The sequence below is a fragment of the Trachypithecus francoisi genome, unplaced genomic scaffold, assembly GCF_009764315.1.
Source record: "Trachypithecus francoisi isolate TF-2019V2 unplaced genomic scaffold, Tfra_2.0 Lachesis_group1, whole genome shotgun sequence".
Classification (NCBI taxonomy): domain Eukaryota; kingdom Metazoa; phylum Chordata; class Mammalia; order Primates; family Cercopithecidae; genus Trachypithecus; species Trachypithecus francoisi.
Window position 1 is genome coordinate 13,073,544 of NW_022681454.1, and position 72,089 is coordinate 13,145,632.

Consider the following 72,089-nt stretch of genomic DNA (forward strand, 5'->3'; position numbering starts at 1 on the left):
AGCATTATTATTTAGATTATATACAGGCTATTATTACTTAGACGATTATATTATTAAGATAGGTTTAAAATTAATAACAGAAAAGTATAGAACAAATAGAAGGATAGGCTATTTAAAGTATAGAAAATAATCTTAAATATTATTTTTTTTCTATTTCCCCTTAAGCAAGAGGAAGGGGAGTTCCCAGTCATCATTTAAAGCATTTATTTAGTGCCCACAGTATATGTCACTTTTGTAGCCTTGCATTTTTCAACATCTTTAAAGCATAAGATTAAGTTTCACGAGGGCAGGACAATATATCTGATTGGTTCATTGCTCTAGCACAGAAAAGGTCCTACTATATGTCCATAGCGTGAGTAAATGAGATAAAACTTATCATGTACATTTATTAAACAATACATTTCTCTCAAGGTTTGTAAGGAAACAATCTGAGTATCAACCACTGTGATCCAAAGTGCAACAGCTTTTGTCACTCTCAAATTCCCTTCAAATCTTACTAATGACTATTTGTAGGTATTTTGCTCACGTTTATTGAAGAGCTAAATATTCAAAATCCACCACACCTAGCATAACTTAAGGTGCTTTCCTCTCATTCAGTCTTGGGAGGTAGTTTTTTAAAATATAGGTTTTATTAATATTCAGGTGTGGCGAGTCCAACAGCTCAGGAGAAAATTGCCAGATAAGATAATGTATTACAGTTGCCAGAAAGAGGAAGCCCACCATGCCACAGGAGCCACACAGGAAAGCACTAAGATTGATCAGGAGGCAGAGAGAGCAAGAGGAAAACTGGGGTAAGAGCCTTTATTGTTGCTTTATTGGGAAGGAACAGGTGAAGTAGAGTAAATAGTTTAAGGTTGTCTAGTTTGAATTATTTCAGCAGTTTTGGGGGCATAGGAGCTGTCCTTAGTTGCCTGGTGCTGGCACTGGGGTGATTAGGGCAGAGGAATAGTGACCTGAAGTGTTAGAGCCCGATAAATGAGATGGTCAAGGGTATGGGCTCTGTATTGGCTGGTTTGCAAATGAAGGCAAGTCCTTTATTTGTAGGAATTAGCCAGTCCTGGGAAAGGCAGTCCCTCCAGAGTCAGCAAGCCTTCAAGATGTTAAAGCATCAAAAATATAGAAAACAAAAAGACATGGTTAATGTTTGTAGGTATTTATTTACATATTTCTGTTGAGAGAAGATGTTATTCTGAGAAGTTAGGTGGCTTGATGAGGTGAAGACAGCAGGAAAGAGTATGTAGGAGTAGAACCCAGACCGCAGCAGGGCATACTGGCCCCAGTCCGCAAATCTTCCTCTTTTATTCATGACATCTTTTAGTAGCAAACTTGAGTTAGTTGAAATTGATATCTATAGTGGGAAAGGTAGGAATTTGAGAGTAGAAGGCGATGTGGAAGGGCTCTCTTTCCTCAACTCTCTTTGCTTTTCTCTGCATATGGCTTCAATTCTTGTAACCTGAGAAGTGAGCTACTATTGTTGCTCCATCTTGGGTCAGATGCTTATCTTCTGGGGGAAGGGAGGAAAAGGAAGGAGAGCCGTCACTAGAGAATTAATTAGATGGTAGTTAGACTAAAACATTAGATACCCACCACAGGAGATTTGGTTAAACTCAATGTAAAATCTTCATCTTCCATTCTCAGTCAAATTCTTGGATGGTGTATTGGGTCATCTGAGGTGTTTTTACCAAAGCAAATCCCAGGAACATTTCAGCAGTCATAAAATGGATGGGGAAAACATTTATTTCGTTGCACAACAGAAAAGTAAAGTTAAAAATGTCAGCACAATTGTGAATGGAGGTTGAATTTTGTTTCAAATAAACATGAAAGACAAAGAGAAGTCTACGGATTCTTTAGCTCTAAAGAGTGAGATTCTTTGAGCAATACAGCCCCTGAGAGTCTGAGTGTGGGGAAACCACACTGATCCTTATAAAGTCATAAAGTGCCTTGAGTAATAAGAATCAAGCATTGCAATTACTTCTAGGACTTGGTCAGTACAGGGCTAAGGGAAACCAGTTCCCTTTCCCAATTTCAAACTCTTCAACCTTAATTTTTTGGGGATTGGAATCAACTTTCAACATTTGTGATCAGGACAAATCCTATCTTTGCCTGACTTGACATCAAAGAGTCATTCACTTGACAGAGCACAAACTACATGGGGTGCTCTGAACTTGTGTGTCTCTATCAAAAGTAAGTGACCACCTTAGACAGTACCACTGCCTACCCTCTCCTATACCCACCTGCGATTTCCCTTAGTAGTTTAAGCTGAAGTCTTTACAACACAAAGCTGTTGTAGGTTTAGAGTGCACAGTAGGGCATGGAAGACTTTGAACAGAAGATCCCCATCTGTTGTCTTCAGCCCCTGAGCACTAGTAAAGAGTTGAGTGAGGGTTTATAAACCGTTAAATGTATCAAAATATCAAACAGAAATTAGATGTTGGCCAACATCAATGTCGAAATGGTCAATGCATATAATAATTGCCTCCACTTGTTGGAATTCTAACAATTTCCTTGTGTGGGTTACCTTCCCAAAGATCAGAATTTTCAAAGTTGGGTGACATGGATCATTGATTAGTACAAGCAGTAATCAAGAAATTAAGAATCATTACCTATAATGCATTTTGTGATTAAAAAAACTATTTCAAAATATAAAGATTACTTCAAGGGTTCATTTTTTAAAGTACTTTGAAAGGAATAGCATTGAATCTGTAAATTAGTTTGGGTAGTATAAACATTTTAAGAATACTAGGTCTTCTAATCATTGAACACAAGATGTCTTTCCATTTGCTTGTGTGTTCTTTAATTTCTTCACCACTGTTTTGTAGTTTTTAGTGTACAAGTCTTTTATCTTCTTGGTTAAGTTTATTCCTGAGTATTTTATGCTTTTTGAAGCTTTTATAAATGAGATTTACTTAAAAATTCATTTTTAGGTAGTTCATTCTTAATGTATAGAAATACCACTGATTTCTATATATTGATTTTGTGTCCTGAAATTTACTGAATTGATTTGTTAGTTCTAATTGTTCTTTTTTGACGTCTTTAGGAATTTTTTATATGTAAGATCATGTTATCTGCAAACAGAAAATTTTACTTCTTCCTTTCCAATTCTGGTGATGTTTATTTCTTTTTCTTGCCCTATTGCTCTGGTTAGGATTTCCAGCCATGTTGAACAGAACAGATGAAAGTGGGTATCTTCAACTTGTTCCTGTTCTTGGAGGAAAAGCTTTCATATTTTCACCATTGAGTATTATATTAGCTGTATGATTTTTATTCACATATATCAATGATATCTCAACAAGTTGTTAAGACATAAAATAGACTCTGATAGGAGAATATTTGGAAATATTAATAAAAGTTTCAGTCCCAGGCTGCTAATGGTGATGGCAATGGTGTGTGTTTAAAGTTAAGCACATTTGAAATGCAATGCTATATTTTTGTGGGAGAAGGGGATGAGACAGTTTTTCTTGCTCTGGATCCTTGAGATTAGGTGGTGAGAACAAGATGAAAGTTCCTTATGGGAGGATCCTTAGGTTATGTGGTAAAATGTGTACAAGGTCTAAATTCCTCTTCCCAGTGAAAATCCTGGAAAACAACAAGAGCAGGGCATGAATAAACTAGATCTGTTTATTCTGAAGGGTCAAAGAGACTCGCCTGGAATACATCATGGGTGAAGCTTCAGAAATTCATTACATCCAACCCACCCATTTTTCAGAGAAGAAAACTATGGCTTGGTGTAGAGGGGTTTGTCAGGCAAAATAACTTACCTATGATCAAGTACTCAGAGCACAGGCAAGAAGCAAACTAAGAGTGAACTTGTGTCTGGGTGACACCTTCACCATCTCCACCCTCATACTCTTGGGAAAGTATATGTTTTTTCTGAAGTACTTTAAAGGCTCATTTTAATTTTTTTTCTGTTTGACTTCAAATGACAAAGAAGATAAGTGGTTTGAAATTATAAAAAATACTCAACCGAATACATAGAACATTTTCTAGGAATTAGAGCTGTACAAAAATGGAACGAGTCAGCACATCGTAGATCAAACTTTAGTGAGCATGGCTTTGGGGAAGTGATAAGCCCTCCATAAGTACAAGGATTCAAGAATGGCATGACCACTGTGGTAAGCTCAGAGACGTTTCCCCAGCATTGTCTTGGTAGGTGGCTGGGAGAAACTTGAAAATCACAGGATCTTAGTGAGTCTGAGGAGGGCTTGGAAGAGTAGTCAACTCATGATAGGGGCACTAGACCTTCCTCTACCTTTCTATTCCTTCAGAAAGCCTTCCATGTTAAGCTTTCCCATCCTCAGGATTCATACAACCCTGTGACAATTCTCAATTATGACACCTGCCCCATTAAGTTAGTACAGAATACTTGACAGGGAGGTGTTCCTGAAGACCTCAAATAGTTCAAGACTATTCTCAACCAAGGATGGTAGACTTAAAGAACTAAAAAAAATTCACTATTCCTATTGTTTTTATCATCTGGCCTTTCTTTGAGAATATTAGGGGATGAAATGAAACTACTTCATGAATGCACTGTAACATAATGAAAATACATGGACTTTTAGGATCAGTCAAAATTCATTTCAAGTTTTGGCTTAATCATGTAACAGCTCAATAGCTCAAGGAGAAGGGCTTAACTCCCTCAAGACTCTGCCTTTTCATCTGTGTGATGGAAATTAAAATTTGTCTCAGATGGGTGCTGCAAAGATTTACCAAGGTGGCATGTAATGCAACTCGTCTAGAGCCTCATCTCTGGGATTAATACCCTTCGCCAGCCTCCACTGTTGGGCAGCTCACATTGCTTAAAATATCCTTTTTTTGTCCTTATTTTCAAATACTATCTGCTTACTTAATTTCTGCTTCCACCAATGGATTCCAGACACACCACTTTTATTCTCACTATGCAAAAGAGCTGACATTTCTGCCTCAAGTTCCCATGTAGATTCTTCATGTCAGTGGGGGCATAACAAATAATATTTGACCATGCCTGAAAATTAACAGTGAATGCCTTTTACTTTGTATTTCTAGTGGTGGCAGGTACTTAATAAATGCAAAGGAGTATTACATTCTGTTACAGAGATGAATACTGGTTGGTAGTATAAATGAATATTGTCTATATTGCATTTCTCCAATCTTAGGATAGCATTATGAAAGGATCAATCATTTTGTCATTATGGTCTTCTTTGGCTCCAATCCAGCTTATTGGATTCCTTTAGTTTCAAGTAACAGTAAAATGAATTGCCTCTTGTATTGAAAAAGAAAATACCCTGTTTGGGACAGAATTGAGATTTTATGACTTAGATAAAAATGAACCCACTGAAAATACAGGCTTCTTATCCATGGGCCAGTGAATTATACATGAATAAAGTCTATTCCTTTGCCTTATTGAGGACTGATACTATGTCATTGGAATTTGGTTTTTGAAGATGAAGATTAGCATTTTGATTCAGATATTTCTTGTGTTTTAGAAGGAGGCAATAAAAAAGATAATCTATTCTAATATCTTTGATTTATAATAGAGAAACCAAGGTCCAAGTTCAGCCCTTAAAATGGCTTTTGTGTATGCGTTATCAAGCCCTACAGTTTCTCCTTTAACTTGATCTAACAGTCACAATTATAGGTTCCTGAAGTTTTAAAACTAGTTTGGAACTTGCTGATTATCTGGTCATACTTCTTTTACAGTTGAAAAAACTAAGAGGTAAGTGATTGTTCAAGGTCACATGGAGAATTACTGGAAGATTTGAGAGTAATAGTCAAGTGCTCTAGGACTTTTCCAGAGTATCTCATTTCCTCTCTCTTTTTGTTTATCCAATCAATCAAACAAGCAAGCAAGAAACCACCTGTGTTTGAAGCTTCTCCACTGTGCTAGCACTATAAAGTAATATGGACAAATGAGGCAGAGAAATAAAATACTGTCCTTTTCATGGAAGAACTTAACAATCTTAGGAGACAAGATGTCTTAGGGAACAACCCAAGAAGAAACTGAGAGACAATAACATCCTATGTTCTTGCGTCCCTCCATCCCCCATTTAGTCACCTGCCTCTGTGCCGTCAGAAGTCTCTGCTCTCATCTCAGCTTTAGCCTTTATCTCACAGAATTGCAGTTGTTCACTTAACTTTTCTGGTTTTCATTTTTGTTTTTATTTCTTTGCCACTTGGCAAGTCAGTGCCTCACAATTTTCTACTCACAAACTTCAGGATTTGAAGCTACTAAAAATATCAAAATGTCAGAAATTCAGAACACTTTAGCGTAAAGAAGTAAAGAAACAGCTTACACAACTCAATACATTCTAAAACACTTCTCCCATCCTGGCCTCTCTCCTACCCTTTCCTTCTGTCTTAAATTTGTAATGACATTTTAATTTAAAAGTTGATAAAAATTATCCAGGAACATTTAACATTTGTAGATGGGGGCTGCATTTTTACTCAGATGGAACCTCCCAGCTTGAATGATTCATTTGTGGGAGTTGTACACAAGAGTTGCTTGCAAAGAGAATCTTATGAGTAAATGATAAGTGAAGTCATCCTTTTCAGAAAATAAGAAGAGTTATAACTGGGGTGGAGAAGCAGCTGCCCTCATCTCAAGAAGGGCCCTTATGCATGGCCACAGAAGAGTGAGGCTATAGCCCATGATTTTGGCAGTGATCGTGCCCTCCCTGGGCATAGCAGGAGCCGTTAGGTCAATCCCAGCATTAACTTGACTGTATTTGGATAAAACATGAGAATCGATCTTAAGTATTATTAGTGAGACCAGCCTATATTACCAGTAGCCAACACAGCAGAATCAGAAACAGCTGGAAAAAGCTACAAATCGGGGCCATGAGGGGCAGATGTAACTTGGCACTCAGGGCTACAGAACATGTGGGGAGGGACAGCAACAGCACCTCCTGTGGTTTTTCTGCAAAGATTGAGGAGGGACTCTGAGCTAGTATGTAAGTTTGTTACCCTTGTGATTTTCATCCATGCTCTTGATTTTTTTTTTTTTTTTTTTTTGAGGTTGTATGTCCAGGACACTCAAGAGTTATGGAAGAAAAGAATGGAGCAAGAAAAGATGGGGCAGAAAGAAGGGAGAATGACCCATTATTGGGAACATTCTGTCTATAGAAAGAACATTGTGATTGGTTAAAACAAAAGCAGCAACAATAAAATTACCAAACACCTCTGTGTTCTGGACAGTGTGCTGGACAGAAGGAACATAGAGACAGTGGGACGAAGTCATATAACTCTATTCATTCATTTATCTTAGCTCTTATATTATAATCATCTACTTGCCTGTCTTTCTAAAAAGACTGAGCTCCTTTAAGGCAAAGATACTGTCTTTTCTATCTTTGTGTCTCCAATGTATACTGTATCCTTGCTGGCTATGGAACTTTCTGTGCAAACTGAGACACTTGTGAGAATGAAATGGGTACTATAAATGATTACTCCTGGGCGATAGACACAAACCAGGACTTTCCCAGGTGAAAGGAAGAAGCACTGTACAGAACATGTATTTTCAAAGATAAATGCACCTTGGGCCAATTCTTAGAACTCAAGGCAAATCTTGAAATAGCCTCTGAGCTAGGCAGTGATTGACAACGGAGGGTATTTTGACTCTTTAGTTTTGTGTCAGTTGGGACATCTTACCATTGTGCATTATTGGGTTGTGACTGTGCAGAAACCCAATAAAAAAAAAATAGGCACGTATGAGACTAGATGTTCCACAGTCATCCAAAGAATGACAAAACCATTTCAAGAGGAACATGATAAGGTCTGTTGGCAAGGATCTTTCTTGGCATCCTGGAAACTTCTGGGGTGAATGCATGCACTGAGCTCAAATCAGAATATCTGCAGGAAAAAAAAAGAAGTCAGACCAGGAAAGTAACAGGAAATGGATATCACTGCTGGAGACAATGACTAATTTAAGCAGAGTAGGAGAAAAAATTTTCTTTTCCTTTGTGCCAGTTCCTTTCACACAACTTCAGAACATTCTATGACAACCCAGTGTGCAACTTGGCACTGTCAGAAGAGACCTGGGAAAGAAAGAAAATGTGGTAATAAATGAAAACAGAATATTGTTGTTGAGAGCCTGGAGACCATTTCCAGAGTTTTTTACTCAAGGGGGAATAAGAAAATAGGAAAAACTTTTAAAAAAAAGAAAAAAAAAAAGAGTAAATGGTAAATTTCTCGCTCATCCCCATCTCTTTTCACTGGAGGCAACAAGGAAAAGAATGAATTTTCACGTTTGTCTGGGATTCTTCCTATGTAGAAAACAAAAAAGAACTCAGTCAGATAAAACAAAACACTTTCCAAGACTTAGTATGGAAGGGTGGGGTGGCCTTAGTATGAAATGATGATGCCCATCAATGGCAGAAAACGTCTTTTCTTTCTACCTCAGGTTTGGCCCAGTGCCCTTTGTTTAAGTCTCTTTTTTCTATCAACAGGAATTGAGTCTGTAGAGACTATATGTAATGGTCTCCCGATGACTTCAGCATTTGTTTTTTCTTTTCTTTTTTCTTTTTTTTAACTTGAAGTTCCAGGTTACACGTGTAGAACGTGGAGCTTTGTTATATACATGTGCCATGGTGGTTTGCTGCACCTATTAATCCATCCTCTAGGTTCCCTCCCCTCACCCCCCACCTAATGGGCCCCAGTGTGTGTTGTTCCCCTCCCTGTGTCCATGTATTTTCATTGTTCAGCTCCCATTTAAGAGTGAGATCATGTGGTGTTTGGTTTTCTGTTCCTGTGTTAGTTTGCTGAAGCTGATGGCTTCCACCTTCATCCATGTCCCCACAAAGGACATGATCTCATTCCTTTTTATGGCTGCATAGTATTCTATGGTGTATATGTACCACAGTTTCCTTATGCAGTCTATCGTTAATGGGCATTTGTGCTGGTTCCCTGTCTTTGCTATTGTAAATAGTGCTGCAATAAACATATGTGTGTATGTGTCTTTATAGTACAATGATTTATATTCAGCATTTCAAACAGCACATTTGAAGTAGACATGCGAGAGTTTCCAAGAGACCACTCATTTATTGAAAATAAAAAAAAGGGGGGGACAGTCTGAGTGTCTTTTCTTTTTGTAAAGAAATAGTAGTTCACTCCAGTTCAGTGCTGGACATCCAAGGGTATGCTCAGAGGGTTACAGTTTCTGCTCCCACAATGGTACTGTGGCTTGCACTGGCAAAGATTGAAGGTGAGCACATCTTGTTCTCGTGCTTTTTTTCTTGGTTGCCTTCTCTTCTCTCTGCTTGATTAAACACGTGAGCTTGTAGCCCTTCAAAGACTAGTACACATCAGTCTCTTCTCTTCCTCCCATGCTTCTTGCTGGGACTATAGTATGTACATCCTTGGCTTGCTAAGCAATTCTACTGTGTGTGTGTGTGTGTGTACGTGTGTGTGTGTATGTGTTATGTGGATGTTTTGTGCATACAAGCATGTGGTGCATATATGCACATGTGTGTCCCATATATGCTATGTGTGTTTTCTAGTGGGTGGAATGTATATTGTACATGTGTGTTACCTGTACTGGATGTGCTGTGTATGTAATGTGTGTCTGATGTGCATATGATGCATTGTATACATGGTTTATGCATGTTGTGGGTATGTGTATAATATGCATGTGTTGTATATGTGTTTGTGTGTTGTATTGTGTGTGCTGTGTGCTCAATGTGTGTGTGATGCATATGTTGTATATGTGTTTTTTGTGTATTGTGTGTATGTGCATCATCGGAAATGTTGATCTACTTTCTTATGTTCATCACTTTTGTTGGATGTGCTGTAGCTTACCAATGTCTCTTTTCAGCTTTGGGCTGCTACCACATTTCTTCAGCTATCTCTGAGTAGTGCACAAGATGTCAGGACTCCAGATTCACCATTCCTCTGCAAACAACTGCTGACTTTCTGTAAGTTTATCAGTCATTTTGCATGCACAACCTACTCCCTGGAGGCTTCATCCTTTCCCGGTTATCACTCACCAGTCTGTACTTTCTCATGGGGTTGTCAACTAATTCTCTCTGCATGCTCCTCCCTTCCCACTCATTCCTTAAACCACAGTGATGCAGTCTTCCTCTGCCATAACTCCACTGAAGATGGCCTCCCTGTGGTTAATGAAGAAGTTACTGCCAAATTCACTGGACATTTTTTAATCCTTATATTATAAAAATCAAACAATTGTAAGCATCGTCAAACTCTTCCTCCCATTTGAAATTCCTGTTGCTGAATTAGGCAGCGGCATGTGGCAATTTCTCAAATAATGTTGTTTAATTCAATAATGTTTCATTATAACGTTTATGAAAAAAGATTTGATGCCCAGCTGGGGCCACTGTCTGCATGGAGTTTGCAAGTTCTCTCCACGTCTGTGTCTGCATGTGTTTTCTCTGAGTACTCCAGTTTCCTCCCACACGTCAAAACTGCACATTAGGTTTGTTGGTGTGTTTCAGTGGTCCCAGTCCGAAGGAGTGTGGATGTGGGTGTGAGTGTGCGCTGTGATGGGATGGCATTCTGACCAGGGTTGGGTCTCACTTGGCTCCTGAGCTGCTGGGACAGGCTGCAGCCACCCAAAACCCTGTACTAGAATAAATGAGTAAATGATTATCTAACTTGTTTTTATTAATCTTTCTTCAACACATGCATATCTCATATTTATGTCAACGTTTAATATTTGAGTGTTTGGAGTTTCCATTTAGAAGTATCATGATGTTTTTCTGACCAGAATATGGAGTACAAACTTAAGTCTTGTTAATATCAATTAGCCAGTGGTAAAATTGGTTTTGTCATATATCATTTTGTTTGGAGTTGCCATTTCCAAAAGCCTAATGTTAAGTGAGATCTTTCTTCACTGTCACACTCCCCTTGGTTCTCTAGCAGTTCCTGAATCTTCTCCATCTCATTCTCTTCTTCAGTCCATTTTTTAAATATTAGTCCCAAGTATTCCATTGTAGTCTCCATATTTCAGTCTATACATTTTCCCTGACTGACCACATTCACACACTCAGTCTCATTTTCCTCATCATGAATGACCCACAAGTGTCCAGGCTCAGCCAAGACCCCTTCCAGGTGCAGACCTGAGTTCTGTCTGCCTGCAGGACAGCTCCCTCTGGGTATATCAGCAAGTATCCCCCCAGGATCTGCTCAGAGCCCATGAATCCTCCTTTGTCTGTCATTGGCATCACTAAGCCTGTGGTCACCCAGGCCAGAAACCCAAGAGACTCGCTTACCTTCTGGGAAGAGAGAATCCTATTTTCCTCAGAGGGTTGTTGTGGGACTAAAATGAGATAAGCAATACAAGTAAATTTAATATATTACCTAGCTTTTAGTAGGTATCCAGAATATGACTTTTCTTTCTTTTTCTCTCTTAAAACATTATCATGGAAGTTCATTGAGTCAGAGATTAGTTACAGATGGGAGTTTTCAGACATGACTTCAGTAAACAATCAAACAAAATTACAATATTTAAATAACAAATCATGAACAAGGACTGTCTCTGCAGCACATGAATTCACAAAGCGATTCTACAACACCTCCATTATTGATGCTCAGAAATCTGTGGGACTGGAGGACAGGAATTGTATTGTCTACTTTGTAGAAAAGGAAACTGTGCTTCTGATGGATTCAGTGACTTCACCAAAGTCACCCAGCAGGCCAGTGGCAGAGCTGGGAGAGAAATAATCAGAAAGATCAGAATCCAGTTTAAAGAGTGTATTCACATAAAAAGCTGGGAATGGCCACCTGGAAAACATAGACATCAGAGAAGTGAGGTCAGTTCTTTGAAGTTAAAAGTTAAGATTTTGCCTATGAAGGAAGAAAACAAACACAAAAATTTAACAGGATTACAACATTTTCTATACAAGGCTGGTTTATGAGTTAAAACAATTTAATTAGTTACAGTTTTTCTTTCCTGTACAACCTGTTTTCATTTCCTTTCCAATTTAAAAGAGTATGTTTAACCTTCCAGTAGACCAGAGGTCCCCAAGACCTGGGCTACAGACCAGTGGTCCTGGGCCACTCAGCAGAAGGTGAGAGTGGTTGGGCAAGCATTACCCCCTGAGCTCTGCCTCCTGTCAGATCAACGGTGGCATTAGATTCTCATAGGAGTATGAGCCCTACTGTGAACCGTGCATGTGAGGGACCTATGTTGCATACTTCTTGTGGAACAGTTTCATCTCGAAACCATCCCTTCCACTCTACCCCTGCCCATGAAAAAATTATCGTTTGTGAAACTCGTCCCTAGTGTCAAAAAGGTTGGGACTGCTAGATTAGATAATTTGACAGCCGTGGTCTTTGTGCGAGAGAGGTAAGAGGGAAGTAACTCTAAAACAAAAATCAACAATAAGAGAGTAGGGGGTCTTCCCTTCCCTGGTGCCCTTTAGTCATTTACATTTTACAAAACACTACAGGTGAGGGAGGAGGCTAATCCATAGTAAGAAAAACAAAGTTTACAGCTGCCTATGTTGTAGCTGCCTATTACCTGACTCAGGCCCTGTGATCTTATTCCTTTAAGGCGCAAAATAATTTAAAGTTCCAACAGCTTAGAGTTGGAATTACTTATTTTTATTCCTCCCAAGTGTGTGTTCCTTCTGTTTCTTGTGGCCTGCTAATAATCAGGTAGGTAGTGTCTCTCTACCAAGGTAGATATTACCCAATTGGACAGATTGACAGGCCACCATCCATCTCTGAGTTCAGAGGAGGGGGCAGTGGCTGAATTAAGAGGGTCTAATCACCATAAAAGTCATTGGTGAGGCTGAAGCTTATGATAGTTTTTAAGACAGGGATATAGATTTGGGGAGAGAAGTGTAAGGGGTTTGCTCAGCTTGTGACGTGACACATAGAATGAGATAGATGAAGGAGTAGCTTCAGGAATATAAATCTGCCAGACACATGATGTAGATTATTTTGCCTGTCTATGGGTGATCATTTCTGGAAGAGTGAGTACAATGCAGTGCCAGGTGCCACGGCAATTCAAAAAAACTAACTAAGCTCACCATTTTATAGTCAGTGTAGTGGAATCATATACATGATCTGATGTAGACTTTGCAATCACCCTTTGATATTTTAGTTATTATTATTATTATTCCTCCTCTATAGGCCAGGAAAGTGCAAATCTCAGAGTAGAGAATTTGTAAAAGGTCTTGTTCCAAGGTCAACTAGCAGAGAGACAACAGACAAAAATCTAAGGCTATAGACTTAAAATCTCTTTAACTTGTTTACCATGCTACATCTGGGTCTTAATCTTTGCTCTCATCTTGGGCAGAGGCCTGAACATAGGTCTCTCACAAATGTAGATACTAATAACCACTCTACCTACCCCATGCCATTGTCTGTGAAATCCAGATTGATGATGTACGTGGAAGGGCTCTGTAGAATTCAGCGTAATATTATAGACCTGGAGAGTATTGGTATCAATGAGTTTCCATTTCTGCTGCCTTTCTGCTCCATGACTTTCAGCTTTATCTCATGGAGGGAGGTACCATTTTCTTTGCTGGCAATACAAGGCTGGTCAAATCAATGAGCTGAACCTTCCTCAGCCATCAGGACAATGTGTGTTCCATTCCTGCACAGGAGGCTCTGGGCTGTTTGCAGTGCTGCCCTCATATCACGGATGTCAGAATGTCAGTAGAAGATGCCAGATCTCACAGGGTAAGCTCCTCTTTCTGCAAAGGAGTGGACACAGGACTGCAGTGGTGAAGTACAACATGCCCAAGGTCACACAGATGGTTAATGGAAAAGCCATTTCTAATAAACCATCTGTGATTGTCTTTCTGAGACCTTTAGCCTCTCTTTAGGCCCTTTCTATCCACATCACTGTATTCAAACAAAGAAAATAAAAGGCCTTCTCAGCCCCCATGTTCTACTTTCTGCCTTGTGGTCTAGTTCCAGGAAGTGGGTGGTAGGGAGGGAGCACAAATTAATCCTACCCCTTTTTGGGAGAGTGAGCTGGCTAAGAGGTGATTTTGTTTTGTTGGTATCAGCACTTTAGCAAATGTGATAGGCTTCTGATTGTTTCTGTGAAAGAAGAAGACTAACGGGAGGAAAAAGAAAAGAGGTGAGCAACAAGGTGCTGATGCTTTAAAGGAATAGGTGAAAGTGACAACAGCAATAATAACAATGGTAACTAACATTTGTTGAGCACTCAGTGTGTGCCTAGATGTGTGCTTACAACATTTTAATTAATCTTTGTGAAAACACGATGAGGCAGTTATTATTGTTATATTTACAAAAAAAAAAAAAAGGCTAAGTCTACGTGAGGTTCAGTGACTTTGGATAGCATGACAAAATAGTAAAAGGATAGGTGGAATGTGAACTCTGATCATCCAGTGGCAGAGGTTTTATGCCAGGGCATTATGCCACATTGAGGGTAAGACAGTGAGAAGCATTCCTGTTGGGGTGCCAGGATTTTCAGATGACCAAGATATCCATGATGTCTGGGTAGTCTACCCCTAACAGGTAGTACACTCCCCCAGGGTACTACTAACAAGTACTACAGGTGCTGCCTGTTAGGATAAAGGTAGCCTTATAGAGAATGATTCAGAGGCCTCAGTCATGTTCTTATTCATTCACTTTTTTTCTTCTGTTCAACAGGTGTTATCCTATGGGGTTAGAGATTTTAAGCAAGAGAAATAGTGCTCCCACCTATACTTGACATTTCTTGTTCTTTGGCCTTTGGTGTGGCAGGCAGAATTCTAAGATGACCTCATTGACTCTCACCCTTTTCTTATTCCCTCCCCTTATAGTATGAGTAGAACCTGAAAATGTGATGAATGTGAGACTAGAGAGTGAACAGAGTTGCTTCTGAGTATGCTTAAGATTCTTGATTGTGAAAAGATGGGAAGAGAAAGGGTGATTGCTGGGAGTGGGGACACCAGATACATGATGTGTCTGGAGATACAGAAGAGAGAAGGAATTTCGTGAAACAAAATCCCATAAAAATAGCAGATGAGGTGGTTACCATGGGATGGGAGTAAAGAAGAGATTACCCATGAACAGAAGTCTTACTGCCTTGTCTGTATCTTTCTAATAAGTAGGAGTGAAACGAGGGAGAATCTCATTTGCCTAAAGAGAATGGGACATTGTAAGCTTTGTCATAAAATCTGAGGGTTTAATGTTGATGCACATATTCATATACCTGCCACTCATTAGCCTCTAATGTAACCTTAACTTGATGGTATGTGCCTAGTAGACATTCAAATTCCTCAAAGTATTACAGTTTCTGGGGTTTTTTTCTGGGCATCTTGTAAAATTGTACTTCTCTCTTCCCTTGCAGTTAGGCATGGCTGTAGGAGTTGCTTTACCAACCTCTTTCGGGAAGACATCTTAGAACCAGTTCTCAATCGCTATCTTGTCTTCTCCTCTGCCACAACAATCTGCAGTTATTTTGAGTAGGCTGTTCTGCCAACCTGAGCACTGAAGAGAGAAACAGTACAGCTTCCAGTTTATCCATAATGAGCATTTCATGAGAGTAAGAAGCACACATTTTTTGTTTTAACGTATTGGGATTTGGGAATTAATTGTTACTGTAGCATGATCTAGATCACCCTGACAAAAGCAACACTCAAGGAAAAAACACTTGGCTCCCCATTATTGAGATATTCCCCAAATGCATGAATGACACCATGCCATGTGCCAAGGACCATTAGAGCAACAACCAAAAATGGCAACACAACAACAACAGCAGCAGCAAACACAATTGTGTCTCCATGTGTAGCCCTCTGGGCTTCCATGGCAATTATAGTCACTGGGAGGATTGCACTGACTTTTCTAAGAATTCACTGCTCTCTCAAAGCAGGGACTCTATATCCACATTTTCCATATCATTTCTCCACAGCTTGTCCTTAGGGTGAAAGAACAAGGGCTTTTATAACACATTCCATTGGCTGGGTTTATGATGCTCTGCCTTACTTCCTCTGCCCTGAAGTAAAGCTGAATTATAAAATAGGGCCGGTCTTATCTTGGGCAGCCATGCAACAACGGTTTCTGGAGGTGAGTGTTGAAATATGTCTTGGGGCTTTGGGAAATGTTTTCAATTCAACATTCTGTGATCCTTGTCCAAAGATCCTTGATAGCATCCTTTAGGCGTCACTGAATACAATCAGCACACACACAAAAAAAAAAAAAACAAAATCTTTGCATTCAAATGCCTTAAACTAACAAGTAAAGAAGCAAATATCTAGAAAATATTTTGTAGACTAAGTAAAAAGAGGACTATAATTACATGTATATATATAAATAATAATAATGTAGTCATGTACATTCATAGACAGTCATATATATTAGGGTTCAGAGTCTTTGAGAAGAATATTGCCCAGGTGTCAGAAGATTTGGGTTTTAGACCAAGCTTATCATTAAACAAGAAGCCTAAAACAAATGGCTTGCTTTCCTTACATTTCCTATTTATACAATAAAAACATTGAATATATAAACTAATTGTTCTCTGAGGGCTCTTAAAACTCTGATATTCTATGATTTTATTTATTATTATGCCACAACCTCATCTAATCATAGTAACAACAGCTAACATTTCAGTTCCAACAACTATGGAGGATTGTTGGCAAAGATAGTAACAATTATTCCCTTCCCTTTGTTGTATGAACTTGTAGTTCTATCAAGTGGTGCAGTCTAGGCTGGCCTTGTGGTTTTCTTTGACCAATAAAACAAGGCAGAAGTGGTGTTGTGCCAGTTAGAAGCCTAGGTGTCAAAAGTCTTGCATGCTTCCTCTTTTTCTTTTGGAACACTGCTGCTACCTTATGGACAAGTTCAAGGAAGGCTACTGAAAGATCTGAGACATGTGGCCCATGCAAATTCCATCACCCCAGCCAACAGTTACCCAACCACCAGAAAATGTAAATGAGACCACCGTAGAGAAACCAGCCCCCAGCCAATCCACTAGCTGACCTCAGACTCCTGAGCCAGTCCCGCTGAGATCTACCAATACTAGTTCAGGTCAGCAGAGCCATCCAGATTACCTGTAGACTCATAAGCAAAAAGACATTGTTGTTTTAAGCCACTAAGTTTGAGGGTTGTTTGTTACATAGATGTAGTAATAGATAATTTATGCAACATGTCAAAAATTAATTCATTTGATCCTTACAACAAACCAATAAAGAGGTATTATTATATTATTATTATTATTATTCTACTCATTCTACAGAGGAAGAAACAGAGGCAATTTACTTGCCCTACTAGTGAGCAGATGAGCTGGAATTTTAACTCAGGTTGTCCTGCTCTAGAACCTCCATTTTTCCTATGATAAGCACAAACTAGTAAATAATTTCTGCTAATTGTAAGAAATATCTGCCACCTATGTAAGTCTGTCTGCCAACCCACACTTCCACGTTAAAGTGAAATAAAACACATATAAAAATTTCACAGTTTACATTCACATTACACATCTTCATCCACATTGTCTTTGAGTTATGGATGACAATAATAATTTCATTTACTATCTCCAAAGGCAGTCTTTACAAATCTCCCTTACTTTCATTTATTTCCAAAAAATTTATTGAGAAGGAGCAGCAGAAATAAACTCCTTCCCACCCAGAGAAGTTTTTTTTCTACAGATCTGGAATCTGAGGAGTCACACTTTCAATGGAACACCCCTTCACTTAGCCTCACCTAATTAAATGTTGCTCTTCTTAAGGATGTTTCATAGACATTTCCACCAACTGCTGCTAATGGCAGAGACAAGGGAGAGACTATTTTAGTGGGTGTTTCTGACCATAGCCCAAAGTGATCTCTTGGGTATGTTGCATTGCATAACAGGTTACCACAATAACAAACCTATATTATCTCATTGTTTCCATGGGGCTGAAATCCAGGTACACCTTATCTGGGGTCACTGGATCTCTTACAGTCAAAGGGTCAGCCATGGTTGCAATCATTTCAAGACTCAAATACGGAAGAATATGCTTGCAAGTTCATGCATCTAGTCATTGGCAGGGTTCAGTCCTTTTGGGTGGTCTGACTGAGGGCTTTAGTTCTTTGCTGGCTGTTTCTGACTGGGTGGTCATCTCAGTAGGGCAGTTGACAACATGAAAACTGGCTTCATCGGTGGGATTAAATGAGAGGAAAGAGAGAGTGAGAGTTTCTAATTTTTTCTAACCCAAACTTGCAAATTTATTTCTATTACTTTTGCTGTATTCTATTTCCTTTTTTAAAAAATATATACATTCATAGGGTGTAAGTGCAATTTGCTACATTTGATGTATTTCGTTGTGGTGAAGTCAAGGCTTACACTGGAGCAACGCACATTGAACTTGCCAAGTGACCTCCCATCAAGACCCCCCTCCCACCCCAGCACCCCTCTAGGTTTTTATTGTCCATCATTCTACTCTTTGTTTCCATGTTTACACATTCTTTAGCTCCCACTTACAAGCAAGAATATTTTTCTTTCTGTGTCAGAGTTGTTTCACTTAAGATAATGGCCTTCAGTTCCATGCATGTCGCTGTAAAAAGACATTATTTTTTATGAATGAATAGTATTTCACTGTGTATATATACCTCATTTAATCTAATCTTCCATTGTTGGATACTTAGGTTGATTCTGTATCTTTTTTATTGTGAATTGTGCTGTGAAAAATATACCAGTGCAGGTATCTTTTTATGATTTTTTTCCTGCCTTTGGATGGATACTCAGTAGTAGAATTGCTAGATTCTATGGTAGTTCTATTTTTAGTTGTTTGAGAACTAGGCATGCTGTTTTCCATAGAGATTGTACTAATTTACATTCCCACCAACAGTGTATAAGAGCTCCTTTTTCTCCAAAATTTTGACTAATCTGTTATTTTTTGTCTTTTTAGTAATAGCCATTCTGATTTGTGTAAAATGGTATCTCATTGTGATTTTAATTTGCATTTCTCAGATAATTAGTGATGTTGAACATCTTTTCGTATGCTTGTTGGCCATTTGTATTCTTTTATACAATGTCTATTAATGTCTTTAGCCCACTTTTAATGAGATTACTTGGGGTTTTTTGTTGAGTTGTTTTAGTTTCTTGTAAATTCTGCATATTAGACCTATATTAGTCCATTCTCACATCTCTATAAAGAAATACCTGAGACTGGGTAATTTATAAAGCAAAGAGGTTTAATGAGCTCACGGTTTGGCAGCTGTAAAGGAAGCACACTGCTAGCATCTGCTTGGCCTCTGGAGTGACCTCAAGAAACTTTCACACATGGCTGGATCAGAAGGAAGAGACAGAGGAGTATGTTACACACTTTAAAAATGACAAGATCTCATGATAACTCACTCACTATCATGAGGACAGTACAAAGGGGATGGTATTAAACCATTCATGAGAAACCATCTCCATGAACAAATCACCTTCCATCAGGCCCCACCTCCAACTTTGGGGATTACACTGTGACATGAGATTTGGGTGAGACACAGGTCCAAACCATGTCAAGACCCTTGTTTTAGGTATAGATTGCAAATACTTTCTCCCATCCTGCAGTTTGTCTGTTCACCCTACTAATTATTTCTTTTTCTGTGACTAGGGTTAGCATATACTCAAGGGACGGGAAATGCAAAAGGATGTATATGCCAGGAGGTGTTAAATCATTGAGGGCCATCTTAGAAGTCTGTCTATTATACCTTGCAAGCTAGATACGTCTTTGAAGCTTTGTGTTTTATCTTTATATTTACATTGTATGCAAAAGTCATTATGTCTACATTTATTTTAACAGAAGGATAGTATCTGAATTATTTATTATCAGGAGATGACGCCTATTTTCTATTCTGTAACTTTTGGTATGCCAGGTTGCAGGCATAAACTCTGTTTGGAGAAGCACTGCCTGGGTCATTTTCTTATCTTTTCAATTCAAATCAATCTTGTCATTTGTATAAAGGAGAAAAATAAGACCCAAACAGGACAGTGAAGGTCACCGCTCTCCAAGGCAATGACAAAGTTGAAACCAAAAAAAAATCCTGGGACTCTGGGGTTGGGGCCAGAATAGTTCTTTCAAGACCTTGCTTTAGTTGTGTCTCAAGCACACCTACTAGCATTTAGCACATACTTAATTTGACTTTTCCTAACAGTGCATGGCACGTGTGCCTTGTTCTCCCTGTGATGCTATAAGGTGTTAAACTCAAGAACCAAGTCACATTGTTCCCGGCACATTGATAGTCACATAAGACATGTTCAGAGTCCATTCCATTTTAGTCTTTTCTTCTTAATGTGGGAAGTCTTGAAAATCAGGATACTGTTATCTATCAGAAAACTTTTTTTTTTTTAATTAAAATATCTTAGTGTAATCACTCACTCTCCCCTCATGGCTTTTCCCAGGCCCTCATCTTGCTCTCCTGATTCATGATGACAAGCTCCAAACAAGTCCTCTGACTCCAAGTTCTCCTTTATTTCCATACATTCTCCTCCCTTTAGCTTCTATAGGGTTTTGAAAGCAGATCTCTTTTTCCTGCTAAAAACTCACCAGTCCTCACATTTTCTTCAAATATATATCCAATTCCTCAGGTAGACCAAGTAGGGTCTTCATGTCAGGACCCTGGCTTAGCCTACAATTTCATCTCATCCCTCTCTTTGTCATCAGTCCTACTCTTCATCCAAACAATACTCCTTAGATATTCCCTAAAAGGCAGAGTTGTTTGTGCCTCCATGCCAATATCCACGTTGTGTCCTCAGCTTTGAATCACCTTTCCTCAAGCCTCTTCTCTTTCTTACTCATTCTTCAAGATTTATTTTAAGCATCTCCAGCATTGGAAGCTTTTTATGTGTCTTCCTCTCCCAGTCTGTACTTCCTACGAAAGCTCTAAGACATTCACTTCAGCTATTATCATTCCTCCTCTTTACATTTTCAATATCACACCCAGACACCAATAACTACAAGATTCACAACAAAAACCACACAGCAATGAGCTTTTTTCACATCATTTACTAAGCTCTTCTGACACATCAAACACTGTACTATGTATAGTGTACGTTATCCTCTTTCTCTTACAGTAACTTTAAGAGATCAGTGTATATGAGCTTTATGAGTAAAGTTATCTCAGAGAAGTTAAGATACACATGGTCAAAAATAGATCTCGGATGCCAGTCTAGGTCTGTCTCGTGTTCTCTTACTATACTTCTCAGATTTATATTATTGAGGCAAATTATCAGGTAAAACTGAATCAGCATGACCTTTAGGACATTGTCTCTGCAATACTCTTGTGAATACCCTTGTGATTGATCAAATTTGTGCAACATTTGCTAAAAATCAGCAACCTTTGCTTTTCCTAGTTGAATTTGAGAATTAACTTGAAATGGGTCCAGGGGCGTGGCTACTGGCAGCATGGTATTGGTGTCACACAGAACTGTTCTCCTGCTTGACTCCGTAAAGTGCTTTTCATTGCTTTTGAAGCCCTCAATGATCTAGTCCCTGCATCTGGATTTTGGGTATCAGATGTTCACAGCAGTGGTTTTTAACCATTAGCATGAACTTGTAGTGCTTGATAAAATACAGATTACTGAACCCCACCCCCAGGGCTTCTAATTCAGCGTTCCAAGGTGGCCCTGAGAATTTGCATGTCTAACATGTTCCCAGGTGATGTGGGTGCTGCTGGTTTAGGGACCATGGATCATCTATTGAAAATGACGAGTTTACAAAAATTGTCTGGGAATGCTAGGGGAAGGGAGGCTATGGTCACACTCCACAGAATGCTTAGGCTGGTTACTGTTCCACCCACTTAGAGAAGATAGCAATCACTCTGCATTCCCTCATGAATTTCCTAGCAACTGAGAGTGAGTTTTTATGGTCATTTTCAGATAATTCGGTTCATTGTTTCACATTATTATTAAACAAATCTGGATACATTTCTTCTTAAATGGGATAATAATATCTTTATTGTTTAACCCAAGTTTACTTAGGACATCTATTATTTACAGTCTAATGCATCCCAAGTGACATGGCCCTTTTATATGAGCTTCTAAAAAGCACCATCTCACCCTCCAAGCCCCACTCCCTAAAGGTGTGATTATACCTTTCTTTTTTTCTTCTGTAAACTGAAAGAAGGTCTCTTTTTTTTTTTTTTTTTTTTGGTGTGTTTGTTTGTTTTGGTTTGGCTTTTTTGAGACGGAGTCTTGCTCTGTCGCCCAGGCTGGAGTGCAGTGGCGCCATCTCGCTCACTGCAACCTCCGCCTCCCGGATTCACGCCATTCTCCTGCCTCAGCCTCCCGAATAGCTGGGACTACAGGCGCCTGCCATCATGCCCAGCTAATTTTTTGTATTTTTAGTAGAGACGGGGTTTCACCATGTTAGTCAGGATGGTCTTGATCTCCTGACCTCGTGATCCACCCGCCTCGGTCTCCCAAAGTGCTGGGATTACAGGCGTGAGCCACTGTACCTGGTCAAGGTCTCCTATCTAAGAGTTTTGGTTCAATTCCTTCCAGTCTTGATGTTCGTATTTCATCATTGAATCATTTTAACACAAGTTCCATCAGCCTCCCCCTCTTTATCTTGCCCTCTTTGGCATATAAACATGCTCAAGTTTTCTACTCTTAATGTAAAATGCTGAGGATGCTATTCTTTACCAATTCAACTTTAAGACTAAAGACACACTTTTGGCGAAGAGATTCTTTACAGCCCAGGTATTGTTGACGTTTCTGAAAAGAGGTGTAGTTATTGTGAAGAGCCCTAGTGAAGCCCTGCAATGAGATTTCAGACACAGCAATACTGACCTGTGTCTCCTGGAAAGAAACAGAAGAAGTGTCAGAGTCGCTAATGTTGGGGAAAGAGAAAGAAACATGCTACTGTTTACATGAGCTGTAGTTTGTAGCTGTACACAGACCACACTTAAAGATATTGCCAGGGACTTCAAGAAGAGGAAGAGAGAAGTCTATGCATGTCCACTTTCCCAGTGTAGAATTTATTCAAGAAAGTCTCACTTGTTTAAATCAGAAAGGTTTTTTGCTTTAAAAGCAAATAAATGAATAAGTAAACACATTTCTTTAGAGTTTGATTGAAGCCAGGCATTGCTTATACATTTTACAAGCATGGAATGATAAGGTACTTCTTGAAGGAAATGCAATGGAATGTGAATTAAAATTCAGTTGCCTTGATCCACTGAGTTATGTCAATCGTTAATTCTCATCTATCTCCCCCTTTCAGAAAGATTTGACAATGCAGTGTCTCCAGTTTTGATGTCCAATTTCAAATTTGCTGCAATACATTCTCAGTCCACAAAGGCAGCACTGACAGCCTTGGGACAATTCAGAAATTACTTCTTAACTGTCGAATTCAGTAGACTTACATCAGTTCCTCATTTCACCTAATTTATCTACTTCATTTGACACTATTGATGTCTCTTCTAGAGAAAACGTTCTTTGCCCTTTTCTGTTCCTCTTCTCCTTTGGCCTTGAAACTTGTTCTCTTTCTGTTTCCAGTCTTTTCAGGCTGTTTCTTACCGTTTCCTATTTATTAAATGTTTGTATTTCACTTGACCTTATCCCTGGGCTTTTATTACTCTTTCTGAACTTCCTAGGCAATCTTGCCCACTGTGTGGCTTTCACTTCACCAATTAGCTGCCTCCCATTCCTGGATACTTTCTAGGGCAATAATTCACCCAATGGGGCATTTTTAAAATCTGGGGAGATGCTTTTTTATTATTATGATGAATGACAGAAGGGGCCTACTGGTGTTTAGAGGGCAGGGCTTCGGTAGGCTAGATGTTCTATAATACATTATATAGTCCTTCCCACAAAATAGAGAATTATCCCATGCCCCACATGATTTTGAATGGCCAACCTGACACTCATGTAAGCAAAAGATCTGATTATAATTACATGGGCCTAGAACATATGTCTAGTTTTTATAAAATGCCAAAGTATTTTTTTGCTTATTTTTATTATATGCTTGAATTCCAGAAATGCAATGAAGGTACAAATCAGTAAGCAATTGTTGTTTGAGTTTTTCAGAACTTTACTAGAAGTAGTTGATCCATAAGGCAATATTAGATGTGGTGGTTTCCGGACACCCACCTGTGACACTGCGGTTACCTGTCTCCTGTCTGGCCTTCAAGTAGATCTGAACCCCACACAGTCCCCATGTACAGCTGATACCAGGCTGAAATGGATCAGGTGGCTGAGGAACTAAGCCAGTGTCAGGTGGCACACCAGACTGCCAAAGTAAGAGGCTCTACACATACATGGCCTTTCTTCCCTTCTGATGTGCTTGGGCGATATACAACAGATACAGATCACAAAGATATGATCAGTGTGGCTGACAGTTTATGAGATCTGACCACCTCAGGCAACACTAAAGGATTCATCAGCAGATGCCAAGATCTTCAGATGCATAGGCTGATGATGAAGAGATGGATGGTCCTCCTTCTCCTCATCTTTAGGACAGTCTCTTCTCATTTTGGCTTTTCTACCCAGATCACATCTATCTCTGACCAGCTTGTCTCTTTGGTAGCTGGAGGCTTGGATGAACACAGGAAGATTATGGAGCAACTCTTGAAGCCCAAATGAAGCTCAGGACCCAGAGACTTCTCAAAACTTGTCTTCAACGCTCGAACTCTTCTGCAGCCACCTGTTTCTACTGGAGTTTAGCCAGGTGGGAAGGTGGGGCACAGTAGAGATTGGGAGCTTCATTAAAAATCTCTTTATCTTATGTCCCTCTCAAGCTTAAAACCCTTTAGCGACTCCTTTGCCTGCTACATAAAATTCAAGTTCTTTATCTTGGCCTTCCACAGTTTCCAGAGCCAGGCAGTGCACAAATCCTAAATTTACCACTTAATAACCATGTGACCTTGGGAAAGATCTTTGATCACTATGCCTTGTGTTCTCTTCCAGAAAATGAGAAAACCAATGTTGGACTGTATTGGACAGGATATATGTACTATATCAGGTTCACCCTGGCACTCACTGGCCGTATGCATAGAGTCTGTGTCTCTTCCCACCACTTTAAAGACATGAATAAAATGCCCTACCACAGGGCATGAGATCTGACATCCCAATTTGCCACCAGCAAACTTAGAAGTGTGGGAGAGTTAATACTTACGGGGTAAAATTTGACTAATGGAAAATGGGAGACAGCTAACTCCCAGGCAGATAAATTCCCCCTTCTTTCCCTCCTTCCATGAATTGCTGCAAAGTTCCATTTCTCCAAAATAGCACAGTCTATGAGGAGACTTCCCAAGTAGCAGGTGGACACAACTGCTGTCCCTCCTCAAGGCTTGTCATGAAGCAGTGCCCAGCCTGGTAATACATCATCTTGTATTACTTCCCATTAGTTTTTCTCTTGCTTCTCACTCCTAATGTCTTGAGTTTTTACCTCCCCAAAGAAAACATCAGTATTTAGTTTTTTGGCTCTGTTTTCTAGGTGACTTTGATGGTGGAGGGAAAGGAGAACCTTAGACTAGGGCAGAAAAGAATGAATTCTACTCTAACTTCTCCTCCTCCTCCCACCTTTCTCAGCTATCTGGAGTACCAAGTACCAGATATTAAGGGAGTCTATCCTGCCCTGCTGTCTCCTGAGGTTGAGGGGATAATGACTATCCTGGCAACTCTGTCAGATAGTTTAGACCTCGTTTCCAGGCTGAGTAGGCTGTTTTAACCCAGAAAGCTAATAGAGAGAAAGGAACTTGGTTATGCTATCAAGTGCAGGGCTGGAATCCCAATCAGGATCAGTCTGCTTCAGTGGTTGTCTCTCTCCTTAGAGATAATGTCTTCTGTAGGTGTTTCCTGAACCCACCCTGGTGCCAAGCATGGCCGCATGATGGCTACAGAGAGATGAATCAAATCTGGTTTCTGTGCTCAAGTTACCATCGTGATCTTGGGGCAGAGAGGTCCTCCTATGTACAATGGCCATGGAGAAGACGAGCCCTAAGGAAAGATTAAGAGAGGCCTTCTGAAGGAAATGACCCTTGAGTCCAGTAAGAGAGTGTAGCATCTAGTAATCCCTCAAATGTTGAAATAAACTAAGCAGGTAAATGAAGAGGAAAGAGGATTCCAGGCAGAGAGCACTGGACCTAGCAACTGTTCAGGAGAGAGTCAGCCTACAAGTGTCCATTCATTCATTCGGCAGATGTCTTTTGAGCCCACAATACAAGAGCACCAAGGCTATGCGGTCCCATGGAGAAGAGCACCAAAACAACTAAGAAATGTGTCAAGGAATAAAGGCTTCTCAACGAAGTACCTGAGTAAGACCTGAAGGACTCACGGGGGCTGGCTGCATCACCCATTTCTTGGACATACGCCCTTGGTCATGCTCTGTGCTGGACACAAGAATTCAGAGGAGCATGAAGGTACCCTTCCTCTATGGTGGAGCAGAAAGATCATGGACAATAATTGTAAATATATTCAGTGCTGCCAAGGAAAAGAGCAGGATCAAACATATTCGGCTCTCTGGAGAAGCTCCACAGCCTTGGCCATGCCTGCTCCTGCCCTCCCACCCCTACCCTGACTTTATCTTGCTTGGCCACCTTTGTCTATGTCACTGGTAGCCCCAGCATACTTGGGGTGGACGTCAGATGCCTTCCACCTCTCCAAGTGAGAGGAGTGGATATGATTGAAAGAACAGGGGCAGAAGGGACTAATTTGGGACCTGTTCACTGGCTCCAGAGATTGAAGTCGTGGGTGTCCAAAGTCACTTTCATTTCCACCTGGTCACCACGTCCCTTCCATGGAGCAGGCTATCATGAGTTCCATGGGCCAGGGCTGATCTCTGTTCCCCAGCCCACCTGTCTCACACACAGCCCTGTGGGTAGGGTCAGCAGACCAGATTGTTTATTGTTGGAATGTAAGATGAGAGATCTGTTTGGTGACCTATCATTTTCGCTGAGAGATAGACATGGAGAGCACCAGAGTGAGCAAGGGTATATGATGTGCACTGTGATGGTGGGCAAAAGAGGCTCCTACCCTTGTGGAAGTCACAATCCAGTGGAGGAGGGATGTTACTAAAAATGTACAAAGTGCTGGGAGGACAAACAGTGGAGACTTGCTGCAATGGGGCCAGGGGCTTAGGAAGGCATTTCTTGGAAATTGTGGTTTGAGGTCAGAGTTAAGGAAAACTAAGCAGACAAAGAACGTGCGATAGTGATTCAAGGAGAAATAAATCTGTCCTTTATCCAGAGATTACCCAGTGTGAGGCAGTGACTAAGCCTTTCCCAGTATCACCCAAAGTCCTGCCTCTGCTGTTTCCTGGCTGTGCGCCTTTGGGCAATTTACTTGTCACTCTGTTGCTTCTGATAGCAAAGAGGATGGAGAGATAGACAAGTTGAAGAGAGATAAGGTTTAAAGCGTTTCCTTTGGCTGCCATCTGGAGATTGGATTAGAGCAGGGGTTTAAGAGACAGGAGGGACTTCAGTGTTTTTGGTGAGAGTCAAGGTGGCTTGGGTCTGATTGTGGTAGTGAAGGTAAGGAGAAGTAGAAAGTGATAATTAATTAGATTTACTTGGTGAGGGAGTGGTCAAGAATGACTCCCAGCTTTCTGGCTTGTGTTATTATAAGTAGCACATAAAAAGAATGGATGAACTTCATTAATTTATTTTCTATTTATTGTGATATCTAGCATACTTGAAAAACGTATTTTCTGCATATTCAATTTAAAGAATAATAATATTACTAATATACTCTTTAGGTCACTGGAGGGAAAAAATTTACCAATACACTTAAAGCCTTTGAGTCCCCCATTCTTCTCCCCAGGGGTAACTGCAATCCGAATTTTTATTAATCTTGTCTTTCCTACTTATTGTTTTTATTCATATATATATATATTTCTAAATGATATAGTGATTGGTTTTGTATGATTTTGAGTTTTACATTTACTCAATTTGGGGTTCATTGAACTTTTTCCAATCCAAAGGTTTATAGTCTTAATAAAATGTGGAAAAAAGTAATAACAATGTTATGTAATTTGAGTCACCAATTTAACATAACTGCATCAGTTTGCATTCAAAGGGATTCTGCTTATTTACACCAATGTGTCGCATTCTCTGATTTCGAAATGAAAAACAATTTTTAAAAAACCCATTAAGCTGAAAATCAAATGCTGTTAAGTTTTTTTACTCCAAATTGTTACATGCTTGCTTCTCTGCACATTGCTAGCCTTAGACTACAGGGGAGGGATGATACATAATTAAAATTAATAAATATTAGAAACCCCTAAATAGCATTCATTAATTGCCAGGCACTATTTTAAGGATCCAGTATATTATAACTCAATCCTCACACTAACCCTAAAGAGATTACTATTGTGCCTGTTTACATACAGCACAGAGGTTGAGTTATTTGCCTACAACACAGAGGTTAAGAAGTGTCCCAAGGACAAATAGGTTGTTGGTGAACCAGAGTCTACACTCTTAAATCACCATTTCACATTAACTCTCGGGAAGGCAGCATCATCAGGAAAGAGCTTTGGGTGTGAGAGATTAATGAAATGTGGGAGACGATGAATATTCGCATTCCAGAAAATCCTAGAGTGACACATCACATTAAAGTATGTCCTTTAAAACCAGTTTATGCCAGTTGCAAGTGGACATGTATACTAAGAGCCAGGAAATTTGTAACTGTTATGAAAAGCTTAAGTCCAAGTTGACAGAGCTTCTTGCCACACAGCCAAGAGCACAATCTAACATGAAATGTGCCTGGTGCTATGTTTTACCTACTCCAGGAGTCTCTCCAGGTTCTGTTAATCTGTATGTTATCATTAAATTTTCCCATGACTTGGACTATCCTTCCTAGTTATTAAGGATTGATAACTTGGCTCCCTTTTTATCTAAAGATGGGCTCGGTTTTTCTCATGGGTTCTACCCAATGGAAGGTCCCTATATTTAACCCACTGTAGTCCATGGTCCTTCCCTCTCCATCCCAGACTTCCAGGACCCCAGTCAAGTTGCCGATCTTCAGATTTCCTTTTAGCTAAGATGAGACAAAGAATGCCACCAGATTTTCTTCTATATACATCAGAATACAAAGTGCTGCAGTGGGTGTCTCTAAAGATTCTTTCTTGCTCTAATGATGAACACTTTGTTTTTTCTTTTAGTGTGCAAATGGTTCCATAATTTAAGTTAATAGTGTTTATGACAATATGTAATAAATACCATAAAAAGTATAAGTCATTCTGGGTGTGTTAGCTCATTAAAACAAATGCTTGCTAGATTCCATAGTAAGCTTTAGAAACATGGTGCTAACTCATGTAAATTGCCATGACAAATGTGCTTTAGGACCAATAAAGTGTGCATTGACTCATTAATAGTCAAACTCAACATCTCCCTGTTGGTTCCCAAGAAAAGTCAAGTGGAGATCGGTGGAAGAGAAATTGATGCCTGAATTCTGCCAACCTTCAGGCATTCTGATTAGCATGTGTGATTTGGCGCCTGTCTCTTGTGACACTGTGCACTTGCTATATCACCCTTGTGTTTTTGATCCTGCAAGGTCTGGAAAATCCTCATAGCTCAACACATTCTTTCTGCCAGTGCCCGATGTGGAGTCTTTGGATTTATGTAGACTCCCCAGGCTCCTTCTGCATCAAAAAAAAAAAAAAAAAAAAAAAAAAAAGCTTTAAGGGGCTCAGAAGGGGGTTCTCAGATTAAACTCCACACAGGTAAGTGGAAAAGGAACCAGTCCAAGTGGTAAACAAGCATTTCTCCTGCCTCAGAAGCACCCAGGAACTACAAGCATAAATATGCAATAAAGCTGCACTGAGGGGAGGCAAGCTCATGTTTTATAATGCATTTCTGTCTTACACAACATCTGAGATTCCAGGAACAGTCCAGATTGTGGCTGTTTGGGTTTTGCTAGGAAGAAAGCATCTTTTTTGTTACTTAGTAAAAGTATGATTGGGAGTTACAGGAATGACTGTGGAAGAGGTTGAGTATGTTGAAAAATACCTTTGTTGTTCCTTTTGCTGTCAAGCTTTGCTATTTAATTTCACATTATACAAACTGCTTAAAAACAAAGGATTAAAAGGTTCATTCAACAGAGTCCTATGATCATGAAGTTCACAGGTCTCTAAACCTCAGTTGTCTGTGGATGGTCTCTAACCTTTTATGCTTTACAGAGTTGACCTTCTCTATTGCATCTGATGTGGATGATGTGGTTATTGTCTCATATCTGCAAAGCACATTAAAGTTTAATGCACACGTTCATGAGATTTCTTTGATTGAATCCTCACCACTGGGAAAACACTGAGAAAGCATATTTCCCCTTTTACAAGTGAGAAAATATGAGACTCGGCGTAGCTAAGAAAATTGTCCAGTATCTTATAGCAAGTAAGTGACAGACATGGACACTAAATTCATTCCTTCTAATTTTAAAGTCTTATGCTTGACTCACTCCATTAAAGTAAGTGATGGGAAGAGGGAAGTTTCCTCTTTTCTTTAGTACTTCCACCTCCTGTATCCTCACCTTTTCTTGGGAGTAGATCTTGATGATCAGAATCTGCTCACGTTGCCTCTGGCTCATGTAACTTTGTCTTTGCATCAGACAGATACATGCCAAATGACAGTACACAAACAACCAACTTTCATGCCTATTGGATGCAGAATTTGCCAGGTATCTGGGATAATAAAGGATCTATAAAATTGAATTAGTCCGTCAAAATAGTTTATCAAGTGCCTATTACATGCTAGACATATGGTATCTGTCTTTTAGAATGTTTGGAGAAAACAGGCGTTTATAAAATGTATTGATCACTCATCTTTCCATTCAATCATTAATTAGCTTAAATCGTTTAATTGCTAAATCATATAATATAGTAGCCCCCTCCAAAAACAGATAAATAAAAGAAGAAAATAAAAAAAAAAACCTCATCAAAGGAAACAAATAAAAACCCTCTGGGCCAAATTTATTCAAATTAAGACTTAAGATTGTCTATTTGAAAGCATATCAGCTCCCTTTACATTTTCTCCGTCCCAGTAGGAATCAACTACTCACTCAAGACATTTATATCCATAATGTAATGTTAAGTTTATATAATGACCAGAGCTAGAATTGCCTTGGTTTATTGGACTGCTTTCCTTGCATGCTTTTCTCCTATAATTCATGCCAATGAGTATAACTTCCCTCCAGTATAATTCAATTTTTCTTTTCATTCCTAAAGTGCACAATCTCGACAAACAGGAAAAGCTTTGACAGTAACAATGAAAGGTTTTTTTTTAAAAAAAGCTTTTTTAAATTTACTGTTATTTCCAGGTATAGCTATCAGCCTGTACTAGTATACCTATTTGATGTAATTGGATACTTAGAAAAAATAAAATATACTTCATAAAATGCTGGTGTAAAATCAACTGCAGCAAGCAGTTAAAAAAAATCCACCAAGATTTACTAGCATGGAATTTTAAAAAATTTATTCCGTTTTTTATTAGATTTATATTTCAATTTTATGCTTTAATTTCTTATTAAGAGACTGCATAAAAATAAGTATGCAAAGGTCTTTATTAAACAAATAGTGAACACAACTGTGTGAATGCATTATTGTAAAAATGAAATATTTGCCGAAAATCTAGGAGACAAATAGGAAGAGCTAACATTTACTGAGACCTTACTGATAACCAGGCATAAAATACACATGCATTATTAATCCTCTTACCTTCCCAACATTTTTGTTGTTTTGTTTTGAGATGGAGTTTTGCTCTTGTCGCCCAGATTGGAGTGCAATGGCATGATCTCAGTTCACTGCAACCTCTGCCTCCCGGCAGTTCTCCTGCCTCAGCCTCCCAAGTAGCTGGGATAACAGGCCTCTGCCCCTACACCCAGCTAATATTTGTATTTTTAGTAGAGATGGGGTTTCATCATGTTGGCCAGGCTGGTTTCGAACTCCTGACCTCGGATTATCCGCCCACCTTGGCCTCCCAAAGTGCTGGGATTACAGGCGTGAGCCACTGTGCCCAGCCCAACTATTCTTTAAGACAGGCAGCACTGTTACCTCATTTTACAGCATGACCATTTTGGCATATGGAAATTATGGAATTCCTGCCAGGGCACTGAGCTAGTCCGTGCCAGAGCAGAGATTTGGGAATTCAAAGCCAGCTTGTCTGAATCTGGCTGTTACTATTGTTATCAAGGAGTCTTGGGTCTGTTGAGATTCACCAATCACCTAATTTGGAAAAGGCACTTTCATTTCCCCTTCCCTTAGCTTCTTTCTTCAACAAAGAATGAAACATTTAGGGACTATTTAAAATACATTAGATACAAAACTAAGCTACTAGCTTCCTTGTATCTACAGAAGTGTTGAAACAGGTTTTTCAAGAAGGAGTGAGTGAAATGTGAGAGTTGATGGGACCCCTACACATGGCCAGGTTTAAAAACAAATAGAACAAAGTCAATTATTGGGCACAGAAGCAGCATATCTGTGCTCAAGTTAAATTAAAGTAATAAAGGATAGTAGAAAGTAGATGAAGTTTGAATTGAGGTACAGGTGGACTACAAAAGTAGTGTTGAAAGATAAACAGAAAAAAGAAAAAAGGCAGGTGGGTGAAGACAACTGTACATATTGAAGAAGCTGAAAACAGTGGGTTAGTGGGTGTAAGGATTACATTCCTCTAGGAAGAATTGGACTAAGAGAGAAAGTTGTTAACAGATAACCTTCTAATCCCCAATAGGAACTGGATTTCAACTCACCGTGACTTGGCTTCCATTGTTTGATGCAACAGACCCCCTAAGAGCGGGTTCTCTCCTCCAGCATCTATCATTTTAAATTTCCTAAGAAATTATTTCCTGACTTCATTACTTGGCAGGTGTATTAGTTTCCTATTGCTCCTGTAACAAAGTATCACAAAATTTGTGGCCTAAAAAAGTCTAAATTTATTGTTTCCCAGTTCTGGAGTCCTGAAGTCCAAGATCAAGGTGTTGGGAGGGCTGATTTCTTCTGCAGATTCTGAAGAAGAATGTGTTCCAGGCCTCTCTCCTAGTCTTGGTGGCTGTAGACGAACGACCCTTGATATTCCTTGGTTTGTAGATGTATCACTCCAATCTCTGACTCTATCTTCACATGGCCTTCCCTCATTGTGTCTATATGTCTTTGTATATTCACATGATAGTATTCCTGTGTTTCTGTGTCTGTGTTCAAATTTTTCCCTTGTTAGGACACTAGTCATATTAAATTAATGCACAATGTAATGACCTCATATTAATTTAATCAAATCTGCAAAAACCCTATGTCCAAAGAAGATCACCTGTGCAGGTACTGCGGGTTAGGACTTCAACATGTGTCTTTGGGAGGACACGATTTGACTCCGGACAGTGGGATGAGATCTGATGTTTCACTACCTGCTAGTTTTTCATATTTTACATCTGAGAAAACCAAGTCTTAAGATATTCAAACATCAGGTTTTATTGGCATGATTTGATCCCAGGCCCAAGTCCTAATGAAATTTTTCTTAGTATACCATTCTGGAAAACTTCTTTTTAGCTAATGCTCATGGGGTCCCCTAAAAAGTCATGGTAAAAGATGTGGTTTAGGGAATGGGGCTAAGGAAGGTGAGAGTTGGGGTAACAATGATCTCTATTGGTATCAATGGTACTTTATACCACCTGGTACTGAGTAGACACCCAATATCTGTTTCATCAATGCAGAAAATCACACAAAGCATCAAGGACACTGATAGCAATGAAGGACTGATTTTGATAATTCAAATTTCTCACCAATAATTTTTGCGATCTCCTCCTGGTACACTGTATAGCACACTTATCTGAAAATTGGATTCCAGATTCAATTTCTCACTAGAGGTCTGCCTTCACTTCACCACTTAATAGAAAGCTCTACAGGATGCCTTACTTTTCTGTTCTAAAGCACTATCTTTAGAACAGAAGCTACAGAATAAAAGAGATCTGGTGTCAAACCCCAGCCCATTTCCTTGTTGGCTTTGTGATCTTGGGTAACATATATTAATCTTTCTTAACCTCGGCTTCTTCATCTATAAAGTAAAGATAAAGATAGCACCTGTTAGGATTAAATGAGCAAATCTAATGTAAAGTGTTAGAGAATAAAACCTGGTCAACAGAATGTGGTATGTTGTTATCATCATAAGTATTCCATGTACTTGACTTGACACATTGTATGTGATTTTACACATAATGTTCATAACATTTTTTGAGGTAGGTGCTACTTTTATCCCCATTTTGCAGACAGGAACTGACACAGAGGGGCTGAGGACCTAGGTTAAGCATTCATGGCTTCAGAGGAGTAGTGAAAGGAATGGGACAGGTTGGGCTTAGGCCTGTCTGGCTCTAAAGACTTGTTTTTTAACCTCCTTATCCTAATATGTTGCATTATTTTAGGAAACCCAAAGAAATGTGTTTTGGTTTAACATCAGACAGAAAACAGTCTGAATTTAACTTCACAGTGTTTGTTCAGATATTGACTTCTCAGACACAAGTAGAATAAAAACAAACAAACAAACAAACAAACAAGCCTGCTTTTCCTTAGTGGGAAGTGAACATGGCTAGAAACCATCTGTATCTCACTCCTACCCCAGCTCAACCCCTTCCCCATGGCACTGTCAGGACTCTCATGGCCTCTCCTGGGTAAAACAATGGCCCTTTGGGTAACCACCAGCATGCAGGAACAGCAAGGTTCCAAATGGGATCCTGGCTAGTTTCAGTTACAAGGAGATTTTAAGCAATTCAACAAAGCATGATGTACACACAGGGACCAAAAACAAGTGGGAAAAGTAGGGTGAAGAATCACTGGCAAGTGAGTTACCAAATATGAACACAAGGGATATGTAGAAACAGTTATCCAAATCCAAAAGGAGATTGACAAGCCAGACTATCAGGTGTTGATAAAAAGAAGGAGCTGCAGAGACAAGGAGGGACCTCTGGAGGAAAACATTTGTGAATGGCTTTGATTTAGTTCCCTTGGTGTCCCCTCTGCAGCTCTGTAAAGTAGCAGACCTCAGAGTTTAGAATCAGATACCAATGCGTCAAGGGCATTCACAGGAACCCCAGTTCCAGTAGCCAGCTGCTATGGTCTGAATGTCCCCCAAAACGTCTGTATCGGAAACTTATTCCCAATGCAACAGCATTGGGAGTTGGGTCCTAATAAGAAGTTTTTATGTCATGAGGCCTCCTTCCTCATGAATAGATATTGCCACAGTAGAAAGTGTTCATGGGAGTGGATTCACTCTCTTCTACTCTTCTGCTATACAACGACATAATATTGGTCTCTGCCTGTCTTTTTACTTGGCATGTAAGCATGCAGCAAGAAGGCCCTCACCAGACACCAGACACCACAGATGCTGGTGCCTTGATCTTGGGCTTTCCAGACTCCAGAACTGTGACAGATAAATCCCTTTTCTTTATAAAATTACGCAGTCCCCAGTCATCTGTTATGGCAGCCCAAAGCACACTATGACACCAGCTCTTCCCTACTCACTTGTCTGACCACCTCAGAGGGACAATCAACATGAGGTCAAATGCATTTACCTTGAGGATGCTACAAAACATAAACACTACCTACTGACATAGAATGTGTGAACCTACCTTCCCATAAGAAATTAAAGCATTTTTGTCTGCACTAAAAGTAGAATTCAATTATTATAGGAAGACCTACGATGAAGGAATAAAAGAAGAGGTATGTAATGAATACGAGTCACAAGAGTACATTGATGAACTTGGTTTCAATTATCCCAAGCATCAAGAGAGCTAGGGCTCTGAATTTTGTAAAAACTAGTTTATTGCACATTTTAATGGAGGAGGTGATAAAGGCTGTAAATGTTCTGCATACTTAGTACTACCTACTTTAAAAAAAGTTGAAATATAATTTTGTGTATTTAATATAGATGGATGATTAAGTCAGGAAAAAATTTGAAAGAGGTTCTTTGATCTGCTTTTTTAGATTAAAGAGTTTGGTAAATCAGATGACTAAACAACCAACAACTTTAAACCCTCAACTAAAATTTTAGACTGTTACGGCAGAGATATGGATTCACCAAACTTGACGCTGTAAAATGACAAGATATATTTCAATTCTGCTGATTGGTTTCAGAAAGTAAAGCCACTCAGGAGAAAGCTGGACATGAGGATTGAACAGATGGTGACTTGAGACTGTAGCCAATTCCCATTGCTAAACTACCCCGAAGTCAATGGAATCACAGCTGTCAAAGAATTGTAGAGCTATTCAGTGGAAATGAAAACCTAATTGCAGAAACAATTCATAGGTTTGATGGGCATGAATCACACCTTATGTTTTTGTGTCTGCCTTTAGGTTCCAACTCTATGGGTATATCTCAGTCATTTAGCATCTGCTCCATCTTTGAGACTAAGTTTCCAGAAGACCTGATTCAACCAGAAGCAAAAGACAATGGCCAAGAAGATGGCACAGCATAAGAATTTGGGAAATGGATAAAAACATCCCAGAGACATCCAACAATTAGTAACCATGTGAACAGATTCTGTAATATTGGGTCTATTGGGCTCTGTGGGAAGGTATTCCCTTTGGAAATGACTGAAATGGAGATTTTGAACCACTTTCAATAACACAAGTTTGGGGTTAACATGGAGAAGGTGCTTCACAGAATACACCACATTTCAATAACTGTATTCTTATTGAATTGTTCAAAATTGGTCAGTGACTAATATTAGGCCTCTAAGAACAAAATTTATTAGCCTGTTTTTGTATTACTGCTACAAAATCCAATAGTTTAAATAGCTAGCTGAATACTTTTGACGTTAAGGAGCAAAATTCCATGAAGATTTTAGATCAAGAGAGCTACCGCTGAGAATAAACAATGCAGATTTGTGGTAAAGTGCAATGAATTTGTTGAACTGCCAAGGCTTCTGATCATCACTGTTGAAAAAGTAATGCTGACTTCTATCTGAGCTTTCTCATCGCCAACTATTGAGAATGTCTGGATTATCCAGATGTTGCAACACAGTTGTGTTTTTGGCTTCACCACTCCCTCTGAGCTGTGATTCTGTTTTTTCTTATTGTTGATGTTCTTTGTTTTTAATATGAGGAAGATTTGTGTATTATACTTCAGTTTTGGTTTCCTTAATCACAGACTAGACAAAAGAAAATTGGCTTGGTTTCCATTAGGAAACCACTTAGAAGCCGTTATCAGAATCGTAGACATCACTGTGAACTATGTCCAGGTGTTGTCATGAAAGCATGACATCCTAGAGTGGAAAAGCAACCTGGGTTTCAGAGACTGTTTTACTCCTTTATCTGGATGTTGTTTTAGCTGCTATGGCTCCAACAGGGTGAACATAGCATTTTATTTAATCTAAATATCTTTCTTCTTTTTTTTCTAAGTTGTGAAACGTCAATGACCACATTTCATCTCTAGCCTCTCGTGAGGTTTAAATTATACAAGGAAGAAATATTTACAACGTCAAATGCTGAAGATTGTTGGGAGTCAGAAGTGATTGTTCAGAATCAGTTTTAATGACAAGTCAGAAATTAGATGAAGAGATGAAATGCCAAGCCCCCAATGTGTTCTGAAAAGTTAAATAACCATCTTACATCAGTTGGTACCTTTTTGAAAGGATCCAGGATGCATAAGTGATAAATTAATAAAAAGCACTTTAAAAAATCAACAAAAACATGGCAGGAAATGGAAGAAAAGAGAAGCAAGGGATGCATTCTAATACGTATTAAGAACAAGCCAAAGTGCAATATTTGCTTTAGGGTTTTACTGTTCATTGTATCAAAACTGTCACAGATTTTAGATTTTTTTTTTTTTAATGGGGAAAGTGAATGAGGCAGATAGATAAGTAGAAAAAGTTGTGTGAAACTCTTTGGTACTGAAAATAAATAGTTGTACTTCTCTGTGACTGCAGTTAAACTTATTCAAAGCTCAGTGTCCTAGTGGAAGAGTGGAAGTGAGCCTCACATAGTTGTTCAACTGTCCTTTGAGTAGGCAAAAATTTCCACACATCATGTTTATTGATCATGGTTTTTCTTTTCCTAGACTGTTATTTTAAGATCAGTACACACTTTGCCTCTTACCTCTACAAAAAGTGTAGGATCTCATGGTCCTGTGTATGTGCTCTATAAAATCCATGATGAAGGAACCTTGTCTGTCTGTTACACAGCCCAACAGAGAATAGAACCTGACACAGTGGAGTAGCAAAAAGCATGTGTCAAATGAATGAATAAAGAATCAACTCCCTTTATTCTATTTTTTCTAACTTTTTATCCTTCTCTTCTGTTTTTCTACTTACTAGCATTTTATCTTGTTTGTTTTATATGTAATTTTGAAATCCACCTCAAATCAAAAGGACAGGGAAGGAAATTTCAGATTTCAGGTAGCTATAAGTAATACTCCCAAGAACCATTGAGGGTAAGATGCAGGAGAAAGTCTGGGGTAGAATATGACTTTAGGTTTATAATCAAATAGACTTGCTTGTATTTTACCCCCAAATTACACAGACTTATAAACCTAGCCATTGCCATAGATAGGCAGCCACAGGTTCCTCCTGGAAAGAGCTGAGCTGATCCTTTTTAATTACTTCTCACATGTTCACCTCTTAAATAAGCTACTTCTCTTCTGCTGGTGTAATGGCTAGTTTTATGTGTCAACTTGACTGGGATGTCCAGAAAGCTGATTAAACATTATTTCTGGGTACATCTGTGCAGGTGTTTCTGCAGAATGTTAGCATTTGAATCAGTAGATTAAGTAAAAAAGATCACGCTCTCCAATGTGCGTGGGCATCATTCAATTTCTTGAGGATCTAAATATCACAAATTCACTCTCTCTCTCTAAGCTGGGACATCTATCTTCTTCTGCTCTCGCACCTCAGTGCTCCTGGTTCTTGGGCCTTCAGACTCAGACTGAATTATACCACTGGCTTTCATGTTTCCCCATCTTGCAGATAACAGATCATGGAAGTCTTAGTCTTCCTAATCTTGCAAGTCAATTTCTATAATAAATCTTCTCTTACAGTTACATTCAATAAAATATTCTCTTATAGATATATGTGGAATACTAATAACAAAAAGGATTCAGACTGATGGGAACACAGAAAAGCAAAAAGATAAAGGAGATAAGATATAAATCTGCCTTTATCATGGTCCAGGACTTAGAGCCCTCCAGCACAAATAACTCACAATCATCCTGCACCTGACTTATCAACAGACCGTCGGCTGATAGAAAAATACAAGTTAGCTCCCTCAACCTTGACATTATCATACTGCATATAGCCCTCTCCAGCACAAGCACCATCCTATAAAATTCCCAGCAAGCCTTTGTCTCCTCGCAGTCAGCTCCTCTCTTTCCTCCCTTGCTAGCCTGCCCCTTGCATCCTTGCAATGTATTTTCTCTATTGTTTTTATTTTTATTTTATTTTTGTTATTATACTTTAAGTTCTAGGGTACATGTACATAACGTACAGGTTTGTTACATACTTATACTTGTGCCATGTTGGTGTGCTGCACCCATCAACTCATCAGCATCAGGTATAACTCCCAATGCAATTCCTCCCCCCCCCCCATAATAGGTCCCAGTGTGTGATGTTCCCCTTCCCGAGACCAAGTGATGTCATTGTTCAGTTCCCACCTATGAGTGAGAACCGGTGTTTGGTTTTCTGTTCTTGTGATAGTTTGCTAAGAATGATGGTTTCCAGTTGCATCCATGTCCCTACAAAGGGTACAAACTCATCCTTTTTTGTGGCTGCATAGTATTCCATGGTGTATATGTGCCACATTTTCTTAATCCAGTCTGTCACAGATGGACATTTGCGTTGATTCCAAGTCTTTGCTATTGTGAATAGTGCTGCAATGAACATATGTGTGCATGTGTCTCTATAGCAGCATGATTTATAATCCTTTGGGTATATAGCCAGTAATGGGATGGCTGGGTCATATGGTACTTCTAATTCTAGATCCTTGAGGAATCGCCATACTGTTTTCCACAATGGTTGAACTAGTTTACAACCCCACCAACAGTGTAAAAGTGTTTCTGTTTCTCCATACCCTCTCCAACACCTGTTGTTTCCTGACTTTTTAATGATTGCCATTCTCACTGGTGTGAGATGGTATCTCATTGTGGTTTTGATTTGCATTTCTCTGATGGCCAGTGATGATGAGCATTTTTTCGTGTGTCTGTTGGCTGTATGAATGTCTTCTTTTGAGAAATGTCTGTTCATATCCTTTGCCCACTTTTTGATGGAGTTGTTTGTTTTTTTCTTGTAAATTTGTTTGAGTTCTTTGTAGGTTCTGGATATTAGCCCTTTGTCAGATGAGTAGGTTGCAAAAATTTTCTCCCATTCTGTAGGTTGCCTGTTCACTGTGATGGTAGTTTCTTTTGCTGTGCAGAAGCTCTTTAGTTTAATTAGATCCCATTTGTCAATTTTGGCTTTTGTTGCCATTGCTTTTGGTGTTTTAGACATGAAGTCCTTGCCCATACCTATGTCCTGAATGGTATTACCTAGGTTTTCTTCTAGGGTTTTTATGGTATTAGGTCTAACATTTAAGTCTCTAATCCATCTTGAATTAATTTTCATATAAGGAGTAAGGAAAGGATCCAGTTTCAGCTTTCTACTCATGGCTAGCCAATTTTCCCAGCACCATTTATTAAATAGGGAATCCTTTCCCCATTTCTTGTTTTTGTCAGGTTTGTCAAAGATCAGATGGCTGTAGATATGTGGTATTATCTCTGAGGACTCTGTTCTGTTCCATTGGTCTATATCTCTGTTTTGGTACCAGTACCATGCTGTTTTGGTTACTGTAGCCTTGTAGTATAGTTTGAAGTCAGGTAGTGTGATGCCTCCAGCTTTGTTCTTTTGACTTAGGATTGTCTTGGCAATGCGGGCTCTTTTTTGGCTCCACGTGAACGTTAAAGCAGTTTTTTCCAATTCTGTGAAGAAACTCATTGGTAGCTTGATGGGGATGGCATTGAATCTATAAATAACCTTGGGCAGTATGGCCATTTTCACGATATTGATTCTTCCTATCCATGAGCATGATATGTTCTTCTATTTGTTTGTATCTTCTTTTATTTCACTGAGCAGTGGTTTGTAGTTCTCCTTGAAGAGGTCCTTTACATCCCTTGTAAGTTGGATTCCTAGGTATTTTATTCTCTTTGAAGCAATTGTGAATGGAAGTTCATTTATAATTTGGCTCTCTGTTTGTCTGTTATTGGTGTATAGGAATGCTTGTGATTTTTGCACATTAATTTTGTATCCTGAGACTTTGCTGAAGTTGCTTATCAGCTTAAGGAGATTTGGGGCTGAGATGATGGGGTTTTCTAAATATACAATCATGTCATCTGCAAACAGGGACAGTTTGACTTCTTCATTTCCTAACTGAATACACTTGATTTCTTTCTCTTGCCTGATTGCCCTAGCCAGAACTTCCAAAGCTATGTTGAATAGGAGTGGTGAGAGAGGGCATCCCTGTCTTGTGCCAGTTTTCAAAGGGAATGCTTCCAGTTTTTGCCCATTCAGTATGACATTGGCTGTGGGTTTGTCATAAATAGCTAGTATTATTTTGAGATACGTTCCATCAATACCAAATTTATTGAGCACTTTTTGGCATGAAGGGCTGTTGAATTTTGTCAAAAGCCTTTTCTGCATCTATTGAGATAATCATGTGGTTCTTGTCTTTGGTTCTGTTTATATGCTGGATTACATTTGTCGATTTGCATATGTTGAACCAGTCTTGCATCCCAGGGATGAAGGCCACTTGATCATGGTGGATAAGCTTTTTGATGTGCTGCTGGATTCGGTTTGCCGGTATTTCATTGAGGATTTTTGCATTGATGTTCATCTTTATTTTTATTTTTGAGATGGAGTCTCTCTCTGTCGCCCAGGCTGGAGTGCAATGGTGTGATCTTATCTCACTGCAACCTTCACCTCCTGTGTTCAAGCGATTCTCCCACCTCAGCCTCCCAAGTAACTGGGCTTACAGGTGCCCACCACCACATCTGGCCAAATTTTGTGTGTGCATTTTTTTCTTTTCTGTAGAGACGAGGTTTCGTCATGTTGACCAGGCTGGCCTTGAACTCCTGACCTCACATGACCTGGCCACCTTGGTCTCCCAAAGTGCTGGAATAACAGGTGTGAGCCATCATGCCTGGCCCTTGTAATGTATTTTCATAATTTCTCCAAAAAAAATCTGTCTTTTTTTTTTTTGTTTTAATCTGCAACTGTCTTGGTAAATTCCTTTACTGCCCATGCCACAGGCTCCAGTTTGTTGCTACCTATGACAATATATTTATAAGAGAAAACTTTGTTTCTCTGGAGAAGGTTAAAGAAAGTTATTCTTCTCTAGAGAACCCTGATGAATATACCTGAGAAGCAGTGAGAGCTAAAAGAGGTCAACCTTCTTTGGCTAGTATAAGTCCCTTCTTTTGGAAACCAAAGCTTTCAGGGGAGTGAAAATTCTTCCAAAACAGGTATACAGAAAGAAATGGAGGAAGAGAGGGAAGAAAGAGAACATCTTCCAGAAAATAAAAAGACAAAATCAAGTAATGATCTGATTATTCCATCAGGGTAGCTAGCATAAATGGCAAGCCTCTGCCCCTTCCCTAATTCCATTTCAGCAACTCCTTTCTTTCCCACAGGGACTTTGGGTTTCTGTCCCAGTGTCTTTATATTCTTTTCCTCTTCCTGGGACAAGTGACATTTAAAAATTATACCAAAAACTGACAAGGATATCAAGTCTATCTATCATTTGCAGTTCAAACAATCATTATTCCAATATAGACATAATTACTAAACAGCTTCAAGGTCATCAAGGTCAGAGAAAATCTATGGTTATCACTGGGAATCTACTCTTGTGTACAAGCAAATTCTAAAACCTTTTTCTTTCTTTCAGATGCTTAAGGTAGGAAGAGAAACTGGAAACCTAGAATTACTTCAACTCAATCACCAGCCATTCACTGACTTTTTACCATATATAAATCCTGATTGATCTCAAAAAGAGTAATATTAAGTTTGATTCTTGCATGTTTTTAAAAAAAGATATCCAAGATACAACTATCAAAAGATGGCCCAGGATCAACTGCCAGATTAGCTATATGGCCCATAGATAATGATAGAGGAGGGAACTTAAAAAACTACTTTGTTGTGCAAAACTTATACCTGTCACAAAATAAAGATAAGCCGGAGCACTAGAATTTATGAGACATTAAAAAGAGCTCATTATTTTCTAAAGCCTAAAAGTTTTTTTTTATTTTTTTATTTTTTCTGAAAGATAAAAGAAAGTGAACATGTAAGGGTTAATCAAGAACCTGAGCAAACATTCAACAGAAAGTATTCTTTACAAACTTCAAAGTTCATAAGAATATGTTTTTGCTAAGTAGTGAGAGGAGAAAATAAGAATTCAGTTAAACAAAGAATAAAGATAGCTGTAAGTTAGGATAAACATATCAGAGGATACAAGAGTATTATGCTTCTTCAAATTTTGCTTCCAAGGTTTTCATTTTTCTGAAAATATAAACCAAGTTCAAGTAAATTAATATTTTTACAATTTTAATATTATTTTTCTTTTTTTTTTTTTTGAGAGGGAGTCTCGCTCTGTCGCCCAGGCTGGAGCGAGCGCAGTGGCCGGATCTCAGCTCACTGCAAGCTCCGCCTCCTGGGTTTACGCCATTCTCCTGCCTCAGCCTCCTGAGTAGCTGGGACTACAGGCGCCCACCACCTCGCCCGGCTAGTTTTTTGTATTTTTTTTTTTAGTAGAGACGGGGTTTCACCGTGTTAGCCAGGATGGTCTTGATCTCCTGACTTCGTGATCCGCCCGTCTTGGCCTGCCAAAGTGCTGGGATTACAGGCTTGCCCCACCGCGCCTGGCCTGTTTTTCTTTTTAAAAACTGATATTGAGTACTGAATTCCGTCCACACCTGGAAATTAGTTACTACTTAAAGCAAGATGGCTCCTAGGAGAAAATGCAGACGATAATGTCAACCGGCCTCTAGAGGGCTTACTACAAATCGAATCTAGTTAATGAAGACATACCAGACATCACTCCAGGAAGCACTTGTTTTTAAAGGTGATATACAGGTATTTAAGAGACTTTTATTTGGAGACACTCATGCCTGACTTGCTTTTCCAAATGACAAATGAGTCTTCACTAATCTTCAGACATAATTTGGTATTTACAAGTTTCTTTCTTTCTTTCTTTCTTTCTTTCTTTCTTTCTTTCTTTCTTTCTTTCTTTCTTTCTTTCTTTCTCTTTCTTTCTTCTTTCTTTCTTTCTTTCTTTCTTTCTTTCTTTCTTTCTTCTTTCTTCTTTCTTTCTTCTTCTTTCTTTCTTTCTTTCTTTCTTTCTTTCTCTTTCTTTCTTCTCTCTTTTTGAAAAAATACCTATTGAGTGCTAGGTATTTCCAAATCTTAACTGGGGTTATTTACCACTTCTGGTGCCAACCAAGCTGTGAGTTCCTTGTGTGCCCATTATACCTAGCAACAGACACAGTCTGGCATAGAAGCAGGTGACCAGGAAATGTGTGTTGCTCTGAATTGATCCTCTCTTTTAGTTCCAATGATGTTAGAAAATATTCTTAGTACAGGATGAAGCTGACAATAATAAAAACTCATTTGACTTTTTTTGTAGCTTACAATAATTAACACACACTTTCATGCACATTATCTTAATGAAACCTTAAAACATTAGTGAGTGAGGCTTTATTATCATTTACACTGATGAGATGACTGAATCTAAGGGACTTAATGTATTAAAGTAGAGATTCAAATTTAGTTATTTTGATTTCAATCTCAATGACCTTTTCATTGACTCATTGCTGCTTCTGATTATACAGATAATGAAGTGAAAAATTAGTAACCTTTTAATAGTTGTCCCTCAGTGTGTAGAATTGTAGAACCTGAGACAGGGAAAAGGCATTAGACATGATTGCAGCTAATTAATCAAAACGTTGGAAACTAGTTGACTTATGAAGGGAACTGGGAGGTGAGGCCTTAATGTATCAGCTCCTGGAGAGCTCCTTAAGCCAAATTGTTAAACTAATCAGGTGCCAGGAACAGAGATAAGATCCAAAAAGGAGAGTCATCTTCTTGGCTGACAAACTAAGAGAGGTAAAAAGACCACTAGGATGGTACCCAAGACCACAGATGAACCATGTTAGAGCTGAGCATAGAGTTTGGTGTGAGAAACCATCGTGGAGAAGCACAAGAGGAAGTGAACAAGATGGGATCTGGTAGACATGGAGTTAGCCCCAGTTGACTGGGTCTAACTGCAGAGGCCTAGTTTATTCCACACATACTGTTTCCATCTCGGTGCACTGGTCAAGACTTGTCTTCACTCTCATTCAAATGAGACAGGAGGATAAAGAGGGAATATAAATCATTAACCTAAAAATGATTCATTTTCTTTCTACTCATCAGCAGATGCATGGCAGTTAACATGGGAATCACGCCCTAGTAAATGTATGCTTTGATAAATGACCTATCTTCCTATTTGGAAATAAGCATAGGTTGGTTTGGCTATGTAGTGTTTTCCAGAGAAACAGAACCAAAAAGGATGTGTGCATGTGTGTTTGTTTATTTATATATATAAACACATTTATTATAAGGAATTGACTCACACAATTATAGAGGCTAAGACCTAGTAGAGCTGATGATGTAGTTTCAGTCTGAGTCTGAGTCTGAAGGCAGAAGATGACCAATAGCCCAGGTCAAAAATAGTGAGGACTTTTATTCTATTTAAGTCTTCAACAGATTGGAGGGGGCCAACTCCCATTGAGAAGGGCAATCTACTCAAGTCTACTGATTTGAATGTTAATCTCATCCAGAAGCATCCACAGACATACCCAAATAATCTTTAACCAATATCTGGGCACTTCGTGGCTCAGTCAAATGGCACATAAAATTAACCATCACATGCTGTTTCTAGACAAAGCAGTGAGGGTGGTATTAAAGGCTGAAATGGATGAATGGTCACAGAGAGGAGAGGATGAGGCCCTGAAGGTGGGTGCCGGTATCTTGCAATTTTGCATTGGGGATTAGAGCTGGTGTTGAGAGCACTGGGAGGGCAATAAAACAGTGGTTAAGATCACGGACTGCCTGGGTTTGTCTCTTGTTTCTAACACTCACAAGCTGCATGTTCTCAAAATCTTTTGTAACCCAATTTTTTCTTTTTTTTTTTTTTGGTAAAGTTGTGATAATGTAGTACCTGCTTCCTGGTTGTAAGTGTTACATATTTAAATATTTAAATAATATATATGATTCACTCAGAGTGATTAATCCCCAATAAATTTTGAATTTTTTATGGGAGAAGGATTTGGGGGGAAAAGGCATTCTGAGAAAGTGTAGTAACTTGCATCAGTATAAAACTAGATTGAATATCACATCTCTTAGGGCAAGGGTGTTTCTTCAGGGGATACTAGAAAAGTCTAAACTATACAATACATGAGTGAATTTTTGATATGCATCACTTGTTTACCTCTTCAACTTACTGTTCCAAAGGAAGGAAGGTACTTGTTCTAATTTATCTATTAATTCAAGAAATAGCTATTGAGGATCGACCCTATGCCATGGGATGTTCCAGGCATCAAGATACAGCAAATTCCTGCCCACAGGGAGTGTCCATTCCAGTAAGACTCGCTTCAGTAGTTATTAATGTTTATTTCTGTGCTTCCTGGTTGTTGTGCTTCTTTCACAGATGATTAGGAGGTAGAAATCCAGGCTAGGTAAGAATCCTGCAGATGTGACAGGAAAATGGCTAATTGGTTTCATTTGCTCTCTGCCTAGGTGGAAAGATCTTAGGCCTTTCCACACACTTGTTCCTTTGGATATTTTTCTTTTTTGAAAAACGGAGCTCCATTCTGGTTCTAACTGCACATCCAGAAACCAGCGGGGATGGATACCTGAGGAGGACCAGTATGCTCCACCAGTGAGCTGAGTCCAACCTTCTCTTAGTTGGAGTACTCTTAGAGTAGGGCTGAGTCCTACTCTTTGTTTCTGGTGTCCTGTCCTGAGAGCCCCCACTAGTCATGACGTAAAATGGGACACTGCCTCTTCTGTCCCCATCAAATCTGTCCACTCCAACCCAGCTGTGCTCTTCTAGAATAACTGTCACCTTGGGCTCCTTGTGGGACATCAGCAGAATGTTCTGTTCTTTAATGGTCATGTCTTTCTCCAACGGTTTTTGCCTTTCTTATTTTCTTGCTGTATGCCACGCCTGGCACATTAGCAAAGACCTAATAAATATTTGTCAAATGAATTTGGGTGGTGTTCAAGATGATCTTAGAAAGTACGTGGTAAACAACTTATATTTCCATATATCAATATTAACTTTAATGTTGTAGGAAAGATATATAACTGGAGTCAATAATGTCTTTTTAAAGACACTAAACATATAAACTGAAAGTATTAATATATATATGTTCATCTATAATGATCGCAAAGTTTTCTTCTCTAGCATAGTAAAATCTAATACATCTTTTATTATTAAACATTTAAAATTTTTAACTATTATGTAAAAACCTCAGGTAACATCTTTTTAAACATCTTATTTATTTCAAATGATTTAATAAAATGGAATTTTAAGAAAATAAATAAAGACATTTACAGTGGTATGAAACTGACCAAAGTTTGGGAAACATTGACCCAGTGGCTAATCACACAACCTCTGTAGTTTACCAGGATGGGTTTTAATCCTGGTTTTGACATAAACCAATTGAATGGCCTTAGGAAAGGGTTTGACTCCTCTAGGCCTCAGTTTCCTCAGTTTAAAATGGGGCTATAACGGTATCTATCCCATAGAGTTGTTGTGATGAGTAAATGAAATACACAATCCATGCAAAATGCTAAACCCTCTGGCAATCAACTGTGACTTTTCAGTAAATGGCAATTATTATTAATCATTGCTCTAATAACATAACTAAGATCTTCTCAATTCCTACTTGGCATTCTAAATGCTGTTGAATGGAAGACTCAGGATGCTGTTTCATTCTCAAGGACTTGCACAGGAATTGGGATAGGCCTGGATGTGGAGGTGGATCCCAACAGGACACAAGCTTAGAGGAAGGAGAGGTCATAGACTGAGAAGAAACCAAGAGAAACTGAGGTCTGGGCAGAGGTCTCAAGGCTTAGCTAATGAGCACATCTCCTAGGCTGTTGAATGGGAAGACCAGAACCTCTTCTGAGACTCCCTCATGACTACTTTACTTTGGTAATTTATTTCAATTGGTACACTTGATCCCTTAAGAAAACAATGACCCTGTTTTTCTGAATGTTAAGTAGATGAGAGTTCAGTCCATATTCAATGCTAAGAAGCAGAAATTTTGCAGAGCAATAAAGAGACCACATACATAAATAAGATGAAGTTTTGTTTAACCGTAAAACCTGCGGTTGGTTAGTCATTACATTGTAATCTAACCTGATCTAAACAAGGCAGTGCACAGATGCCTTATAAGCTTTCTCTCTTCTACAAATATCTCATTACCATCCACAGGAGCAGTTAAATATAGATATTTTGTTTTTATGGCCTTTATTTCTGAAACATAAAAGGTTTTATGTTTCTAATTCCTAGACAATTTTTCATGGTATTTCTGTTTATCTCGCATTCTATTTTCAAACCCTGTTTGGGAAAAAAATTCAATGATTTCAGGAAAGTCTAAAGTGTTTTTCAATTATATTGTGGGAATTCTGGAACTAAGGGAGTTCTTTTCTGCCTCTGGTCTTAGACAATCACTTTTCTCAACAGGAGTTAGTCTAGTTGGGATTTTAGTCTCCTGGTCTCTTTAAAAGTCTCTCTGGTTGCTCTTATTTCCTTTTGTTTCACTATTGTTTATTGCACTGAGTTTTAATAAAGTTTACTTAGACTGGCTTTGGCAGCAATAAAGTCTTATTTAGTTGAAAGTTCCAACAGAAGAGTTTTATGTTGCAGAAAAATAACATCCCTGCAGTCATGCTTCTGAAGACCTTCACACAGATTTGAACAAAAGTCTCTGAGAGAGAAAAACAGCAGAGGCAAACTTCGTGCACATCCATCCACAGGCAGAGTGACTTTGTCTCACAGGCCCTCACACTTAGAAGGGTTCTTGCTTAGTTTAATGCTCTGCTGTCCCTATTTTGAAATTCTTAATGATTTTTTCATGATCCCTTATGAAGCCATGGTCTGCCCCAGCCCCAAGTTCGTTGCCACATTATGCTCCACCTGCTTGGAAAGTCACCACCTACATTTTCCCTTCCTGATAAACTCCTCACAGCTCATGGGTAACTCTCTGTAAAACTTACTCTCCCTTCGTTAGGCCGAGTTTGTCACTCCATATCTCCGTGTTCCCGTGACAACATATGCACCCCTTTAGAGATGCACTGTTTATTCTATATCATATGTGCACATGTGATTGCTATCTGTCCCAAGTATGAACTCTAGGCCAAAGAGTAGGTCTGCATTTATCTTTGTGTTTCTCTGGAATAGTGCCTGCTTCTTGGTAGGATTCCTTAAATGTACCATAATGAGAAAAGTTTCAATAAGCATTCACAATCGGCTCCAGCAAGACGAAGCTTCTTCTTGCCCTTGGTACACTTCTCTATCTACAGAAGCTACAATTCTCCTGTGTGTGTGTGTGGTTTTTTTTTTTTAAATAATGTGGAACTCTTACTCCTCTTTTAACAGACAACTAAAAGGTCCTTTTTCTGAGAAGTTTTCTTTGAATGTAAAAGAAAGAAGGAATCACTTCCTCCTGTGTGGTCTCTCTGCACTTACCCCATTGTACTGTGAGTATTTGAAAATGTCTGTTTCCCCCACTTGACTGAGAGATCCTTGAAGCTCATGTTTTATTCATCTTTGTATCCCAAGCTCTGGCATGGTACCCAGCACAAAAAAAGCAGAGTGAAGCAAGCAAGCAAGAAAAGGCAAAGGCAAAGAAACAAATCACACAGTTGCATGATCCCAAGATAATGATGTGATAGATGAAAACTCCAATTGAGCAATTCAGTTTTATTATCTGACATGTCATGAGTTGCTAAGTACCTTTTTCTTTATACTCCATCAGTTGAAAGAGAAATAGGGGTCCTCTAAGGTGGTTGATTGTTAGCACAAACTAGAATTTGCTGGTCATACTAGTTTCATGAGTCCAGCTAGATAAGAATCCACATCTTTTTCCATGTACAAAAGAGAAGTCTTGTACTTTAAGGTAAACATGCAGTTTCCTTAAAGGCTTACAGGCATACTGATTGTTATAGTTAACAAGATAAACAACACAACAAATCAATCTTACTGTCTCCCCAGTGTGATTTCCAAACCCAACTGTTCACAGACCTTCTTTTATTGCAACTTCTTTTCCTTCAGCTCATCTAGGTAAGTTAGTTTGCCCTGGGATGCTCCCGTTAATCCTAGCTGATGACATTTATGCAGCCCAAAGATTCTTCAGGCATCTGGCTTTTTACATGGTGGAAACAAGAAAAATTGTAGTCCTGGGTCCTGTTTTGTGATTTCATTTCCCATTTCATGCCGTCACTTCTCTCAGTAGATTTACCTGACTTTAACCTTCATTGGCACTCAAAGGTGAGTTAGAATCTGACATGAAATTCCCAGTGGATCCCTACTCTGGTGTTCCCCATGCACTGTCACCTCACTACATGTGACTCCCTTCCTTTGTCTTAGGTTCCGCCTCTTAAAGAAAAGAAAATTTGATTAGCCCGGAGCTCACCAAGCTATGTTTCAGAATTTAGAATCTAAAAGCTCAGCTTTAGAATTGGCTGTGGCAGGTGTTGGGTAAAAATGGAGACCCAAAGCATCATTTCAGACTAACGGACTGAGAATCTCCAGCACTGGGGTCTTGTACTCTCCACCTCTAATAAGCTCCAGGCAGATCTCTGTGCAGTGCTGTCTAGGAGCCACTAAACAGGAATATCTCTAAATCTTTCCATCTCTGTTACAAAGTTCTCTCTGACATGTGAACTGAATTCATAGATAAAATGATGTACAGGTCTCCATGTAGGAGCCCCGCTATTCATGTTATTGTTTTTCATTTTACAAGTCATACTGCTATCGTATAGGTCACACGATTTTAAATAGTTTGATCTTTGTGACAATCTTGAGAAGAAGAGAGGAAGGTCTGCACTCATCAGGCAATCTTGGTAGAAAAATAAAGCCTTTGGGAGACTGAGCAATTTGATCAAAATCACATGGAGCTAGGTTCAAACTCCAAGTTCTTAATCCAGTTGAAAGAGTGGATTTTAAGGGATCCAAGAAGTGGAAGTTCCATTGAATAAAAGAGTCTGGAAAGAATTTTGTTTCATTTTTAGGCTGCCTCCCTGTCCATTGGTAGAGGAAGGTAGCAGCAAGGTTTGCCTCTGTGTGTGGGTTTGGGTGATTTGCCAACACATGGGTACGGAATCCAAATTAACACATACTTTGTGCTCCAGGCATGTCTGAAAAACTAATATTAAAGACTGGTTGTGGATTGGTAAGTTCATATGTGCCAGGTCTTGGGTTGGGTGGTATGGGTATAGAGCTAAGGCCTCACAGCCAAGATTGTAATGCTTCTCAAACTGTGGCCTTTGCCCATGTGTATCAAAAATGCTGATTTGTAGGCACTACCTTGACTGTAGAATATCTGGGAATGCTTCCCAAGAAATTGCATTTTCTACAGCTCCACCTAGTGAGTCTATAACCTCTGTTACAGTGCGGAAAAGAGAATATTACTAAAAATGTCTGAAGCGTTCACTCATTCATCAAGCAAATATTTTTTGAACATTTATTATGTGCCAAGTCCTGTCCTGGAGGACATCAAGGAATAAAACAATAAAAAAGTATTTTTTTTTTTTTGTAGCTTACTTTTTTCTTGTGAAAGACAGGAACAACATCAAATAACTAATAAAGAATAAACTATGTAATAAATTAACAATAAGTAAAATAAGTTCTACAGTACGTTAACAGTAAATGGGACAAGGAAAATAACACAGGGAAAGAAGATAAAGGGGGCGGTGGTGCAAAATTCGGTTTGAAATTTTAAATTGGGTTGCCTGCATGTGTTTTATTGGGTCATTTGAGCAAATTCTGCAAAAAGTGAAGGACTGTTCCTGTAGATACCCAGGAGATGGCCTTCAGGGTAGAAGGAACAGCTGGTGTAAAGGTATAACACCAGGTCTCATTGTGAATTCAGAAGCATCACTTCATTAACTTCCCGCAATAATGCTATTTGGTAGGCACTCCCATTTCCATCATCCCGGTAAGAAAACCGAGTTTGGGAAAGCTGAAACTTTTGCTCCTCGTTATTCCACTGAAAAACCAGGTTAGAACAAAACAAATCATGCTCTCCTCAGTGCACAATTTTGTGGGGTTTTTTGGCGATGATTTAGGGGTCGGATGTTATTTATATTAAAAGGTTGAAGTCATTTCATTTTAAAAATTCAGAAGGTGGAAACCCATTCTCTGTTAACGGGTGCCAACTAATTCCAATAATGATCCTTTACAAGCCTCTGCTTGCTACAGAGTGTTAACTGTTTAGTAGCAGTCGTTTCTAACAAGCCCATAACATTGCCATTACATGAATTATACATGGCTTATAAAATGATTATTTAGTAAGTGGAAAATTAAATTCGTCAGTGTTTTCCAAATCTGAGCTAGGACATTCATCAGAAAAACTGTTAAATTTTTAATCAACTGTACTGTGGTTGATGTAGCTATCAGCCTAAATTGCTCTTTCTCTGTCATTCCCCTTGTTGCAGAATATAGTGTAGAATTACCAGCTCTACAATGTTAATTGATTTTTTTCTTTCAAAGATTTAAGACACAGCAGCATCCCATCTAACACTAAAATAAAAAAGTTGCATGAGCTTCAAGGCACATTTCACATATAATGAGTGGCAATTTAATATTTTAGGATTTTTAAAAATGTCATCCCTACATAGTATTCCATGGTGTGTATGTGCCACATTTTCTTAATCCAGTCTATCATTGATGGACATTTGGGTTGGTTCCAAGTCTTTGCTATTGTGAATAGTGCCGCAATAAAGTGGCACATGTATACATATGTAACAAACCTGCATGTTGTGCACATGTACCCTAGAATTTAAAGTATAATAATAAAAAAAAAAGTCTTCCCTCTGACCTAGCACTTCAGACTGGAGCCCACCTCACTCTGATTTCACATTGAAAATATTCAGACCCAAACATTAAAATTAGGAAATTATAAAGTGTGTTAAAAGACGGTAAGTTTAACGAAAAAAAATTGTTTAGATGGGGTTTCTATCTGTACATCAGTAACACAGCATAATGAAAGAGTGGATTCTCCAAGTGCACAAGAATGACTAAAACTCCATGTGAATAGATAACTCACTGGGTATTTCTTGCAGACATTAAGTGATTTAGACATTTCTCACTTTCTTCATATATCTATTCCTTTCAGTGTACAATCTTCTGAGACAACGAGAGAAAATCTTATATTTTTCTTCAAGGAAATTCATTTATTTATTAGTATAGCCTTTTAAACTTGAGTTTGCATCTCTTTAACCAAGTATATTCTCAGGTGGACACAGGCAGGGCCCTGAGAACACTTGTTGGCCCACATCTCTATGTCAGAAGCACAGCTGGTAACGGGGAAAAAAAAATCCATTGTCCATCTTTGCCCCTGACACACCACAGCTCATCCCCCTACAGCACACTGTGGGTTTCTGCACATTTCCAATCCATTCTGGCTTTCTCAGGCAGGATTTAGCGTTGGCAAGGACAGGTTTATCTAGACCGGTGTTTTTCACACTCAGACATGCATGCAACTCACCTGGGAAAGCTTGTTAACATGTAGATGCTGGTTTAATTGTTCCAGAGTCGATCCTGAGATTCTGCATTTCTAATGTACTCCAGCTTATGCCAATACTGCTGTTCGGTGAGACACATTTTGAGGAGCAATGATCTTCAACAAGCTTCTGGAAGGGAGCTGATGATGATGGTATCAGTCCTGGGACCCCAAACTAGATCTAGATTACTACTGCATACATGGGATAGATATTGATTCCATGAGGTAAGTTTCAGTATGGATTCCAGCAGACTGAGAAAGTGCCCAGAATGGGCCCTGAGAGAAGGCGGGAGGGTGAGGTTAGGGTGGGGACAGGTAAGTGAAATTAGAGACTGCTGCACTGTATTCTTGATGGGCTCTGACTGAGATCAGGAAGAAAGGCAGAACTGATTATCATTACTGCTTTTCCTTCCCATGTACTCTAGTTTGGGGCCCCATCCACCTGGAGAAAGCGGTGCCTTTTGCTTATTAGCATGGTGGGAGACAGCCTATGGGAAAGGAATGCACCTGCTCCAGGCCCCTCACTGTCTGCTCCTGAAATTTTTGATCCCACCACAATCTGGAGATAAACTGTTACTGTTTCCTACACACACTGTGTACTTAAGAGATGTCTGTACATTTGCAATCACTGTCCCCTCTAACTAAAGCACCCTTCATCTTTTCTTTGCCTGATGAAATCCTGTTGAACTTTCTAGAAAGATCTCAAATGAGAAGCACATCCTGTTCCCTTCCTGGAGACTGCCCACCCAGGCAGAAGTAACACTCCTTCTACTGCCCTGGTGTTACCGTGGCAGCCCATTTATGGTTCTTCCCATTTCTGTACTTACTCCCTTCCCACCTTGTAATCAATTCTGGATCCTAAAACGTGTAAATAATATTATAAAATTCCTCCACTTAACATCTCTACCCTGCCAGTGGCCACTCAAATACCTTCATAAAAGCCAAACTCCCAGCCAGGTATAGTGGCTCATGCTTGTAATCCCAGCACTTTGGGAGGCCAAGGTGGGTGGATTGCCTGAGGTCAGAAGTTCAAGACCAGCCTGGACAATATGATGAAACCCTGTCTTTACTTAAAAAAAAAAAAAAAAAAAAAGGATACAAAAAATTAGCCAGATGTGGTGTCGGGCACCTGTATTCACAGCTACTTGGGAAGTTGAAGAAGAATCACCTGAACACGGGAGGCGGAGGTTGCAGTGAGCCAAGATCATGCCACTGCACTCCAGCCTGGGCAACAAGAGTGAAACTCCATCTCAAACAACAACAGCAACAACAAAAAAGTCAATCTCCCTATCCTGGTCTACAGTGCCCACGCAACATGACCCTGCCTGATTTGGGGACTTCTTTCCCTACGGTATTGCCCTTCCTCACCCAGGCTCTGGTCCCACCAGCCTTTCACCTGAACCTGGAAGCAGATAAGCTTGTTCTCACTTAAGCCGTGAGCTGTTTCCTCTGCCTAGAATGTTGTTCCCAAAGATCCTCACTTGCCAGACCTCTTCTCATTCTGGTCTCACCTCATTCCTCCAAACTGAAAGTCAAAGCAGTCACAGGGCTCTCTCCGTGTGTTGTCCCATCTCACCAGCTTCATTATTACCTGCCAATTTTTTCTTTGTCATATGTTCTCTTCTACCGTAATTACTAGTCCAGGGAGAGAGAGAGAACACTGCCTCCTCTGTGGAATACTATGTTCCCAGAGGCTAACGCCACGTATGATGCTTGGAAGGCTTTTTGTAAATATTAGTTGGATAGACAAATGTTGAAAGTATTCAACAAAATGATACTCCCTTTAGAGAAACAGATCTGGGATAGAGAGCCATTTCTGTCACTTACTAGCTATTTACCTTCCCTAAGCCTCAGTTTTCTCATTTGTAAGATGGGAATAATAAATTCCACCATCTGGAGCTGTTTCTGAGAAATAAAATCAGATAATGCACATAACATGTTTAGTACAGCATGCTGTAAGGAGCAGGTTCAGTAAATAGACGTGTGATTTTCATTATCATTATCCACTCCTTTATTTACACATGAGGGGCAGAGGGCATTGGGAGGAGGTGGAAAAAGTGGGTGTGAGGGCTCATCCTAGGAACCAACATGGGAAACATGGCCTGCTCCCTGGCTGCAGGAAATATCACAGATCAGAGAATGTTTATTTAGAGAATCAGCTTGAAAGTTAGCAATTATCTGATTAGTGGCCATCCCACAAAGGGCTTCTGTTCCAGGATGGTGGGTTTAACTGTATCTGGACTCAAGGGGAAGATTCTAACCTGCTGCTATCTGAATGGTGAGATATTTAAAATGGGATGTGTGGATTGGAGAGGTAATTATGTGTGTGGCAAACATATGGCAGAGGCTATATTTTCTCCTGCTGAAAGAAACAAGTCCAAATATGTAACATACACACATTTTCCCTCCTATAAATACACAGATTGGAGGATGCTGTGGCAACATTTTGTTAAGTACCACAGTCCCAGAGAAATCACTGGAAGCATGTTATCGGAGGAACAGATGGTCGGTGTCCCTCCTGGTCTGAAGGTATTTCTGGCTGTCATGTGGGTATTCTATAAATAAACCCCACTGAGAGGCAATGGAAGTTAAGCAATCAGTTGCACTCTCCAACTTTACAAAAAAAAAAAAAAAAAAAAAGCACTGGAAAAAATTAAAGGCCGACTAGTTTTAAGATGATTCTAGCATTGAACATTAGGGCTAGAAAGGGTCTTGGAAAATCATCAAGACCATCTGCTCCTTCTAGGTGAAACCTCATTTGATTAGGTTCAATTTGACTTTTAACGACCTTCAGAGGCTGACACCACAATTCAATCATGACATCTGTGGCATTGTTCGAGCACATTGTGTGGATTCTGCCCATCTGGATCCTCATTCCTTTAGCTGCTTCCTCCCATTGCCCCCCTCAACTCTGGACTTGTTCCTGTTCTGGGTTCGAAGTTCAGGTAACCCAAAGTCAGTGTTTCTGATCCTTCTCTGACCTCAGGAGGGAACGCATGAAGAGAGATGATGTTAATTCAGGGCCCACTAACTCCCCAGTCGATTTGCATGCAATATGCTTCTTACATTGTTTTTCCTCACAACTGTACCATGAGGCATGTTTTATTATTCTGATCTTATGGATGAGGACTTGAAGTTCAAGACACTTGCTATTCAACCAAGATCACACAGGTAGTCACTGGAAATGAGATGGGGGCTGTGCCCCAGGTTCTCTACCTCCTTGTCACTCATCAGAGCTGTGCAACATGCTTATCCTTTCTAATTTCTGATGCTTTATTGCTCCATGGAAGGCTTCTTCCTGAAACTGAAGGGACAGCTCTTTATTCTCTAAAGCACAACATGAAACTCGCCCATACATGAACAAGGAACAGCTGTAGAATGAGAATCTCTATGTCTCTCCATTTATTCATCTAGTTATTCATTTACTCATTCATTAATTTTTAAAAATTTTCAACAAGACAATGAGAATGAAGGACCTATTGGATACTTGCTGAAGTCAGAAACCTCTTGCCATCACATCCCTATTGCTAACTACATCTACTCCTATTTACTTATTTCAGCTTTCCGAACCATAGTTTCTAGGTCTGTAAAAAAGTAGGAAAATCACCTGCTTGAGAGGGTGGTTGTGGTGATGACAAAGGACTCTCTGTGAAGTGCTTAGCAAAATGCCAGGCTCTTCGGTCAACATCAATACTCCTTCCCTTTGGGTGCAGAGCAAAGTAGAGTGAGGCCTGTTCTCATACTTGCCACAACAACTCCTTCAATATGGGAAAAAAACGTGTCTTTTCTCCAAATTCCTAGGACTGGATCTGGAGAAATTTTTTATAGTTTAAGCACTGTTGATCTAACTCATTTATGTATGCCCAGAACCTAGAACGGAAATGGAGCTTGTCCAAAAGAAATGCTTAATAGGTCTTTGTCAAACACACATATTGAAAATGGAACCTAAAAACAAAATAACTATTTTTCAAAACAATTATACTCATTTTATTTATAAAATAGACTTTTCTTCACACCTGAGCAATAGCTACTTTCAAAGTGAAATTTTCCTATCAGATTTTTAGCATGTGATGGAAATAGTCTCAGAAATTTCTAAAGAAATCCAGAGTATTCAAGCTACTAGAATTTTTATTTTTATTTTTAACATTCTTTGTTCTTACATTCAAAGAATAATTAAGATCTCTAACTTGAAGAATCTCAATAAAATAATAGCCTTTTAATTTTGTATTTAATTTTAGAAATAGTTTCTTAAGATTATTTTGTAACTTGAGTTTGGGGAAATACAACAACCCTATGTAAATGAGAATGCATTGGGGACTTCTCTGAAGATTATTGCATTACTGTGTTACTTACAACTATGATTTATGTTATTTGGAAAGAATTTCCATCAATAGAAAAAAATGACATATTGAACAATTATGCTAGAATTTGATAAGTAGAGACAGTTCATTTGGAATGCTTTTGGTTACCAACTTAGTTTTTGAAAATATATTTCTGAAATATTAACTATGTCTTTTTATTTACTTTGTGCATATTTCTTTGGCCCTGTCATTCAGATTTCTGTAGTAACATGAACTCCGTGAGGAGAAAAATGCTAGAATTCCATCAGAGAAAAAGGTGTCACAGTCCCAGTGGATGAAGTCCCTGTAGAGATGACGGTAGTCCTGGCCCTGCCATGGAGTCGCCGGACAACTTGAGCCAAGATATTTGAGCCCTCTGAGCCTTGGTTTCCTCATGTGTAAACTGTTTAAGCTGGACAAGTAATTCCTAAATTTTTCTCTAACACACTTAAAACATGCCCTTACTTTTCCTAACTAAAAACAATATATGTTCATAGTAGAAAAATTAAAAGTTGCACAAATTAAAACAAATTAAAATCCCTTCTGAAATCATCACCTTTCTATAAATATATGCGCACATGTATAAGTGTGCGTCCACACACACACACATCTCTCCCCACAAAAGCAAGTGTGTTTTCTTGGAAATGCCTTAGGATCTCTTAGACTAATCACAATAAACATCTTAATCCAGTCCTTAAAGCTACTTGCTACCTTTGCCATTCTATTGTTCTTTAACTTTAAAAAATGTATAGATTTCCAGAAAGTTGCAAAGATAATGCAGAGAGATACCATGATCCATCACCCAGTTCTCTAGCTGCAAGAAATCTGGTTCTCATCACAAACATTTAATTATTATAAGGATTATCTTACCGTCCTACTAAACTCATAGTTGTTTCTGAATTGTTAACCCACATCCAAATGAGAAACAAATGAACTAACTCCATTACAGCATTTGTGTACAGTTCTTATTGTCTTTCTCTTTACAAACTATTTTGTCCAGAAAAAAATAAAATTTTCAAAGTTTCTTGGGTTAGTTCTTGTCATTGCCACACACTTCAGTGTGATTTTGTTATTCCTCTCCATGCAACTACATTCATTTAGCATTGTGTCTATGGCATTTCAGATTCCCTTGAATTACAGATGATTTTAGTTACTTAACTTGGAGGTTTGCCATATTATCCTGTGATTCTAAGAGTTAGAGATACACAAAAGTTCCACTTAGAGAAGCATCTCTCTTTATCCCTACAGCCTGTTCTAATTCCCTGCTGCTTTCCAGCCTCTTCTTACCCATATCCTGCATGTAACTCATCTTAGTTTTTGGCTTATCTTTCCTCTATGTCTTTTGTACAAATTATGTGTATGTGTATTTTCTTATATTTCTTCCTTTCTAACATAAAGGGTAGCTTACTATAGATAGACCTTTGTAATTTTCTTTTTCCGCTTAGCAATTATCATGAATATCACTGCATATTAGGTAATAAAGATCTTCCTTTATGTCTTGTTATAGCTACAAATGACTGTACTGTGTAGATGCACCTTTTTTTTTTTCACTAACTCTTCTAGGTATGGGTATTGAGGTAGTTCCTGATATCTTCTAATAACAAAAAATCCTCAGTGCATACCCTTGTGCAAATATGCATTTTCATACTGTACGTTCCTAGAAGTAGAACTGTGCAGTTAAAAAATAAGTGCATCAGTAGTTTTTTGTTGGTCATGCACACAGAAAATGTTCTGCTTGAAGAAATGTTTGAAGAAAGCCTGTTTCCTTTCGGCTTTGATAACCAGATGTGTTGTCCTTCATTTAAAAAAATATACACACTTCACTTTTAGAGCAATTTTAGGTTCGCAGCAAAATGAAATGAAGAATACAGAGTTCCCATATTTCCTCTGCCCCCAACAAGCACAGCCTTCCTCACTCTTAACATCACAACCCAGAGCGGTACTTTCGTTACAATCAATGAGCCTACATTGGCACATTATTACTACTCCAACCCACAGTTTCCACCTTAGTGTTGTACCTTGCTTGTGTCTTGACAAACGTATAATGCCATGTATCTACCTCTACCATTATTGTATCATGCAGAACAGTTCACTGCCCTAAAATCCTCTGTGTTCTGCCTTGTCATCTCTCTCTCCCCACTAATTCCTGGCAACCACTGGTCTTTCTACAAGCTCCATAGTTTTGCTTTTTCTAAAATGTCATATAGCTGGAATCATACAGTATATATCCTTTGCTGAATAGCTTATTTCACTTCATAATATGCATTTAGGTTTCCTCTATGACTTAGGTACTTATGGATGAGGACTTGAAGTTCAAGATACTTGCAATTCAACCAAGATCACACAGGTTGTCATTGCAAATTAGGTGGGGACTATGCCCCAGGTTCTCTACCTCCTTGTCATTCCATTAGAGTTTACTTAGGCTTTCATCAGACAGTACTTAGGTTCCCTCTATGAGTTTTCATGCCTTGATAGCTCATTTCTACTTAGCAATGTATCCTATTCTATTGTCTGGATGCACCAGAATCTACTGGTGGTGCATTTACCCACTCACCTACTGAAGGACATCTCGGTTACTTTCAACTTCTGGCACTTATGAATAATGCTGCTATCAAAATCTTTGTGCAGATTTTCGTGTGGACGTAAGTTTTCATCTCCTTTGACTAGATATCAAGGAGCATAAGTAGATACTTAGTTTTGTAAGAAACTGCCAAATTGTCTTCCAAAGTGGCTGTACCATGTTGCATTCCCATCAGCAATGAATGAGAGTTTCTTTTACTCCACATTCTCACTAGGATTTGGTGGTGTCAGTGTTGCAGATTTCAGCCATTTTAATAGGGGTATAGTGGTATCTCACGTGGTTTTAATCCCCAAATGACATATGATGTGGAGTGACTTTTCATATGCTTATATATAATCTAATTTATCTTTTTTTTTTTTTTTTGGTGAGGTGTCTGTTAAGGTCTTTGGTCCAATTTTAAAATCAGCATGTTTACTTTCTGATCGTTGAGTTTTAAAAGTTCTTTGTATATTTTGATAAACAGTCCTTTATCCCATATATCTTTTGCGAATGTTTCATCAAGTGTGTGGTTTCTCTTCTCATTCACTTGTCAGTGTCTTTTGGACATTAGAAGCTTTTAATGATAATGAAGTCCAGGTTATCAATTTTTCTTTCACGGATTATGGCTTTGGTGTTTTATCTAAAAAAGCATCAACATACTCAAGTTTGTGTAAATTTTCTCCTATCTCCTAGGAGTTTCACAGTTGTGCATTTTACATTTAGATCTATGATCTATTTTGAGTAAATTTTTGTGACAGGTATAATGTCTGCATCTAGATTCACGTTTTTTCCCCCTGTGAATGTACAGCTGTTCTACTGCCATTTGCTGTCCTACATTTCAGTCTTTGTAAGTCTAAAAGGTGAGAGAGTGTACCTCAGTGTTGTTATAACTTGGATTTCTTTAATTATGAGTCAGCTTGAGCTTTTAAATCTGTTTGAAGTTCAGTTTTATATTTTTGTGAGTTGATTTTGATTATTTGTCCCTCAATTTTTAAGAATTCTTTATGTCTCGAGAAACTTTAACCTTGTATGTGGTATCTATTACAAATATTTTCTCATTTTTTTTCAGTTGTCTATTAATGTTGTGTATGGTGACTCTTGCCATGCATTTAAATAATATTTTTCCACAGTCAAATTTATCAATCTTTTCATTTCTTGTTGCCTTTGGATTTTGTGTCACGGTTAGATATTCTTTCCCTATCTTGAATTTAAAGAGGAATTCACCTGTGTAATACTTGTATGGTTCCATTTTTTAATATTTAGATTCCTAATCCATTTGGAGTTTATCCTTGTGTAGGGTGTAAGATATGAATTTTATTTTATTTTTTCCAAATGGTTACCCAATTATACTAGCACCATGTATTTTAAAGTCCATCTTTGCCTGGTGTTTGTCTTGATTGCTGTGTCATCTATGATTAAGCAGATTCTGGGATTTCTGCTCTCTATTTCAGGATATTTATTATTAATAAAAGTGAGATGTTAGACTTTCCTCTTTTATTTTTGCTTAAAAAGTACTGTTTAAGTACAGAGCTTTTTCAACTTAATCGCCAATGAACTCATGCTTCTTAACATGACACATAAAATAGCAGCTTACCTACTGGACTTGTCAACAGGAACTGCTGTAGGATATTGCAGCTCTTTCACCTTACTATTCTGTAACTACAAGTTGGGGTGATAGGGATTGATGACTTAAATACCCTTTTTCATGAAGTCCTTTACTGTTCATAGTAGAGATTGAGATTCCCATACTAGTAAGCCAAGTCTCTTCCTATAGAACATTTACCAAACAGTAGCCTACTGATTATAAGCTATGGAAGAGAGAAATATTGTCTGCCTTGATAACTAGTATATCTTCAGGATGTAGTAAAGTGCTTTGAACACAGTGGACCATAAATTAAATCCTTGTTCAATGACTATGAAATTGAAAGAATAAATGAATGAATGGTGTATTACTGCCAAATTTCAAGTCCAGGATGGAACAGCTATAACAGGTTACTAGTCATTAAACACCTATATATCAACCATATTTAAATATGAAAAATGGTGTTTTTGAGTATATGTTCTCCTATGGGTCAGCTATCTGTGGGTGTTCTACTATGGGTTAGGCATTATACAAGGGCATTTAACTTCTATTTACTCACTGATTCTTATCATAACCCTATGAAGTTGATATTATTAACCTGCCTAATAATGATTCAGTAATTTGTGCAAGGTGACACAGCTACAAAGGGTAGCTGGGTCTCTGGATTTCAAGTCCACTAATCTTTCTCAACAGCTTGTTGAGAAGTGTTAAGATTTCATTATTCCAAAAATGCAGATCCTACAAGAGTATAATGATGGTTACTACTGTTCATAACTCAACCCTTGCAATGGCTGATGTGCAGTAATTTACTGATGTTTACAAACTATGTCTTGAGAGGGTGTCAGAGCTTCACTGCTTCTTACAATATTATTAACATACCCTGATCTGTAGCAGGTAATAAATAATTCAGACTGAATTTGGCAAGAGCAAATGTTTGTCCTTTCCCACTTTGTATTGACTTGGGAGGAAATTATTTTCCCTCTTCAATTGTTTACTGAACAAAATGCATTTATATTGTTTTCTAAGCCAGTTTTGTGACTGGGCTTATTTTCCCCCATGCCTTGATGAATAAATTGTGCAAAATCTACTTGCTGTCGTAACAGGAGATCTTACAAAGAAAACATTCAGTTAGACTCTTACAATAAACCACACCATCCCATGTCTGGGTCAGATTTAAAAATCGATTTTCCCCTACTTCCAACAAAGTTATTTTATGATGGAAGACAAACTATCACGGTACAACTTGGGAAATGAAAAATCTTTATGTAGAACCAGTCTGGGTTTTCTGACTGGTCAATAGTTATATTTAATATATGTAAAGATAGATCAAAGGCAGTTGCAAATAATGATGACATTTTCTTAGTCAGGGATTACTGAGATGCTCCTGATAACAACATGATAAAAATACTATGCATTTGCCAAGAATATTTGATTGCCAGCAAAATATGGGCCTGGATTTGGCAGTGGCTGTGATGTGGGGAAAGGGAAACTAAAAATGAGTTGGACATTCTTGGTTTAATTTTCAGTCGAATAGCTTGTTCATTACATGATTTTAGCCAAGTGTCTTACCCTCTCTGTATCTGTAAAATGTGGATATGTAAATGGGATTTGTATATAAAACCTTTCTATATGATCAAAAGCAATATGAAAATGTAACTTTTTATTCTTATCACTTTTTTCCCATGAAAGATAATAACACTTATATCTGCACAGCAACTTACTTGAGATATGAACAGAGCGAACCATCTAGATATGTCTATTTTTCAAGGGAACAACTGCAGTTGGAAAACAAGGGAAATCAAGTCTCTCTGGTCAATCTTTCCGCAATTTTTTAATGCATGTGACTATGTGACAGGTCCTTTTCTAGGTGCTAGGAAGAGATTACAGAAGACTGTGCCCCTACTTACCACAACTGAGGTGCTACATAAGGTTTTGGGGCTATTAAAAAAAAAAAACAAAAAACTTAGTCCTAATTTTTTGACTCAAGGTGCTCATAGCACTTTGGGAAAGAAAGGCTGATGTACAACAAGATAGTTGTAACTGTTTGAACAACTTTATAGGAAAAGTGTTCAGAACCGAGGACATTATATTTCTCTTGTTTTTCAGATTCTTGGCCAAAGTCTCATTTGCTTCTATTTGCTGTAAGATCAAATACTCTCTTGAGTCCTTCTTTTCTCTCCACTAACTTGCCAAGAATTCTGGGATCAACTCTATTTCCATAAAACAGGAAGAGAGAAAAGAAAAATTATAAGGCCCCTTCGGGTCGCCAGCATGTGGCTATAGTGCGTCTTCTACTGGTCTCTGGTATCATTTTCACTAATCTTTGTGTCCTTGACATATAGCCTGTAACATTTCACCATTTCATAGTTACAGTTCTCTGTATTACACACAAATGCATGCCACAGTTCTGACACAGACGCCTTGTGAGAGTCACTGGTAAAATAACATTTCCAGTCGTTTCCCCATGAATATCTAGGCCTGCATTGTCCAATATGGTGACCACTTAAGGACTAGAATACTTGCAATATGGCTAAACCAAATTGAGATATACTGTAAATATAACATACACTGGATATGAGAGATTTAATACACAATAATATAAAATTATTTATCAATAGTTTTTTTATATTAGTTATTTTTTAAGATGATATTTTGGATATACTAGGTTAAATAAAATGTAGTGTTAAAATTAATTTCTTTTTTTTATTTTAACTTTTTAAAATGCAATTACTACTAAATTCAAGATTGCATATGGGACTTGCATAATTTTTTATTGGACATTGCTATTTTAGTCTTTGATGTTTTCAGATTACTTGCGTAGACTACATCTTTCCGTATGATAATTTCCCCTCTGGTAAACTTGTTCTTTGTTGCTAACATCCTTCAGTTCTGACCATCCTAACTCATCAGACATTCAAATATTGACTCCTAAAAGCAAAAGGAGTCAGAATCTAGATTCTTTTTATCTCAGGAGGTTTCTTGGCTCCTATGCAAATTTACTCACCCTTGCCTTATCAACCAACTACGCATATCAATGGGAATTGGGAGTTCACTTTCTTGTTCATTATACATGCATCCCCCGTCTTCCACTGAAATTTGAATCTGTTCTAGTGATTTTTCTTCTCCAAGCAGAGACGATGTGCTGTCCCCACTCAGAAAAAGATAATGCTCAAAGCTACATAATTTACCATGCAACATGTTTCACAATCTGTAAAATGGGCAAAGAGCTCAATGGCCATTTGCCTAAGTCCAGAAGGTGGCTAAAATTGGGACCAATAATAACAACGAAAAATAACCAGGAGGAGATGAAACAGTTAAAAGTATTTAAATGGTGCCCTCAGCTCATCTAAGAAAGAGGAACAGAAAGAATAAACTCATGGGGATCAAAGATGTGGCTAAAGACATAGCACTCCCAGAAGCATGTGAGAGCTTCAGGCATAACCTGTGCATAACAGAGTTGAAGAGCTGACACAGTGCTTACTACTTCATCAGACAGCAGAAGTGCCCTGGTGATTCTATGCCAGACCACCATTCCCCAGGAAAATGTTCTCCACTGGGACAAGTTCTTAAATTTTTAGAATGGCCTTATGGATTACAGCAAAAGTCTCAGCACGTCTTTCTCAGCAAGGATCTCAAAGCAGCATTAGGATGGCCTTCTGAATAGATCCCTTACTACAACTCAGAAAAGTTAGAGAGGCACTCAGAATCTTCCTAAAATATGAAATGTTGAAATCTAGATTCCTTTTTACCATGACTGCAAAATGTAAGCCACTACTTGGGCTCACCTGTTTGAATCAGATCTCTTCTACTTTGCCATTTTGGTGATATCACTCCCAGGTATGTTTTTCCTTTTTTTTTCGTTTTCTTTTTCTTGAGACAGAGTTCTGCTCTTTTTCCCCAGGGTGGAGTGCAATGGCACGACCTTGGCTCACTTCAACCTCCACCTCCCCAGTTCAAGCGATTCTCCTGCCTCAGCCTCCCTAGTAGCTGAGATTACAGGAGCCCGCCACCACATCCAGCTAAATTTTGGTATTTTTAGTAGAGACGGGGTTTCACCATGTTGGCCAGGCTGGTCTTGAACTCCTGACCTCAAGTTATCTGCCCGCGTAGGCCTCCCAAAGTGCTCACTCCTGGGTAAGTTTTTGAAGTAACTACTCTGAAAATGCCAGGCAACTTTTTAATCTATTCAGTAACGCTGCCTCCAGCGGCCCTCCTAACTAGCTGCAAAATGTTGAGATATTTAAAGAAGTCCTAATTTTTGAAATGAGAGTGGAAAGGAGGAAGAGACCTTGAGTTTATTATACTGCTTGGCTGTCATATCCCAGGAAACATAGAATTCGGCATATGGCTACAATGCGTAGTCAAGGTTGGAGAGGGGTAATAGTGGGACGGTTTGAAGTCCTGGACTGAGACAATCAATGGACTAACGTTGAAGAAAAGGCTCTTCTGCTCAGAATAATCTTGTCCCCACTTAAGTCTCTTCTAAAGAGGATCATCAAAGCAAATCTGTGACTAACAATTCTAAATTTGAAGTGAAGACAGATGTTCAGAAATATGTATAAGAACATTTAGCTAAAAATAGCTAAAATAAGACAAAACGTCTTATTTTCAGTAGCTAAAACTAAACTAAATGCTCACCAACAGTTGATGGGCACAAAAGGGTGGCATCCTGATTCAGTGGAATACTGTTTAGCAATGAAAAGTAACATACTATTCATAAGCATAACTAAATGGACAAATCTCAAAAAGGTTATATTTAGTTAAAAGAAACCAGAACAAAGAATTGTATATTGTATGATTCCATTTATATGACATTCTAGAATAGGTAAAACAATTATGACAGATTATTATTATTTATTGAACAATTATGACAGATATTAGAGCAGTAATTGTCTCTAAGGCATGAGAATTGACTAGAATGAGGTACTAGAAGGGACCTCTGTAGGATGTCAAAAATATTCTGTTACTTTAGGGTCTAGATGCACAAATTTGTTACGCATTTGTTAAAGCTCATCAAAATGTACAGAAAATCTGCTTTTTATCATATGTAAATTGTGTCCCTATTTAAAAAAATTGTAAAAGAAAAATGCTTCATACCATTTCCCAAATTTAAATGGAATTTCCTTTTATAATAACCATCAAGAGTCTATAGATTTAACCTGATGTTAAGAGCTTATCAATTTTATCAATCTTATTGCCTTCCCTTCTCCATGGATTTTTTTTTTTTAATTGTCTTTCACTGTTTTCCTAAGAAACAAGGAGAAATTGAAAAGTAACTGAACACAAATGGGATTTTCTAACCAGTGAAAATGCCTGTCCAAGCATTGGCCTTTAAGAGAAGAGAGAACAATTCTCCCTTCATCAGATATCTAATTTCAGGGACTGTTTTAATGATAATTGGCCTTCAATGATTTCCTTAACAACTAGCAACTAATATCTGAAACAGAATCTAGAGTTTGAAAAAAAAATCTCAGATTATTCCAGTTACTGTTTTAAAGGGACTGGCATCTGAAAGAAAAGCATCTTCTTTTTAAAACAGCAATTAAGTTAAAGATAACATGGCTTTAAAATAGAGAGATAAACTGGTTTTGCTACATACTTTGACCATTTTCTTCATGGTTAGTCAGCAGTTTAATCTAGCCTTTGGTTCCTGACTTCTAATTCGTCACATTCACACAAAGTACATGATGACTAAGTAAATCTGAAAACAAAGTATCCAAAGGCAGATTATTTGCCACATACCTTATGATATTTAAAATCCTGAGTAGGTAAGCAATCTTGTCTCAGTTGATGTAAAAGTGGTCTTAAACACACATCAACTATGAAATCCTATGAATGCTAATTGATAATACTATTGATGCTCCAATTTCCTGCTTTGTTGACGGCCAGTTTGGCTAGTTTTCTTTGACCTATAGTCATAAGATGGTGATGACTTTGATGATGGTGGTGGAAAAGCTTATGAAAATTTTGGCTATTAAGAAGATTGTGAGCAGTGAATTTATTTCCTACAGTAATTTTACACTAAAACTTTCATATTGTGACTCGATTTCTCACCATTCTTTTGCTCATATTCTCCTATAACATCAGGATTATGTTCCGTGCCTAACAAGTCCTTTCAGTATTGTCTTCCACAGTTTTTAGACAAGCTCCTTTCCCGTTAGTGAAACTTTTTTTCTTCCCATCACATGATACATATGTGATTATTCTGATTATAATATGAACATTCCAGCTGGCATGAAAAGTAACTCTCTAATTGTAAAAGAACCGTTTATTATCTTAATATGCATTTTTTTTTTAGCGTTCATTGAGTATTTATGTGGCATAAGGCACTATGGTTGACAGATATAAAAGCACATACCCATTAACTAATTACTGATGCATTAATATATGTATTGATATGCATAGAGATGGAGACGATAAAGCTATAGAAAAACTATGAAATCATGAGCAACTGAACTTGCTGAAATGGCTGTATTATCGGACATTGGTTTTCAAAAGTTCAAACGACGGCAGTGCAAGTTTTTATTTTAAGAGCAATCATTGAAAGAATCAACTGACCTTGCTCTTCTCTGTCTCAAGTCAGAAAATAAACAGTGAAAGTGTATCTTAGTGGTTTGCAAGTGATTCAGAGCAGGATGCTCGGCTATTAGAAAGTCATCGATTGGGCTGGAGGAAATGAGTTGGCTGCAGCACGAGATACAAGCCAATGCCCAGGATTGTGAGGTCAGGGCAGGATGCCAAGATGGACTACATTTCCTTGCAGGAATTCAAGCTCATTGCCAAAGGCCTGCTGTTATTCTGAATCCAGGTTTTCTAATCTTTTCAAAACCCTTACCTTGATATTCAGTATTTTTCATTCAACCTTTTGATTTTTCAAGATGCCAGATATTGGTATGACATTGGTGTAAATTTAAATGCAATCTAAAAATCCACATTTTTAGGTTAAAATCCATTCACTGCTTTAAGGTAATTTTTTTTTTTCAGGGTGACAATCAACATTGTCCAGTAACTTTATTTTCAGACATATCTCTCACCCTGGAAAATAAGCAAGCTTGCCAAGAATGTTACTCAGAAAAAAAAAATAATGATTCAAGAATATTAAAGCCATTAGACACTGCTGGCCAGACTGCTTCAAATAAGGTATATTGGGAAGCGTCATGGCTGGATGGGAAACCGGCAGACATCAGTTCTATTCTGGGCTTGACTTCCATGTGACCGTGAGCAATTCACTCAATTTTTCTGTGGTTCAGTTTGCTCAGGTTTCAAAAAATTGGAATGATAATACCAGGATGTTATGGGGAATCATCAGATTAGCAAGAAGCTTTGGACTCTTGAGAGACAGCTAATGTAGAAATAGATGATATCCAAGACTTGCCTCAGAACAATACATCTTGTATTCTATGTACTGTATTCTCCCTTTTTCCTCTTTCATTGCTTTAAAGCCCTATGAATTATTCCTTTCAGACACTATATTGTTGTATTTGAATTGTTGCTTGGTAACAAATGATGAGATAAATGTACACTCTACTAAAATCAGTTCATTTCAATTCAGTACAAGAAACATTGATGGAGTACTTATAGAAAGTAGGTTATTTGATGATAATCCATAATCCCCTAATATTAAAATAATCTTCTAGCTTCCATCTTTTTTTTTCCAACCAAAAAAAAGAAGAAAAAAAACCCCAAAGGTTGGTTTACTAACAACATCGAATATTTGCTAAGTGCTTACTGGCTGCTAGGCATTTTTGCTAAGCACTTTGCTTGCCTTACCTCATTTAGTTTTCAGAACCCCAAGAGGAGTGTTTTATTAGTATTCTCATTTTGCAGACTGGAAAACTGAATGAGATTCAACAAAGACTTAGTCACTCAAGCAGTTAGGAGCATAACTGTTGTTCAATCTTTGAGCTTTTTGATTCTAGCCACTGACTTATATTTCCTCTAAATTAGTAATTGCCAAATGTGAGTAAGCTTGTGACGTATTTGACATACTTGTTAAGGATGCAGATTCCTGCCTCTGCATGTATACACATAGTCCTAATACTATGGCTTATTTATGGCATTATAAACACATCCACGGATTGAGTTTCTCATCTGCTGTGAACTCACTGAGGACTGAGGGTCAGAAACAAGACTTTTTGGAAATCTAATGGGGTACCCTCCTGTCCCAAGGTTGAGATAATTAGATGAGTACAACAAACCTTACGCCTTCGAGGTATTGAGTGGTTAAACAAGTGTGACTAAAGAAATTGACAAAATGCAATTGTGCTTATGTTTCTCAAGAACAAGTGTTTCTTTAAGTACCCTTTAGCTACCACCCAACTCTTATTCCCATTAGCCAGTGAACTGCTATAGGAAACTGCAATGAGAGAGTCGTTCTAACCAGGGTTTCTCAACCTCAGCACATTGGTATTTTATGCCGGAGAAGTCATTTTTTTGTGGGGCTGTTCTGTACATTGTATGATGTTTAGCAGTATCCATCATGGCTAACTACTAGAAGCTAGTAGCACATCCTCCCTAGTTGTGAAATTAAAAAAAAAAAAAAAAAATTAGCTGACTTTGTCAAATGTCCATTCAGGGGCAAATAATCCCTGTTTGAGAACCACTGCTATAGGATACATCGGGAAACCGAGGACACTGGAGAGGTCATCTGTGGAAGTTGTCGTTCCACATAACATCTCTTACTTTAAAAGGATCTGTAAAGAATACAGAATATCATATTTGCAAATACAAACATTGATTTTTGTAAAAGAGGTTTCCAAGGGCCATGTGAATTCAATGGCTGATCCTCATCTCATACTCCTTGAAAGCCTTGCATTTAGGGACTTGGGGTAGAAAAACAACCCAATCAAGAAGGGAGAGAAGACCATTCAGAAATGTAGGCTGAGACTCACAGCTTAGAATAGCTGTGCTGGTAAGGGAGGAATTTTAGGGACATAACTCTCAAAAGAGAGAAGGAAGAGGATATGGGCCAGCCATGGCCTGGGGAGAAGCAACCATTATTGACTAGGATCAGAGGCTCAAACTGAAGAGGTGGCAGGCTGACCTCTGAGAGTAAAGAGGGGTGGAAGGTGAGTCAGTGGAGCAGGAGAGAAAACCAATTTGGGGAAGCTTTGCTTAGAAAGGAATGAAAGTTAGGGCCTGATGGGTAAAGCAGAAGAAAGCAAAATTTAAATGATGTCTTCACAGAATGATTCCAGAACTTGACAGGTCAGATTATAGCACAATTAAAGGTGCAAAAAGTGATGTGGCTAAAGGAATTTCACCACTTTGAAGTTTATCCATTACACAAAGAAAAGAGAGGAGGTAATTGGCCAGAACTCTAGTTTTGATTGTTTTAGAGTGAGGAAAGAAAAACAGTCACAGGATGGATTTTCCTTTCTTGCTGGCACTTCCTTGAGAAATCGCAAGAAAGAAGAGGCCTTTCTAAGGCTTTCCAGAGCCAGGTGGTTCTTTAAACATGGACTTTCCTCAGGCCTTTAGTTGGGGAAGTCCTGTGCTAGTAAAAATTTAACAACCGACTTTCTGGGACAAAACAAAACACTCTAATTTGTGATGTTTACTGATCTCCATGGTGTAAATACTCTCACATGGCTCATTTCTAGCTAACATCAAGAAGTCATTGAACAAGGAATTGGCAAGAGTTGCATTCAATTGGTCTTGCTTGCCTGTATGAGCCAGTGTGAGCTGGTTTCAGCACACCAGTGTAGTCTTGGTCTCCTCTGTCATTTTTTTTCTGAATGCCATCTTTCCAGTATGTAGGCTTTGACTAAGTATTTGGGCAGAACTGAAACATTCAAATTAACAGCATTTCAGGTACCCACTGATCTTAAGGTGGTAGTTTGTATCTTTGTGACTTGCCATCCATACCAGTCCTTTGGATGTTCACTCTTTCTAGCAGCAGAAAGCCAGCATGAAACTTCTGGGACAAATGTGGTCCACCAAACATTTTTAGAACAACAAAAAATAAACTAGTAGGGAAAAAGTGGCTTAAATAAATGGGTCATGCAAGTAGAATTAAAATTGGTAATTTTCACTATTTGGTGATTTGGAGAAGACT

The 72,089-nt window shown here is 38.6% G+C and overlaps 1 long non-coding RNA gene across 2 annotated transcripts; it reads left to right on the forward strand.

Moving 5' to 3' along the window:
- Positions 1-7,914: 7,914 nt before the first annotated feature.
- On the forward strand, positions 7,915-38,023 carry LOC117085158. Of its 2 annotated transcripts, XR_004437825.1 has the most exons (3): positions 7,915-8,027; positions 24,378-24,518; positions 36,114-38,023. It is a non-coding gene; the product is annotated as an uncharacterized LOC117085158 (long non-coding RNA). The 2 variants fall into 2 exon arrangements; XR_004437826.1 differs by lacking the exons at positions 7,915-8,027; positions 24,378-24,518 and adding an exon at positions 29,962-30,177.
- The last annotated feature ends 34,066 nt before the right edge of the window (positions 38,024-72,089 follow it).